A 72089-nucleotide genomic window follows, 5' to 3' on the forward strand; every position below is an offset into this window, starting at 1 on the left:
ATTATGAGCCAAATCAGCTGGTTGGAAAAATTTAATCAGAAAAAATTTGAATGATAAGTGGGAATTGTTCAAGATCACTTTACTAGATAGCCAAAAAGCACAAATACCACAATCGAGGAAGAAGGGTCCAATCTCTTTCCCTCCTTATCAGATGGAGTGGACCATGGATGTTGCTGCCTGGAACACTCTGTCGCAGCCTGGACCCCAAGAGAGTGGGCGGAGGCGGGGGGGGGGGGGGGCGAGAAAACAGAAACTCAGACCCATACATAATAATGCTTCTTCGCCTCTTTGGGTATAGGTGTACACATGGCCAGTGTATACCAGAAGGTCCTGTCTGGCTTGAAGACAGCATCACTGATGGACAACACAACTTTACCTGGTGACAAGTGATGTCTAGGAGCTGATGCTGAGTATCCTGTACCTCCTCCAGCGGGGTGTGAAGCTCCCCCGTCACCCTGTGCAGGAGGTCCTGGAACTGATGGAAGTCATCCGGGGTAAAGGAGATACCAAAGCCACTGCCTCTTCTGGAAAGGAAAACTGGAATCTCTCCTGCTCCCCCGGTACTGTTGGAACCGGACTGAGCCGCTCTTCCACCATCACCAGTTCCAAGTATGCGCTAGAAGGTGCACAAGATGGGGAAATGGGTGACGTTTCCCTTGCGGATCAGGCGGGTTCCCAGGATGGGTACTGGGGCCAATATTGCCAACATCCCAGATCTGGAGGGTGTTGTCGTATACCCACGGTGTGGGAAACCAGTGGCTCTGTGGCAGCTGCAGCGGAGGATACTGCCATGGTGTAGACCGCTTCCTGTAATACTGGTGTTGGTGGTATGGGATGGATGGTCCCTGGCCATCATTCAATTTGTCTGAAGATGAAAACTTGGACACAGCTTCCATAGGCAGTACCGTTGGAGCCAGCCGCAGTGTGTAGCTCATCGGAAGAGAAGGGGAATGGTATGTCAACTGTGACGTGTCCTGAGGGGGAAGAATAATCTCCCTTGAGGTAAAGGGTCCAGAAAGGTGTGGAGATGTTGGTCTCCCAATGCAAACACATCCTGGGGTTCTGGCCCTCTCCCCAATTTCCCCGGAGTTAAGGGTACCCTCTCCATACCCATGCCAAAGTGGCAGACTTCCCTGAAGTGGACAAGTCTTGTGCCTTATGGGGTGCCAGTGTTGGCAGTTCTGTACCCAGTACCAGTGGATTCATGATCTTGTGAGCCTCTTCTTATGCTTATGAGACTCGGAGCTTGTTCCTTCTCCACGACTGGAGCTTGTGGAAGGAGCATCCCCTTCCTTGGTCTTGGAGAAAGACTTACTGCTATGCTTATGGCCATTCTTCCTTGCCTCCTGACTAAGCCCTAGCATGGGATCCATAGAGATATCATCAGAGCTGGGCTCAGACTCCGTAGCCAGAGGAGCATGCTTGGAAGTCTCAGGCCGATGTACTGGGGGATTCCCTGGCCTAGCTCTGAACGAGGCCTCATGGCAACTTCCAGGAGGTGCTTCTGGAGGCCGAGAGCCTGACCTTCTCAGATGCATCCAGGGAAGGACTGGCCTTCTTCCAAGCAGCTGATGCAGCAATGTTGATCTTCGTTGCTCACCGAGAAGGAACGTGGGCAGGAGGCACAGAGTTTAGGAGTTTACAAAAAAAACGAACTCCTAATCTAAAAACAGTGAATCAGTAAAACAAACAAACCCTGACTATATACAACTTTGGTTTTTGAAAGCACGTCACATGCAAGCAGACACTGATAGTTTGACATGTACCCTCCCACTTTTTACCAGCCTTAAGGGCGAGTGATTGGAAGGAGAGGAGAGGAGTTGGGGCTTTGGGGGGAAGCACCAGGGAGAGAGGCATCATAAGGGCAGGGCCTCGGTTTGAGAGCTGGTTGGCCTCTACTTCTAGGAAGCTTCCGGCGCTCTTGTGTGGCAGTGAGAAGGAACTGGAGACACGGTGAGTCTGCCCTCCCTTGCCTCATGGTTTCATCAGAGATGATGAAGAGCAAGGGAGGGCGTGTGCGCAGACCAACAGACACTGGAGCTGGAGAATTTAAAACTAGATGCATGGTGTGCATTTGTAAACCTTGAGTGGAATATAATAGGGACCATCACTCAAAGAAGAACATGGTAACACCCTGTTAAACAGAGGTATCTGATGACTATATTCCAAAAAGCTCACTACTGTAATGATTGTATTTCCAATATTTACATGGCAAGAATGTGTGAATCTATGAATACTTCCTAACTAAATAGTAATTAAAAATCTAACTTAAGTTAGTGAAACTCTGTGGGCAGGTCTACACTGGGAACTTAGATCAGCATAGTTACATCAGCCAGGGGTGTGAAAAAATCCATCCCCCTGAGCAACATAGTTAAGCTGATCTAAGGCCTGGTGTAGACACAGTGCTGGGTCAACAGAAGAGCTACCCCCCCTTGGGATTACCTACACCAATAGGAGAACCCCTCCCAAGCATAGGTAGTATCTACACTAAAGTGCTACAGCTGTGCCAGTGTAGCACTTCAGTGTAGACAAGCTCTTAAGACAATTTAGAATTAAAATTGTATATCAAAGTACAAATCTGTATGTTTTTGACACAGCAAAAATATTTAAACTGTTTCTAGTCAGAAGTTCAACTCGTTGAAGCTGTTCAAATGAAATCTCCCCTCCACATCTCTCTATATCTTCAGTTCTCATCAATGGAGCTACCTGAATGGTACAAAACTTTAATTTTGAAGCTTTGAGTAGATGGCGCATTTCAATTGTTCACCACAAGGTGTCAGTTTCACAGTTTAGTCTGAGAACCCAATTACTATAAATCACATGTATGGATGGGATAACACAATACAAAGACACAGGCAAGATGTTGCAATAGCCAAATTACCTGACCAAATGACAGCTCAAGAGCATACGCTGAGGAATTAGAGAGAAGGCAGCATGGGGAGGGGGGTGGGGAGGCAATGTTAAATGGTTTCGAAATATCACAGGTTTCGTTTACAATCAAAAATAATTCCACAGGTTAAATATTTAAACTAGTAGTTACTACAAAGAAGTTGACACCAAAATATAGTGGAAGTTTATGTGTGGGGTTCTCTCTGTTGTCTGCATCTGAAGGCCTGGAAACTAACTCACACAATGGAGTGATGTGTTAAGGGTATGGAAAGTAACAATTGTTCCTAAAGGTAGGAATGCTATAATTCCTTGGGAAGTTATGGAGGAGAAGTAGTAGAACCAATTACGGCATTGAAATTTCTTAGGGAAAGTGTATCTGACAAATGGAAGACGTAGTTTCGTAAGTACCCAAGCTGGAATCAGAGACTCAATGATAGTCTAAAGCAAGCTGGCCGGTGACAGGACACTGATTCTTTTTGCTTCTAGCTGAAACAGGCCAGATGACACAGGTAGACAAAATGAAGAACAAAGCTGACATTGATGAATTTCATTCAAAAAGGACCCAATGCCTATCACATTAATCCTAACTAAAAATACACTTGTGCTTTAATAGCACTTTTCCATGTAAGCAGTGGCTGTAAGCAGCAGAGACATTATGTCAGTGAGGGGTAACGGGCCACACACTTTTGACTGAAGAATCTCTCTATTAATATATGGTCCACAACTGGAATGAGTTGAATGAGACTCTATTCGAGGGTGTGAAATTAGATGGGAAATTTTTAGCATGCTGATGTAAAATTAAACTAGTAGTCTATCTGGCTTTCCTTTCGCTGCTGACAGTAAATCCTTTTCCAGGTGTTATAAAAATCCAGCATTTGGCTATATATAACGACTATAATGAGCCCCTTTGCCTGGGCATCACCTGAAAATAGAAAGAACAGCTCCATGACAAAGGACATATGTTTTTAATTGTGGGGGAGGGGAATATTCAGCATTTTAAGAGACCTCCAATCTAAGCAAAATCATAAAAATTCATTAAAACACTTTGGAATTCAATTACAGCAGGTCTCTCTGCTTCGAGACCACAGGCCCTATGACCTATGCTGGCAAACTGACGTGGCCCTTCATCATTCTCAGATAGATACACAGAGCTCACTGCACAGGGAGCTTTCAGAATAGCTGTTAAAAACCGACGGTTTTGCATGCTATATGTGGACATTATATGATCCCATGACACCTTTATTCTTTCTTATAGTACAGTATTATTCAAATGTCTAGATCTAGACCTCATTTGTGCCAGGTGCTGTTCAAAGACAGACAGCCCTGTACAGTCAAGTTCAGTGGTTAGCTGGCAACACATTGTTTATGATCACACTCAACTAGGCTGGCAGCTGAATGTCACTCTATAACCAATCTTTGGCTGTGAAACACTGCCCAATCTCCAACTAAAATGCACAATTGTATTGAGAGATGCTAGAACACACAGGACCTTGTGACAAAGCAAATATTGCTTAGACCTAACTTGATCTTATCATAGCTAACTGCATTATTAGCCCCATTTTATTGATGAGGAGAGTCAGAGAGAAGAGAATTTTTAAACACCTGGAAAATGGGTTTTCATAAGAACAGCTTTAGTAATCCATGCTAGTGGATCCACAGGAGATTGGCAGGCAGACAGAAAAGTAAAGTAGAGACATCTCCCACTATATAAATTATATTACTGCTTCTGGCACACAGGTTAACATCCAATTTCTGGTTAACATCCAGCCTCAGTAGAGAGCAACAAAGGGTCAGGCCTAAAATTTACTGCAGCTTCTCTGGCAGAAAGCCACTTTACAGGAAGGGAGGAAATTCTCTTTTCCTGCAGCAATCCATAGCATTAGGCTTTTCAGAGGTTCTTAAGATGGAACCCCCTAATTATAGAAAGGAATGGACTACTAGTAAGGCATTTTCGATGCTCTCTAGAACTTGCCCTACCTTGGTCATAAAAGTCTGCTGGCCTTCACAGTCTGCACAAAAAAAAAATTTGAGGTTTTGGAGAGGGCTGGGGGCACAAGAGTTTTGGATGGGTTAGACAATGGTTCTGCTCACAGTTGATCTTGAATTCAAGTATTTCATTAAATGCAGAAATAGGTACAGGGAAATACCCATCTTGCTTTTTTGTGGAGTCTGAAGTTTCTCCTTGTAGAGCTGCTATAAATAGTCTTATTTCTTGTATTCCAAAAAGAATGTTCACCAATGAAAACTAAGACCATTCTGAAGCCCACTGAAAGGAAGAGACTAGTACAAGTGGCAGTGACTTGTTTACATCATCTTTTTGTGTGTCAGAGATATGCGCATCCCATCAATTGCCTGTGAAGAGGTGACTATATAGTTTACTGGAACCCTATTCCTTTACTCTCACACTTGTACACTGCATTAGATGGTCACAAATGACTTTGCTTTAAGAAGCGTGCCACCACTATTCGGTTCAAATGCTTATAACATACATGCAAAGAAAAAGATACATATTATGTGGTGACAAGTGCTTTTTACCTTCTGATCTTAGATGGGCTGACCAAAAAACCACACCAATGGTGTTCCATGACTAGCACAGATATGCCTGGTTATTATTACAGGAGCTGGAAGTGCAGTTACACTTCAGCTTGCCAAAAGTGCAGTGGGAGACATGGAAGCATAGGATTCTTAACACCGGCTCTCTTAAAACATGCATGTTTTGTATCATTTCACTTGTTATTTTATAGCAACAAGACACCAGAGGTATATAGTACAGGAAAAATTAGCATAATGGAACACACCACATTAGAAACTGGAGCAGTGTCAATTTGTGTACCAACAAGAAATGGAAAAAGTAAAGAATGATAGACTACAGACATGCTATTCTTCATTCCTTGAAGGCCTGGCTTGTTTCCATTACACATGTACACAACTGATGTTTTTGTTTAAGTGGTATCCAGAACCACCAGTTTTTAAGACAGGTTTTGATGAAAACTTCTGAGTGATCCATTAATTACACTTTTTTTTTTCCCCCCTGAAAAGTATAGACCATCGAAGTGGCATGGGAAAATCAATGTCCAGATCTTAGAATTAAGTGGCCTTAGATGCTACCTTAGACTGTAAAATGATCTTTCTTCCCCTTACCCCCAAATTCAAGGTGTGCCCCCACACTGGACTGCAACCTTGGGGAAACAGTTGTTCTGTAATTGTGTCAACTTCCTACTTTTAAGATTAGAGAAACTGATTAACAAATCTAGCACGTAAGTAAACAGATCTTGTGTTCTGGAAAACAGGCACATATTATATATACACTTGTCAAACAGAATCATATGGTGAACCTAAGATATTGCCAGGGTTCTGATAAATTCCTAGTTAAAGCTGTCTCCCATAGCAAGGCTCTTCTTGATTTAGAACCACACCGCTTTTTTTTTTTTTTTTAAAACCGGGGGGCGGGGGTGTTGGCGGTTACTGTTAATGATGAATCATCCAGCGTGATCAATTTTTCAAGGTTGTAGTAGCGACCCTGCCCCCTCCCACACCAAAAAGAAAAAGAAAAACATCAGAGTGAAATTGGGTGGAGTAAAGACAGACAAGAAATTTAACTATCCTGGAGCAGAGCATCATCCTCACTTGGTGCAGTGAATTTAGCTGGGTGAGGCAGGTGTATATTCTATGTCCCTGTGCAAACATTATTCAATTTAGGCCAATTATATGGCTGCCTATGAAGAGGTTGAACTTAGACAATTAGAACTGGGATCATGAAAGAGCAAGTTTGGAAACACATTAGAAATGAATTTAAGGGAATTCCAAATTTTGCACTTCTAAGCTGGAGCAATAAAGCAAGTTTAACTTTCACTGTTGTAGTACAAGGGTTAAATAAGAGGCTTTCAATTGGATTATGAAAATACTTGAGGATTTTAACTGTAAAAATGCTTTTTATACCCAAAACCTGATTTGTGTTAAGTTGTGCCAAATTTAAAGTTGAATATTCCTTTAAACAATTAACTGTTACCGAGGTCCAAGGATCTGCTGATGTAAACGTCAGTTCAAAAACATCTAAAAAAGTATCTAGAAATATCAATATAAAATGTTCTGCACAGTAACTAAATACAAACTGATCAATATCCTCTTTGGTTAAATTTGAAGACTGTTCTGTAAGCAACATATGAATTAAGAAATTTAACCATTTAAGTCACTTAGAATTGCCCTACTATAAAAAGGCTGTAACTCTAATGTGCTTATTACTACAGAATGTAAGTACTATTGGTATATAAGTTTTGTCACAAACTAACATCGTTGCCCTCACTTTTGAGTATATAAAACTCCCAAACCAGCATGTTGTAAGCACTACATTATAGCCCACAGAAAACTATAGATTGTTTATAAAACTCATATCCAGAAAGACAGAATGAAAACAGGCCCCTAACTATACTAGGATGAACAGATACCACCGTTAAATTACACTTTAGGGTATGTGAACCTGCAGATTCTTTTTAAAGAAAGTATTCAAGACTTAATGCCTTCAGATTTGCCTTGTTACATTCTGAGCTTACTGATGGACTACTCAAGAAGCTAACAAACTACAAAAAGTCCAATTAGTTGCATTTATTTTTATTTATTAGGTTTATTATGACTTAAAGTGTTTATTACTCCAGATGGATAAACCACATTTCAGAGTAAAAGTATAAATGCAGGACTTCAGTTGCAGCCAAAAAAATACCAAACAGTTTTTGCATTATTTTATTTTAATATAGCTCTAAATTTAACATTTAATTTTAATTTTAGTAAAATGCAAGCCAAGCTCAGTAGCCTCAGTGCAGGATGTCCTGTATGTAATTTGCTCCACACGTTCATGTTAAGTTTTGTTTACATGGTGACAAGACAGGTCAATTGTATGAGTTAAGTAGAGTCAGAGGAGAAAACAAAATATAAAGCATCCATTTCCCCCAAACAAATCAGGTCTGAATTGAATGTTTACTGTACAAAAGAGAGAAACTTGCTTCTTGCTCAGATAGAGTGCCTGAAAGCAATATTCCACAATTTGAGTTTCCTACACTGGCACAAGAAATAAAGTCTTCAAAACCATAGGTACTGGAATTGAATGTTTATTTTTTTTAAAGAAACAATCTGCTCTCCTTCTGTTTATCAGGTGAATACATGCATTTTAGGTCTTTTTGGGAGGGGTTAACATTTAAAGAACAAGTAACATTTGGGGCTAAATGAAATACCAATGGAAGATGGTAAAAATAAGTCGTCAAATATTTAAGTTACAAGCAAAAAATATTAATGCAACCAGTAAGATATTAAAGCCTGCTTTCTCTTACCAAAAAAAATGGCACAAATCAAAAAAGCTTGATGAATTTAGTTTAAATGGTACTAAATTGAATGCAAAGCTTCAAAGCATTAACTTAAACAGAGGCATTTATTATTCCACTTGAAAAAAAATTAAAACAGATTAGGCTCCATGTGTAGTCATATTTGGATAGAGTTAAGCGTAAGTCACATTTAACCCAGTACTTTCCATAGTGTGGAGCTCCAACATTAGTACTACTACATGTAGTAACTGTCTCACATCAAGAAATCCCAATGTTCGGCATCAAAGATCTAAGGAAACAAAGATATCCTAAATTGGTTTAATTGCACAATTATGAACAAGTTCAACTAATAAGTGGAAGGGGGCTTCAGAATGTTTTCATCACTGAGTGGCACATTTGTCTATTCAAGGCTGATCGTGACACCCACCTGCTGTTTCTATTTCATGGGTAAGAAATACCTCTGCTTATATCCTACAAGTAGGTCATTTTGCAGAATTAAAGTTGCTTTAACATCTTTTCTACTGTCTTACAATCCCATTTTACAAGTCAATCTTGGTTTAAAATGCGAAGTCTCATAGAATTGAAATTAGTTCTATACTTTATAAAAGAATTATAAATATCACACAAAGCCCTATGGCTTTAGGTCAACAGTAGTAACTTAATTGTACATACACTGGCAGCTTTTTTACGTGGTTTGCCGTTAGACCGCAAACAGATTAACAACCTTTTTTTTTTTTTTTAATTTTATTTAAAGACTCTTAGATGGTTCCATGAACTGCAAACTTTTAGCACAGTACTATGGAACTGTTGAAGAACTCCTGAACCTGTTGATTTATATACAAATTAAAAACAAAATCATTCCTCTTAGAATATATAAAGATGGCCTCCAAAATTTTTGAAAAATGCAACATGATGTATCCTGGACTTTGCCCTACCTTTGATGGAGAACTTCTATGCTAGAGGACTTTTTATCATAAAAAATTGAAACAGCTGTAACCCTGCCTCAGCTGCTCAGGCAGGGGAATGTAAACTAGTAGAATGTAAACTTACCTTAAATTGCTTAAGCATACACTCACTTGTGGCCAAGATATATTAGAACAGAGTTCAAAATCATGATCTAAGTTAAGCAGAAAACCAGAATAGAATTTTCAATATGGTGGTTCTAGCATAGCCTGGCCTCATCCATGTGTTAGATCTCTGTTTAGCTGCAAGTGAATGTAAGGCAAGCTTAAAGAATGTCTGTTTTCTATTACAGTGTGGACAGGGCCTCCGGTTCAAATATTCCCTCCTCCCCATCAAGTCAGCAGCTCTTCATCTCCTCACCTCTCCCTATTTTAGCCCGCCTCATAAGCAAAAGCTTTTGAATAAAAGTTCTTCGCCACAAAGAGGAAATCAAGATCAGATATTTCTAAACGTAAAAAAACTGTTTTAACTTAGAAATTGTTCTCCTTTAAGTAATGAGTTTTTGAAGTGTCTGCACTTAACAGTACTGATTTGCAGAGGGAGCATCTTTGATCCACACTTGGCTTTCTGGATTTAAGTTTAAACTGTGTAGCCAGTTTTCAACATTACATATTCATCAGGGCATTCAGTTAAAGACATTGTAAGAAAGCAGGTTTTATCTTTGAAAGCCATCCAATATGTTATCTTGCATTTACTGAAAAGAAAGATCTTTTCTTCAGAATTAAAACTAGAAGTTATTGTCTTAGCACTTGGCAAAACCTGCACATCACTTCATCCTAAAGATGTCACACACAAGCTAGTCACTCCAAGCAGTTTCCATAAGTGACCAGAAATCTTGCTCATCAGCAGACAGAACACAACCCTTTTCCAACTGTTCCCCATTCCCTCACCTCCCACCCCTCCCCAACATGGGCAATTACTTCACACAATGTAAAATGGGATACGGTTGTACACAATATCTACCCTTCACTAATACTGAACAAAAAAGCCTATTCTCCAATTACAGGACATCTTTCTCTAAATTTAGGTCAGCAGTGGTGCAGTCTGCACTGTTTATGTTTACAAGGATAATACCAGTAAGTACATATATGTTCTTAAACTGAAAATGTAAAACCCTATGAAGTTAATTGGGGAAAAAGTTTAATATTGCTACTTCAGAGCACTAAAACACACAAAGTGAATCCAATAAAGATCCTTGTATTGATTCAATATTAAGTATTAATTGCATGACCATCATAGCACCTCTTTACATTATCACACAATCACCAGAATTATCAACTGCTTTTAAAACTAAAAAGGGCACAGTCCAATATTTATAACTTGCACACTGTTACTATATAGAAACTAGGTGCCTTATACAGTGCTGCGAAAATGGAAGCCTGCAGATTTGACAAAGATGCCAAGTCATATTTTAGACAATTTCAGTCAAACTGGCAATACTGTTGAAGCAAATACTCAACACAGCAAGAAATAAAGGACAAAGCATTCTATAACCAAATAAAACATCTGATATTTCCTTTCCCTTTAAGAATACAAGTAAGGTCACTTTTAGCCTTGGAACGGATACATGTTCGCCTATGATGATCTTGCTAACTACTACACAATATCTGATGTCCTCTGCTAAGAATATAGTTTAAGAAAGCCGTAGTTACAAGAGGCATCTACTGTAATACCTAAAACTTCCTTTATGGCAATTATTGAATTCACTTGTCTTAAACAGTGAATATGGGAAGATGGCCTCATGTTTCCTTTTCAATAGTACTCTGAGGATCAAGTGGCTTTCAAGCAGCATGGTGGGTTTGAAATTTTTGCAGTTTAGATCATTCGGTTGCGTTTATGAGTTGGTGAGTCTGTAATGACATCGCCACACTGGGCTGAGGTACGCTTTCTAGTTCCACCATTGTCCAAGTGGAGTGCCATTTCTTCTGATATGAAAGTGTTCAAATCAACATCATGGAGTCCATTTCTCCTACGACTAGCATTGGAACCACTGCTTACGTGAGTGGGAGAGCCTGGGGTACTTGAACGAACGCTTATACTAGCCATTGCACCACTAAGTCCTAGAAAAAAAGAAAGAAAGAAAGTTAAAAAGGCAATAATGCAAGACAGAAGATGAGCTAGTTTCCTGTGCATTTCACTGAAGTTTCTGTAATATGCTAGAAAATTCATAGGTCAGACACATTCCATTACCACTTGTATATATGTATGCCTGTGTAGGCACTGAAAGGCAGCCCCTTCTCAGCACATAGTGTATTCGAGCACGTAGAGCTGCTAAAGTTGCTTCCTATGCAATGCATATGAAATTAGCTGTTTACAATCTCATGATAGGCATCAACCACTGGTGAGGAAAAAAACCTGCTTCACCCAAATCTAGATATATGAGCGTATAGACAACCTATCCTGAAACGTGTGCTTTCAATTTAAGCAGTAATCCATTTAAAAATGAACTATTCTTACTAAGTACTTTAACTATCCAGTTCGAGACTGTCCTAGTAGTAAGTTTCTAGGGCATTTGATTTTGATCTGACTTGCCCTAACTCCCAGAATTACTCATACAAGTTGGAAACAAAAAGCTACATTTTCATTCGTTAGGAATTGTGTTGATATGACAAGACTTTTATACAGCAGCCAAACTGAACAAGATTCCAAAAGTAGTAAAGCAAAGTTTTTACTTTAAAGTTGCTTATTCTTAGAAATGCCAAAAGATACCACTAAAGTTGTTTAACAAGGCCTTAACTTGGCTGAGATGTCTGAATAAAGCTACGCAAACGTTTTAGAGATGGGCAAGGTACCTGTGACAGCATTTTGGATACAAGATTTGTGAACCATTTCTAGGTTGTGATCATTAGAACTTTTCCGTTTTCAGTATCTGAATTAACACTATTTTACCGTTGAAATATTTGTGACTGTTCCAGATAATTACAGCAATATTCAACAACGTTCTCTGTTACATAAGCACACTAGAACATATTACTGCAGTGTAAGAATTTGGCAAAAGCAGAGAGTGTTCTAATACATGATCAGCCCTAATATGCCTGTGTGTTCCCACAGAAAATATGAATCTACCAATTCTTTCCCTACAAACTCATTGTCCTGATAATTTCAAGTTAAGATAAGCAACTGCTCAGATTCATGACACCTTGTTATTTCAAGAGCACTTAGAAGGGAGTATAATTCACTACACTGATTGCTAATCAAATGGAAGCTGTGAACAGAGAACAAAATATAATCAATATCATGTAGAAGAGCTTACTCGGGTATATTGGCAGAGCACAAAACAACGCAGCAGGAAAGGAAAGCAGCCAGCAGAACCAGATTGTCAACACACATCACTTCTAGCAAGAGGAGGAGTAAAGAAGCTCCTCTTGCTAGAAGTGAGAGTCTCATCCACTTGTTACAAAGAGTTCAGTATAGGATCTTGAATATATAACCTAGATCTGTATGGTCAACTTACAATCTATTTGGGGTATTATATCTGCCTACTTTCTTTGGGAATTTGACTTTAAAAAAAGTCTGCTTAGTGTTGTTGCAAGCAGCCCATACAAACTACCCTGAAATCTGACAAATGCATTTAAAATAAACTTAAATTTTCTTGAATAAATTAAGTTTCAAGTGTGTAAGGTTCATTAATTTTTTAAAATTAAATTTAGACAAGCTTTAAAAGTACATTTGTATTTAAGCTTCCTACAGGGGTTGTTTTCACATCCCTATGCTGCAAGACCACCAGCTTAACAAAAGTTCTCATTAAAAAAGGAAAATACAGGACAAACAACAAATAAAGTACTCTAAGTGCACGGAGACTCATGGACAGAGACTCCATGGATATTCATGCTACTGAAAGCTAGAGTTAAGTGCATTTAGAGTTAAAAACTAAATTGCTAGATTACGTGCCAGCATCACAGTACCTGCTTTTCCCCATAACACAAAAGTGAATGATCAGTAAAAGCAACATTAAAATAAGGTGATGCATCAGACAGGAAACGGAAAACAAGTCAGCACTTTGAGGTCCATTTCTAGTTGCCAGAAACCCCTTTGTGAGAGGACAGAGATAGGGAGATGGTATACAAAAGGTGCAGTGTGTGGTGAGAGGAGAAACATACTAACAGGATAACTAACCTCTTGTATGTTAATACTGAACAAGGGCTTAAATGCTGCAAGCTGAGCCCTATGACCACAAGCCAGCAATAAAATCAATGGGGCTTCCTCACAGAGCAGGTTGTAAGAATAGGTTAAGAATTCTGACCTTCTTCGTGGAAGCTTGTGTTTGTTTAGAGCACTAGTAAGTGCTTTTCCCAAACACATATCTAAAGCAAGATAAAAATCCATACAGACACAAAAATTCCCCCAGGAGCAGAGTGTTAAAGAAACCCCTATGACAACCCAGTTCCTGTTTCTCTGCCACCTTCCCCACACCAGAGCCCAGCAGGAGGGCCAGATACCCACAACCCCTTCCTCCCAGAGTACAGCCACGCCTCCCACCCACCACCAATACTCCTGAACATCCTCTCCCCCCAGATCCCCAGCCCAAATACCCCCCCTTCCCCCTCCAGGGCCCAGATACCCACCCCCCTAAAGCTCAGCCACAGGATGGCCCCCGTTGCCCAGATATCCACACCCGCTACCCCCCAGACACCCATCCCCTCCTAGAGCCCAGCCACAGGGCCCACACCTCCTCCCCCACAGAACCCAGACACCCGCCCCTCCCCTCCCAGAGCCCAGCTGTGGGTCCCTCTGTGAGCCCAGACACCCATCCCCTCCCCTCCCAGACATGCCTTCCCCCCACCGCCCAGACACCTGCCTCCTTCATTTACAACCCTCCCCACCCCGAGCCCAGGGATCCAGAGGGAGAAACAGACTGATGCTTGGTCCCAGGATTGTGTGGAGTTTCCTGTGCGCCGCCCTCTCTTTCCATCAGGACATGCTGGGAACTGCAGCCCCCAGGAACCCTCGAGCTCCCTCCCCTCCGCAGTGTCTTCTATGTGAGAGTTGGGCTCTGGTGGGTCGGGCAGCCCCTACTGGCAGCCAACTACACTGCAGCCCATTTCTATGGGAGAAAGGAAATTCTTCATGCACAATGTTAATTTCTGCAAAATTCTGCACTGCGTAGAACTTCCCCAGGAGTATATAGAGCCTGCACTATTAGTTATGTTGGTTAAATAGTCACAATACCGATTGCATGACTGATGCAACTGATAAGTCTAAGTATCAGAGCAAGTTTCTTGTGAAGTTCTTAATTTGCACCATGTTGGTTAAGAATTGTAAGATTTACAAGCTAAAATACAAAATGATGAATAGAAAAATTTTTAGTGTTGTCTCTGGTATAGAATACCCAAAGGATCCTGAAAAAAAGATCAAATGTTTCAAATTCAATTTACAACAAAAAAGTTTGCTATTTGCTCCACTCCTCTAAGGCTTGTCCAATATACACGTTCAGCATTAGTTCACGTAAATGGTCATCAACTTATGACCCTTGTCCAACTTAACTTACTATTATATGCAACAACTATGGCAGCCAACAGACTACAGCACTTTGACCAGTCAAGATTCACTTGTGAATTCAGTCTCGCCTGTTTGACTTGTGCATGTAATAGAGGAGAGTGAACATTTTAAAGCCAAAGGTTAGTGAGCTCAAGGGCCAGAACTGAAGCTTCTTTTAAGTTGGTATTTCTGTAAGGACGAGATTGAGGTTTAGTTTCACACACCATTATCAAGTGCTACCTTTTTGAAAGAGGTCTGTCCAAGTGACAAACAAACAATTGGATAAAAGTGATTTTTTTTTTTTTAAAACAGATACCTAGCCCAGAACTGAAAAGCGCATTTGTTATGCCTGAAAAAATAGTTTGTTTGTTTTTTTTTAAAAAGATCAAGGTTGTGAAGGTTACAGTAGTGCCTGAAGCGTACACTGAACATCCACCTTACTTTTCAAGAGATTTAGATAAATTTGTATCATGGTACATTTAAATGCCCATGCAATAACCAGGACACATTTAGAAAGGTATTAAAATGAGACTACAAACAGGCCTGTAATTAACAAGGACCAGGGAACCGATTTTGAATTAACAACTTCTACGAAGAGAAAGAACACTGGAGAGCAATGATAATGTATCACAAGATGTACTTTATTAACTGTACTTTAACTTGCACTACTTCATATCAAATATGCACACTGTAGCGTATTTTGTAATAATGAGATTTAAGAAAGCTTTAATAGAGCACTCATTACTAATTTTGTCTCAGTTAACAGAGGCTAACATTACACACAGTTTAATCCTTTTACTCAGGGTAAGCACAGCTCATTGTTCTCTTATAAATTGCTGTTCTGGTGACTGTTGTATCACAATTTAAAGCTATGTTACCAAATTCAAATATAGAAGGTTTAACAGATGCATTGTAGGGTAAGTTACTGAAATGGCAAATTGCCATTTCATGGCAGCTGGATGTTTGAAGGAGGATGTCAGTATTAACAGAATAATACTTTAAATTCAACAAGAAACAAAACATTGTAGAGCAGTGGTTTTCAACTGTGGTCCATGGACCCGTGAGGGTCTGCAGACTATGTCTAAGGGGTCTGTGAAAGATTGTTACCATAGAACAATGGTTTTCAACACGTCCATTAAAAAATTGTTTAGGGGCCGGCCCACAAATTAAAACTGTTGTAGGGCAATGACCCACAGTTCAGATAAGACAATCCTTGTGTGATGAAACCATTCCAATAAACTAAAGGTTTATCTTCCTTACTGTATCAGGCTCTAGTTTTCAGCATGCTCCTACTAAAAACACTACCCAAGCAACTAAATGGCTTAAGTGATTAGACTAACAGGAACAGATATTAGATAGCAGTAGTGAGAAGAAGAGAACATTAGTAAGGAATATAAGCTTTGCAGACATTTCACTATTATAAGTTCTAGAGTATGGAATAAGCTAACAACTTTTTTAGTGTCTGTGCAGGTAACTACGATATTTCAGCCACACAAGGTAGGACATTCAAACAACCTTCATATATGCTGTGTGTTACATTAGAGGGGACCTTTCATTGCATGATCAATGCTGGACAATCACCGTTTAGCACAAGAACTGCATTTTAAGTATTGGAGAATTTGAAGCAAGATTATAGAAACAATCGTAGTGCACACAATAGAGAAACTAAGAAAAATGTAAAGCAAGAAGATTTTTTCCTCTTCGTGCTGCATCAAGACTGCATTTTTGAAAACTTCTGCTTGCTTTTGCATTTGAAATATTAGGCTGAGACTTCCTTCTCTTTATTGAAAGGCTTGAGATTGAGTAGCAGGAGCTGTACCACTTTAGACTGAAATTCAGCATGCCCTTCCCCTCAATTTAGGGGTGGAAGAAGGAAGAGGAAGAGTTCCAGGGTTAAGTTACAACGCTTGACATCATTATTCAGATTTTTTTAATTGTTGCCAAAGTCTTCCAGTGAAGACAGGAAAGCAATACTAGCATTTCAAGTGCAAGTACAGTCAAGAGCCTTTTTAGAGTTTAATATTCAAGATGCATATATTAAGCATGAAAATCCATCTCAAAATATTAGCGGAAGCTGCAGTACATTAAAATTTGATGGCTGCTTCAAATAATTTCAGGTACAAACACTGAAACCTTACACATTAGCAAATTATAACATGAGCCTGAAATGGTTAACTAGAGAAGATATGTTTCATGAAGGAACTCAAAGTGCCATGCAGTAGAATAATGGTTTCCCATCTTTCATCAAGTTCACAAAAGAAGATTCATTTTGGAAGAAGAAGTGGTCCACTGGGAAATATTAACTTGTAATTCGATTGCAGATGACAACCAGTAAAGTCTCTGGACCAGTGTGAGAACCACTGTAGTTGAAGGGAAATAATAATCAGCAGCAAAATAGGAAGAGGATTTCGTTTAAGTAGCAATTACTGAAGTCTTCTGGATAATTTATCCAAGTTCCAGAGAAATTTTGGTTTGTTGAGATTAAATGTCCATTTAAAAAAATAATTAAGTGGAGACAGGAGGAATCATTATCTGAAGTGTACAATGGAAAGACAGGATTCATTGTCTATTGCTACATATAGCCACCTATTTACTGCCCCTCCCTACAATGCAATCCATGACACCGACTGCAAAAGTAAGATTTCATTCTCTATATAAGGCTGTATCAATCTATGTTAATGCAGAAGTGTCATACCAATAGTAAATACTCTCTACTCCACACATCTTATTCGGTACTGGGCAAACTGATTGAAACTATAGTAAAGAACAAAACTGTCAGACACAGATGAACATAATTTATTGGGGAAGACTCAACATGGTTTTTGTTAAAGGAAATCATGCCTCATCTATTTGAGTTCTTAGAGGGTGTCAACCATGTGGACAAGGGGGATCCAGTGGATATAGTGTACTTAGATTTTCCAAAAGCCTTTTTGCAAGGTCCCTCACCAAAGGCTCTTAAGCAAAGTAACTTGTCATGGGACACGAGGAAGGTCCTCTCATGGACTGGTAACTGGTTAAAAGATAGGAAACAAAGGGTAGGAACAAATGATCAGTTTTCAGAATGGAGTGAGGTAAATAGTGGTGTTCCCTAGCGGTCTGTACTGGGACCAGTCCTGTTCAACATATTCATAAGTGATCTGGGAAAAGGGGTAAACAGTGAGGTGGCAAAACTACTCAAGACCGTTAAGTCCCAAGCAGACTGCAAAGAACTATAAAAGGATCTGGAAAGTGAGACAAAACTGGGTGACTAGGCAACAAAATGACAGATGAAATTTGATGTTGATAAATGCAAAGCAATGCACATTGGAAAACAGAATCCCAACCATACTTATCAAATGATGGGGTCTAAATTAACTGTTACCACTCAAGAAAGATCTTGGCATTATTGTGGATAGTTCTCTGAAAACATCCACTCGTATACAGCAGCAGCCAAAAGAGCGAACAAAATGTTGGGAATCATTAAGAAAGGGATAGATAAGACGACAAACAATATCACATTGCCTCTCTATAAATCCAAGGCACACCCACCTCTTGAATACTGCATGCAGATGTGGTCACCCCATCTCAAAAAAGATACTGAAATTGGAAAAGGTTCAAAAAAGGGCAACAAAAATTATTAGGACTATGGAATGGCTGCCATATGAGAAGAGATGAATAAGACTGGGACTTTTCAGCTTGGAAAAGAGATGATTAAACGGGGATATGATAGAGGTCTATAAAATCATGACTGGTGTAGAGAAAGTAAATAAGGAAATATTTACTCATCATACAAGAACTAAGGGTCACCAAATGAAATTAATAGGTGGCAGGTTTAAAAACAAAAAAAGGAAATATTTCTTCATACAACGCACAGTCAACCTATGGAACTCCTTGCCAGGGGAATGTTGTGAAGGCCAAGGCTATAACAGGGTTCATCAAAAAAGAACTAGATAAGTTCATGGAGGATAGGTCCATAAATGGCTATTAGCCAGGATGAGCAGGAATGGTGTCCCTAGCCTCTGTTTTCCAGAAGTTGGGAATGGGTGACAGGGGATAGATCACTTGATGATTACCTATTCTGTTCATTCCCTCTGGGGCACCTGGCATGTGGCCACTGTTGGAAGACAGGATACTGGGCTAGATGGACCTTTGGCCTGACCCCGTATGGCTGATCTTATGTTCTTATGACTACAGCACACATTAACTCTGCCCTTCCCTTTCAACCCACTCACCTGCATATACCTTTACCAAGTACTATTTGCTATTGATGTTGTGTAGTAAACTACTCCCCCTCAAAATACAAAAGTAAAAGGGTGATGGAAGGCTGGCATCTCTAGCAGGCAAAGTTACACATCTTTCTTATATACTAGAGAAAGAAGCCAGAGTGACCTTTTCAAATGGTGAAGAGAATGTGGTTGGGGATGACGTGGTGCCTAGTTTAAATCATCAAGTAACCAGGTTAGTTTTGCTATGGTAGTAGTATTAGGGCTAGAGAAATTAAAACATTGTTAGAAGGTTTTTAGAAGAGTGACATCCATGAATTTAATCCACTTGATCAATGTTTCCCTAGATCCTTCACTCCCATCACTTTGAGGCTCACTGCATTTGTTCCAAAAGAACAGAGGTGAAAGAATCCCAATCACTGACAGACCCAGAGTTACTCCCTTTTGGTGAAGTACATTCAGAATGGAGTAGCAGAGACTGCTAAAACTCTGGAATACAGTATACACTGACCATGCGTTTACCAATCAGAGCATTACAACTGAAGTGGCTTGAAAATGAATTATTTCAGCTATAGTGTTACTCCTCAGAAAACTCCAATGTCACATGCAGATCCCTCATAGACAAGGGTGCTACTTTACTATTCTAATAAATCAGAGAAAAGCAAAGCTGCAACAGAGATCCTGTGGCATAGGGTAAGATAGCATGGCAAGCATGCCATTCCTACTCATTTTGTGGGGAAAAACAGTGATAATGCATTAAACTCCTTAAGTACAGTATGTTGAGGGAGTTGTGATTAATTAAATGGTTTTAATACTGGTCTAGGCAGCATACACTGGTAGTCACAGGATGCTGGGTACTCCCCTCCAGCTGCTTCTAGTTTTTCAGGGTCTTCATTAAGGAGCACACGGATGCTTGTATAAGTAGCTAGAAATAAAGAGCCAGTCTTTAAATAAAGAGTAGCTGCCTCTACTAGGAACTGCTGCTAGACAGAGGAATCAGTCACTATTTATTTTAGGGTTCTGTATAGTTCCCACCACCATACTACTGGTTCTAGATTGAGAGGAATGGGGAGGTGTTAGCATCTGGGAAGTAAGTAGGTGGGTGGGTGGGGATAAGGGGGCGCACAAGGAGACCAAGGAGCCATGTGGAAGAGAGCAAAAGTAGTTGAAAGGAGAACAAAGGGAGACTTCAGTGTGTAAAGACGATATGCTACGCTACACTACAATATACACTTTTCTAACACTTTCCCCCATACACAATAGCCTTAGTTCTTACAGGAACATTGATTGCATGATCACAAACAGGAAGGTACCTGGTCCACTAACATTAATGTAGGTGTCCTCTGAGAAAATTTGAGTGTTCCTTGTCTTTCACAGGAGATTAGTAGTTCAGGAAATAAGGGGAAGACCAAGTGAATTTCTACTTCTCACAATCTTGTGACTAAGTTTTTTTACAGAACAGGTGTTCTAAACAGTGGCTTGACAGTTTCAATTGAAAACTGGAATACACATGCAGAAAGCAAAGTTGTGGAAGCACGCATGTGTAATTAGAGAAAGCACACACAAGTTTTGAAAATTTGGCCCTACAGTCTTCTTGAAGCTTTAAACTTGTTGCAAAGGAAATCTTGCAACAGGATCCAATATACTTTAAATTAGTTCCACCATAAAACAGCGCCTCATAAGAACGGCCATACGGGGTCAGACCAAAGATCCATCTAGCCCAGTATCCTGTCTTCCAATAGTGGCCAATGCCACGTGATTCAGATGGAATGTACAGAACAGGTAATCATCAAGTAATCTATCCACTGTCGCCCATTCCCAGCTTTTGGCAAACAGAGGCTAGGGACACCATCCCTGCCCAACCTGGCTAATAGCCATTGATGGACCTATCCTCCATATGTACCACACATATCCCCATAAACGCCACAAGTTTTTGGTTTCTGTATTAATTTACAGCTCTTGTCATGCTTCAGGAAAAGCCAATCTGGACATCAGTTTATGTCAAATAGTTAAAATATATCAACAGTTCAAGTAGCTAAGCCATTCCCATAGAGAGGGAGCTTAAGCAGGTAGCAACCTGCAACATCACATTTGGTTTTGTGGCAGTGTTTGACTCTCTTTGGGTTAATGTAGTTTTTAAAAGTCTACCTTTAGCACACTGTATGAATTCAAGTGTACTGATGCTCAAGGCAAGGATATGGGAACAAATTAAGGGGTTCATTGGTTCATGATAGCATGTTCTCTGACTCCAGAATTTTTTCATCTTATGTTAAATCAGAGAATCTTGCCTATACAAAACACAAGTTGTCTTGAAGGAAAAGTTACAGTAACTAATGCAATTCAATGATAATACATAAACAAGTTTTCGAGATGATGGCCTGTACTTTATTTACCTCATCTTAGCATTGTACAGTACCTAACTTGATTTCCTTTTACATCTGATAAGACACTGGAGTAGTTTTGATAAAACAATTCAAAGATATGGGGCTTGTCTTCACTACCAGGAAGATTGAAACTGCTGCAATCGATGCAGCGGGTGTTGATTTAGTGGTTCTAGTGAAAACCTATTTAAAATCGATGTCAGAGCACTCTCCAGTTAAGTCTTGTACTCCATGTCCCAGAGAAGAGTAAAGTAAATCAACCAGAGAGCATATCCTGTTGATGCAGCACAGTGAAGATAGCGTGGTAAGTCGACCTAAGCTATGTCGACTCCAGCTATGTTATTCACGTAGCTGAGTAGCGTAACTTAGGTTGACTTACCCCGGTAGTGAAGACCAGCCCTAAGTAAGAACTGCTCCACTTTCAGAGATTTGGTAGACTGCTTCTCCTGCTTTGACTCAAAATCTTTGTTTTTTCCTGCAAAGGCCTAACCTCCAAGTCAAGTCCACAAGAATGCCAGCTAAGAAATCTAAGAGCCCTGTCATATCTCACATATTAAGTTAGTAGAGTTGGGGAGAGAAGGGAGATCAGTGGATTTTCACAAGTCTTTACAACACTTACGAAGTTGAACACTGTGCAGGAACCTGAACTGTCTCTCTTCCCTACACATTTTGGGTAGAACTGCTCACTTTCCCAGACTAACCCATGGCTACAGGATGTATATTTTTTGGAAGCAGAGAAAAGAAATCCCAAACAGATTCAAACAGCAACTACTCAGACACTTCAAACACCTTCCTACTCCTTTGTTCACATAGCTTCTCCCTCTCAATGGATTCTAAACAGAGATAACTTCACAGATGTATCACATAGCAAAGATAACTCCATAGGAATCACTGTCTACACTCGAATACTTAGTTATCTTGCACACTCTATGATTTGCTCATATAAACCAAAAATTAGCCAATCAGAAGAACTGTAGGACTGATGCCCATTTCCATGAAACAGACATTAAAAGACAGTTTCTTGAAGTGTCACTTTTTAATAAAGTATTAAGTACAAGCATGTACTTGTTTCTTATGTGCACTTCTGTGCTCTTTGTTGTTCTACAAGTGCTGCTTTTCAGCAAGCTTTAGCAGAACAAGAGACAGTTGATTATACACAAGTCTCAGTGACCAAAACTGCATATAATATTCCAAATCTTGAAAACCATCTGAGTTTTGGAAAGAGTCTAAAGATTGGTAAGGAGAACAATATGGAAAGTGACAGATTCTTGAATTCTGTCGAACGTATTCAGACAGAAGGAACTAGAGGAAAGCAGTCATTTTAAAAAGACTAGGTAAACACAAACCTGGTCACCAGATGAATAATGTAAGATAGACTGTCTGAGGAAGAGACAGAAAATGTGTATCAGACAGAACTAATCCAGTGGGTGATTGACTTGTAGAGTTGTACATCAACTGAAGAAGTGGAAGGACATTTCTAGATATTTAGTACAATTGAAGAGTAGAGGCAGCCAGACAGGAACTTGATGAACTTTTTCATACAGTTTCTAAATTATTTACTCCTGGGGGAATTCTGCACTGCTGCATGCGTGCAGAAATATTCTCTCTGCTTTTCTGCAGAAAATTGTTTCTGTGGGGAAGCAAAGACAAGCTTCACCAGTGCTCATTCACTCCTCCCCGGCAGCGTCTGTGGCAGTGTCTGTTTGGGCAGCCACGGGAGAGTAAGTCACCCTGTGGTCTGGGAAGGGGTGGGGGATGACGACTGGGGATATCCCGGCCAGCCAGGAATGTTGGTCCCGGCTTTGGGGGGGTGGGGTGGGGTGGGGTGGGGGAGAGGAGAAGACAGAGATGGAATTCCCCCTTCCCTGCACCGAGCAGCCTGGGGCTGGGTCAGATCAACCTCAGAAGCTTCCCCTAGCTGGCCTGCCAGAAGCTCTGAACCCTGGGAGGTGGGAGAGAACGACTTGGCAGGGGTTTTGGGTGCAGGTGGTGAGGCTTGATGGGGTGTGGGTTGGGTGCGGGGAGGTTCAGATACATGGGGGCTGGGTGGACAGGGGAAGCAGCTCCCCATACAGTGACTGCCTTCTCCCACTTCCTGGCCCCATCACTCCTCAGCAACAGGGCGAGGGATCACTGTACAGGGAGCAGCTCCCCCTGTCCACCCATACCCCTGGGCATCTGTACCCACCCCCCCATACCAAGCCCCCCGACTGAGCCTCATTCCCCAACATACCCAGAACCAAGCCTTCCCCTGCATTGGGAGCCCCCACACCCGTACCCCCACCCCACTGACCCCCAAGCAGCTGCACACTTACCCCCACCCCACCAACCCTCACACCATTAGATGCCCCCCACTGAGCCCTAACCACCTTTACTTGGATTCCCCTGCAGAGTCCCATTCCCCCTGCACCTGGAACTCCCCAACAAGCCCCAGTGCATTTAGATCCACCCTGCACCCAGACCCCCCACCAAGCTGCCTGCACTCATACTGCACAACATAGAACCCTGGTACTCAAGGGATTTCTGCACCAAAAAAAAAATTAAAAAATTAAAAATTCTACATACTGTTATTTTGCCAAATAAAATTAATATAATCACACCATTTTCAACTATTTGCTGACAAATATTTTGAAATTACCAAAATAGCTGAAAATGGTGTGATATTGTTGTTACTGTTATTTTGACAAATAAAATAAAGAATTTTAAAATAGTGTGCAGAATTTAAAAAAAATTGCACAGAATTCCCTTTTAATTATTAAAAGATACTATTACTTGCTCCTAAAGCAATGTAACTATTTTTTGCCTAGTAGTTATTAAGTCTGCCCATATAAATCCTAAAGAATGGCACCTAGCAGGCATGCGAAATAATTCAGCCACCTACATGATGTAGCCACCACCAGAATCAGACTGCCACCCTCATCTCCAGTTGCCCTGTAACTTATGAATATGAACAGTAACCCAATTATTGGTGTGTTTACTATATGAATGTTGGTTTTGTTTAATTGGGGCTGTAAGGGGGAAAAAAACCTAAGGCCAAAAGAAGGGTTCCAGCTCAGCCGCTTCTCCACAAACACTTGAAGGTTAAGAGACAATGTCATTACAGGAAGAGGCCCACACACAGAGATCAAAAAGGGACTCTCTCAAAAGGAAAGGGAGTTGTTATGCAGAACCAGAGAGACCAAACCAAACATTCTGTATCTTATTATCTTGGCTGTGGCTTTGCTATTGGAATTCTTTCAGTTTATAACCAAGTCTGTAGTGTCATAGCACTGCACTCTTTTTAAGTATCTCCTCAACTGAAGATGCCAGCAGCCCATTATTTCCATGCACACCCACTTCCTCCACCTGGTCCTGCTTCCACCTCTCTAACTCAAGTTTTAATTTATTCAGTCTCACAGGACTTATTTTGTAATTTACTTCTGGGCTGGCCCATCCCATCATTTTATAGTTTAAGAACTCTGCTCATTTGTGTTCTCATCAAGATTTTAGAAGACCCAAAGAATGGAAAAGGTTTAGGATGCTTTGAGTAGAGAAGTCATAACACTGGAGGTGCTGGGATTGTTTCACTCTGAAAGGATGAAGACATGAGATATGAGTGTATAAATTATCCATTGTGAATAATTTTTAATTAAGGTAAAAGGTGAAAGCACTTAACAGCCAGCAATAAAAAGCAAGTAACCATCCATTTAGGTATGAGAGTATTAGAATATGGACCTTTGTTAAATTAAAGCTACCTAGGAGAAAAGTTGTAAACTGATTCCTAGTAAGGGCTGGGAAAAAAAGAAACCAGCTCCTAGGGTTTGGGGGCCACACCAAGAACATTATGGCCCACATAAAAGTTTAAACGCCTAAATTGTGTACCTGAATCAATTTCTCTAAAGCCAACATCACACTTTTAGACAGTAAGAACCATTCCTCTGACATACACCCCTGAATCACATTATCTTAATGAGAACTCCTAGAAATAAAAAATGGCAGCTGTGCAGTACTAGTAATGGCTTCTCTCAAAGTGCTACAGCTTTTCCTGTTAGGAATATTCTCCTATGAGCATGGCTTGAAAGATGCCTTCACTAGTAGGGCAGGGAGCAATGAAAAGCTGACCAAAGTTTGACTGATCCACTCAAGAACACAGGCAAATCACTTGGCCCATTCCTGACCAGTCAGGATGCTAATCATACCAGTGAAACTGGGAAACTGACTAAGCAAAGCAGCAGTGCATTACTAAAAAGGAACAGGTAAGAGGGAGTGTTGGCCAATTAAGAACTCCCTCTTCCTAGGAAAAAGGCAAAGGGACAGTAAAGGTAAGACAACAGGCTCCCCAGAAGCAGAGAGAGGAGAAAACAAAACTGAAACGTGGATTTCACCTGTCACTGAAAGGCAGAGACATCAAAAACTAAACATGAAAGGTGCCATCCACTCTTCTACCAATGGGTAAGATCAACGCTTTTATAAAAAGCCTGTTTCCTTTCCAGAACTCAGGTAAGTATGGCTTTTCAACAGCATGTTCCAGAAACTGGTTCTGAAGATACAGACTGCACCCCATCATCAGACCTGGCACTGATCAGTAAATGACCTGTACATTTTTTGCATCCTTTCTTCAACAACATGAAATCATTTTGCTGAAAGAGGGTGGCTACAAGTGCATCCTAAACTCACTTTACAAGACCACTGCTGCACAAGATGCCAATTTCAAAAAATGATTTGCTCCTTAATGCAGAAAAACTTTTGCCTGCACTTAGAATTTAACAATTGTACCACATCTCAGCAATTAACTAAGATGTTAATACCACATAACCCCTTCAGAGCAAGTGAATAAGTGCCTTTACTCTAGTTTTACCTCTCTGGTTACACTGTAGCAAAGGGAGCCCCAAAATAAACCCCAAAGCTTAAAAGGAAGATATGCTCCTCATTTAGGATTCCCACCCATCTTTAAAAAAGAAATATTGAAAAAGATTAATGTTACCATGCAGAGCTATGGCTTCACGGAAGGGCTGCAAATCAGTCTCTACAGATGAGCTAGTTTCTGTTGAAGTAGCTCGGTTAGGGGATACTACAGTTAGTCTTGGGGGAGCTCTAGAGTTTCGTGGAGGAGGAACTTTTCCACATAAGAAGCTGATCAAATCTTCTCTACGAATAGTTCTTCTGCGTTTTTTAACCCAAGCTAACACATCCTTATTGCGACGCTGATAGCCAATTTGAATTCCTACATCAAAGCTTCTTTGATGAGCATCCACGCTTTCTGAAAAAAAAGAAGACAAAGAACGTTCTTAAGTGTTGCATCTGAAGCAGAATAATTAGTCTGTTGCTTTTTCATTCATAAGGGTTACCATGTGTCTGATTAGACAAGAATGAGACTGCAAGAGACCACAGCCCATCCCCAGTTCCCTCATGTTGGAGTTCAGAGTAACACTTTTCCAACATCTTCAAGAGACACAATCAAGACAAACATTGGTATACACAAGCTTAAAAGTTGCCTTCATAGAAGACAGTTTATATTCTATACATATTAAACTGCTAAGCAGGGGTGGTCTCTTTTCAATGTTTGCATAGGACCCAACACTGCAGTTCCCAATCCCAACTTGGTGTTTATGGTGCTATCAGAAGTATTTGCTATAAATAAGTGAGGATGATTATACTCAGGTTTTGATGTAAAGGGTCAGAGAGTTGTGTTTAAATTGAAGTAGTTTAAAACTAAAGCATTAACTATGGTATTTCAGCTACATCACTACTTAACAGTGGAAACTTTGAAGAGATCATCAAATCTAAAGTCAATTTAAACAAACTGAAGAGCAATTTCTGGTATTACACTTGAGCAAGTCCCCCTAACGAGTTTTGGCTTTTTATGCTCCCTTTTAAAGTTATTCTCTTCCACTGTGTGCAAGAATATCCACACAAACTAGGGAAACAAGCCAAACACCAAGTGTTATCACACAAAACCTCTTGTCCTTCTGCTCTAGGTAAACAATTTTCAGAGGTGTGATTTCTTTAGAAAACATCCCTTGAATTCAAGGCAGCCATGCATAACTAGTACTTTAGCAATGTTCCAAGCTTCATTTTTTGTAAATTGTCTCATGTGGGACATCTTGTATTATTCCCTAATTATATTCATGAATTTATAATCCATGAAGGTATATTTTGTAAAAGCCTTTCATGCCTTCTACTTGCAAAGCCCAGTACAAGTTTAGTGCACAAAATCTTAGGCTGGATCTCACTCAGATATTAGATCTCCTATGAAGTTGAATTTCATTCTGGATACTGACGTGAGTTGTCATGCTGTGCTTTCCACTGTGTTATTTTCTAGTAGATCCTTTCAGATCATTTGATCCACTTTAGAGGAGTTTCTAACAACTCTAGCTAATTAGACCAAGAACTACATCAGTATGTTACTGAGATCATAGTCACATATTACATAGGACATATAATGTTCTGTACTCCTTAACTGTGTTCATTCTACTATTTCTGCCACAGCAGTTTCTTCTCAGTGCTTTGCCAACAGTTATTTCAGCATATGAACAAGTAAATAAGACACCATGTTTGCTCTTGCTCCATAATGAAGACATGGAGCTAAACGTTGGAAAGTCCACTCCAATTTCCTTTACTTAATCTTTCAGAAAAAATACATTTAAGAACTTGGCAATGTTCCTTAATTGAGTGTTTCTGAAGCTTTGGTGTTTTTCCCCCCGATTGGGGAAACACTAGTAAACAAAGAGTCCTATGCCTAAGCCATGTCAATAGCGCCTTCATACTTGTTTATTCAAATAAGGTTTCTCACTGAAACAGCATTATACACTATTTACCTGCAAGCCAGCTTCCAAACTGCCAGATTATATTTGAGAATCAAGGTCAGTAGAACAATCATTTAAGATTTGTTTACAAGGCACCGTTACCTGATTCGTGTATAAAGTGTTTATTCTGACCACAACCAGTAGGAATGCTTTAGCCATCAACAGAGTTTAAAAATTAGCAGCACTTCAAACTGCTTCTAGTTAAAACTTTGGGACGAATATGTTTTGGATGTGTTTAGTGTATAAAGTGTAGATATAACAGAAATATACAATTTCACATCCTTTATGATAAAAATATTTGAAGTGGTAAGCCTATGAAAGATTCCTCCTCCATATTAATATTCTGATGTCCAAGTCTAATAGTTACTATTCAGACAGGATGCTCAATTCACACTGTTAAAAGGAACACCAAAAAGATTATAGTTAGAGAAACAAATAACTCTCAGTTTATCATGTGCATTTGACAGTATTTTGCCTGGTCAAAACCACAATATTTATGTTGATTTTATCACACAACTAAAGAAACATTTTTGAAGACTAGGAAAATATGAGATTACAAAAGATGGTGGAAGGACTCTGATGCAGATCTACTTATAGAAGCTACTAAGAACTCTAAACTAGTTTTCAAATTGACAATGTTCCTTCAATTGCTTGCCAGGATCACCTTCAAACACAGAAAAGTAAGGGGACAGAACAGAGTCCACATAAAGCCATCACGGTTAAGTGCCATCTACACTAAGAAAAGTAGTCTGTTGTGGAGATCCACTAACAATGGGTGACCACGATCTCCAGTCATATGGTGCTGAAGGCATTTGGCTGCTAGTGTAGATGGGACAAGCCTTGCCTTCATTAGGAAAAAAGCTGTTTTAATATAGTATAGACTAGGTAATTGTAGTTTTAACACATAGCTGATCTAGGTCAATCCTACACTCCCCTTAAGGTTCAGCTCCATCAACTAAGACTACAAATAACTAAACTTGTGTTAAAACTGATTTGTCTAACCTAACACCTAATATCCTAATGAACATATCCCTTTTTCCTAGTGAAGTCATGGCCAACAGGATTTCTAGACATCACATTCCAACAGGTCTCTAGCACACTTTCTGGAATGGTACTGAAAAGTTGTGTCCCCTCTGAACAAGCAACCAAACCATTTTCAGGGCAAGCCAAGTAGGCTCTGGAGGACAGTTAGTGAACAACAGCCCATTTTCTTTGTTTAGATGGACATTTTGTCAGTAGATCTAAAAAACTTAAAATACTCTTGGTGCCCAGTGCTGCAACTGATTGGACAATATGTACAAATGGTGATTAAATGCTAAGAGCTGAATCAAGTTTAAAAGTGAAAACTATACGCAGATAAATTGGTGTGAAGGAGAACTGAATAGATTTGAAAAACATTGTTTTATTGTTTATTCAGATCTTATTAGGGCCAGATCTCAGGAAAAAAAATTTTTTAAAAAGATGCCAGTAGTTTGAGTTTAAGTAAAAAATGGGTTTAAGTACATTTAACAGATGTTCCTGATGTAGGCAGTTTGAAATGCTTGATTCATCATACAATATTCCTTAGATGACTTTTTTTGCAACTTCGTATGAAGCACACTGCCTCCCACACCTTTGATAGTAACCACAATAAACCAAGTCTTAAAGAGCAACAAGAACGTTTAGAACTTTTTAGTATTACATCAGTGTTTACCATTCTACCCTGCTAGCTCTCCTTGTGCATAGCTTTATTCAGATGGATTCTGTCCCCTTGAAATGTAGGCAATTTAATGTAGTCCATTAAAGAGACAGTTTTAAATACCTGAAACACGTTGCCTCTGTGTCTTTTTACAAGCCTACTTTGACTCCCCCCCGCCCCCCTCCCCCCAAGGTAGTCCTGGTCTACACTTTCTAAATTCTGAAAAATTCACACCCCTGAGCACAGCAGTTAAGCCAACCTCATTCCCCACATAGAATTCTTCCATCGTCCTAGCTGCATCTTTCATTGATCTCGCTACTGCTGCTCCAAGCAGCTGATTACTGACGTTGATTGAAACACCCCTTCCATCAAAGTAACCATCTATGCTAGGGCAGTACAGAACCCATAATGTAAACATGGCTGCAGCCAATAAGACTTCATAGAGGAAACAGTGAAACTGACTTTGACAAAGGCTGTGAAATACACAAGAGACTAAAAATACTCAGTAATTTCCACTGCTACTTGGAAGAAAAACAGGTAACGTTTTCAAAAAGGTTTGTAATTTAATGACTATCAATTTATCATGTAATCATTTAATTTAAATGATCTTATTCATGTGAGAGCCAGATCATTTTAATTTCATGATAATATATTTTCAAGTTATTCTGTTACATAATCATGGCAGAACAATGCCATAAATTTATTTTTTCTTGCAAAACTTTAAATCAAATTCTTAACTGAATCCAAGAAGTCCTTCCTAAAGTGGGGAGGTGCTCTGAAGAGCCACAATAATCGATAATAAGATTCCAGTTTATCAAAATTCACATATAGGCAGTAGATATTCGAGCCAGATTATAGCTCTGATTTACACAACAGCTCCTATTTATCAAGTGGTGATAGATGATAAAGTGGAAGCTCTGCTGTAGTTTGACTGTCATCAGGGAAATATGGCTGATTAACACTTAGTAGCTGCCAAGACAAAGCCTAGGACTAGTGTTTCTGGCTATTCCTTAAGGCCCACATTCCATTTGGAGAACTACATAAACAGCAGAGATTACAACATCAATTTCACTAACTCTTCATGGATGGTCTACTGTAGATACAGAGAGATGTACTGTATATGCATTTTTCCAAAGGAGAAGCAAGTCTCCAATGTAATGGTTACACGTCTACTGTTTCCTCCCCATTTATCACTGCATGGTGAGAAGCCTGATCTGTTCTCAGAAATACTACACTGCTAAGCTCACTACAGTCATTTAAAACAAATCCATGGATTGACAAAATCAGCCAAGTGCTAACAATCAAAGATAAAGCATGCATATACGTGGTTCCATGTAGAATTCTGGACATGAAGAAAAACAGATATGCAGCTAAACAAAATCATGCAAGAACAAACAAACTCAAGCAAAGGGGTAGTTTATTTTAAGGTTCTCCTTTTGACTCATCACCATTAGCGAACAGACGGTAATGAGAGCCACACTGCAATAGTTAGCATTGTTCAGAAGGCTGATTTGGGAAAGTCACTGAATGTTTCTGTTCCTAGCAGGATCATTCTGCAACAGTGACCTATAAGTACCTTTTCCAATCAGAGGTTAGAGATTGATAGTTAAACTCAGTGTATCTTTGTAGAAAATTTAAGTGTCATGATACTCTGTCAGTTACAGTTGAGGAACAGAATTTTTGAAAAAGTTCCTAATCAAACTGCTAAACATGACTTTTCATTTTTGTGCATCATAGGTGTCCAGCAGATTGTTTGTACATTACAATATTAGTGAAAGTTAACTTTCCTGATTCCCTTTGGACACCTTAAGTAGTCACTAAAAGAGGTAAGCATTAATTTAACAGATACAGGTAAGAGATCTAACAAAGAATGAGCATCACTGTCCTATAACCAAATTTCAACATTGGCAGACATTAAACCTTACTTAAAAAAAAACCCCACACACACAACCTCTGAGCATGAAGAGCTTCATCTGGAGCATGAAGTCTGCCTTTCAACCAACTTATTTTAAACCTGCAAGTTATACAAAGGTATCACTGTCAAATACTATGCTATGGCCTGTTGTACTCCTCTCCTGAGCTTATCAGAATGACATGCACATGTTAAGAGGTCCTTGTGCAAGAGCCCAGGAGGGGAACAACTTAAGTGAGTCACTCACATGAGCCAAGAAGAAAGTTAGTTGCTGCCAAACTACAGTGGCCAAGGAAAGGTTACAAGATTCAGGCAGCAGCTTGGATTTCATAAGTAAAGCCAGCACTTGGGAGCAGGGTGGGGATAGCACCCGGGCCGGCCCTTACCTTTGTAGAGGTTGGTGACTGCGGTGGCGGCATTCTGGAAGGGGACCCAGAGGGAGAGCCCTGGCTGCTGGCACACCCGGTCTGCAGAAGTGGAAGGACACACACGCTGTTTATTTTGGAGGCACTAACTCCGAACGGCCATGTTAGGTTTCGCCATTTTGTTCAGCCTCCCTGAGACAGCCCGGGACCGGGGTGTGGCTGGGCCGACCGCGCCCGCTTCCCGGAACCGGGATAGGCGATGGTGCCTCAGGACCGCCGGCGCAGCGCCCTGTCCTGCCCCCTCCCCTCAGAACCCAGTGCACAATGGGACCGGCCCCGCGCTCGCCATTTTGTCGGTGCCTCTTCCCTGGGCTAGACGGCAGGAGCCGCCTTCGGGAGGCTAGGTCCCCAGCTCTCCCCCTCTCGGCTGCTCTGCGGGTCACCAGAGACCCCCTCTCACCCTCCCCCCCTCCGGGGTGGGTCCAGGCGGAGGGACCCAGTCCCTCGCTCCCCGCGGCGGTCGCTGAGCGCTGCCGGGAGTCTGCTCCTCCCCTCACGCCAAAGGGCCCCCTCGCCGCCATCCCGGGGCCGATCCCTTCCACCCCCCCCCCAACCCCCGCCATTTTGGGCGATCTCTGGGGAGGGGCCGGGGCTCTAGACACAGCTGGAGACAGGAGCCGCGGAGGGGGGCCGAGGGCGGCGGGTATCCCCGGGGGCGTCCCCTGCTCCAGGGGGGCTGGAAGGGTGATTTCCAGGGCAGCGGCGGAGGCGGCGACTCCACCTTACGCCATTTTGTTTTCCCATCCGTCTCTATGGGTAGGTGCGGAGCCCCCGCGCCTCACACTGCCCGAGGAACCCCCTCCCCCCACCGCCCCTATGCGGAGCCGCTTCCCCACCACACCCCCTCCGGCTTCCCCTGAGACCTACCCCGAGCGCCCACCCCCTCCCCGCAGGATTCCTAGCTCACTCCTCAGCCAGCTTCTCGGCGGAGCCTCCCCTCCCCGGTAGAGCTGCGTCGCGCCGCCTCCCCTCCCCTATGCTCTATGGCTGCCCCGGCCCGGCCTACGCCACGCCGGGCGCCCCGCAGGCCTGCCCCGCTCACCCTTGTAGAGCTGCGCCACGGCGGTGGCCGAGTTCTGGAAGAGGTGCCACAGCTTCTGCTGCTTGTGCTCGGGCTGCGCGGCGGCCGCCGCCTCCTCCTGCAGCTCCGGGGCCAGCGCCTCCTCCTGCTCGGCCTCGGCCAGGCACTGCCGTTCCCACTTGCTGAACCAGTGCTCGGGCCCGTGCTCCTGGATCTCGGCCTCGCCCTCCTCCTTCTTGTCCTCCATCCTCCGGCCGGCTCAGCTCCTCCGCCGCCGCCGCCTCGCCCAGACCCCCGTCACTCGGCAGCGCTCGCCTGCCCTCCCCGCCGGCGGAGGCCGGCCGGCCGGCCGGGCTGCTGCTGGGGCCGGGCCGCTCCTACCTAACCCCCATACTCTCGGCCTTCGCTCTCCCAAGCACCAACCTCTCCGCCGGCTCCAACCACACTGAGCCGCAGACGCCGCCCCAATCCCAGTAAAACCCCAGGAAAGGCAGCTGCCGAACCTGCTGTCAAAAAAGGCCCGCCCCTCGCTCTTTCACTGGCAGGCTTGGCTCCACCTTTGCCGGTTTGAGCGGCAAAGCCCACATCCATTGGATAACTGCGTGCCCATCATCAAGCCAGTGTCACAAAGGGGCGGGAAGAGGGCCAAGATTGGTTACGACACCAAAAGCTTCTACGCAAGCGCAAGCGGGCTGTGTGCTGTGCGCAGGCGCATTCGTTCTCTTCCACCGCCCTGAGGAACGCAGTGAACTAGCCTTCCCCCTGCTCTTCCCTTCCCCTGTCGTGATGTACTGGGGCTTTGGTGGTGACTCCTCCCATTGTCTGGTGGTGAGGGAGGGACACATGCTGCTGAGGTCTGTGCTCTGGAGCCCCATCCCCTGACACTTCCAAGCATGATTTTAATGAGGAGTTCTGGGGCTTTCCTGTGATTTTATATTTCATCATTGTGTGACTCGGTAAACAGTGCAAAGGGAGAGACAGCCACTGCCTCTGCTCCCACCTGCATAGGGCCCCCAGCAACCACCATCGTGCCAATGAGTGTATGTGCAGGACTGGGCACGCACACAAAGACTGGGCTTTGGTGATGGGGTTGGCACACAAGTGTGCACGCACAAATACTGGTGCTCAAGTGAGGTTCTCTCAGATACTGGGGATCAAGGAATGAGGCCTGCATGCATGAGTGAAAGACCCCCAGTGAGTACTTGGGTGATGGGCTCTTCACGCATGCATGTGCCCACAGTCCAGCTGATCATATTTGTGCACAAATACAACAGATACCATTAAAGTACAAATGCATGATTTTGTAACAATAGAGACACCCACATATATTAATGTGTAAATGTGTTTTTTGTGCATGTAGATTGCAGATGTTGAGACCTGTGCAAATTTTGCGCATCTAGTCAACACTTACCAAAACAAAGTAAGTCTTTCTTTCTTAATGTCTTTCCGCAGTTAACCAAAAAGCTCACAAATGGTCCTATGGAGAAATATTCCCTGCACACAATTGTAATAAGACAGTTCCTTAAAACAGATAGATCCTAAACTTTTCAAGGGAGCAGTTATGTCTTCATCTTCATAGTGTTTGTACATCACCTAGAACACTGGGGTCCCAATCCCTGATTGGACCACTGGTCACTACCACAGTATACATATTATATAATAACCATCTGATAGATGACCGTGTCAGCATAAATTAGTCTTGGTATTGAAAAATAATATTAAAATAAGTAAAGCGTAATTTATTTTATATGTACAGAAACATTTCTAAAATCAAATGTGATTTTTCTCACAATATATAATTACATATATCTATATGTATACATTGTTTTTATTATTTGAATTCTGATAGTGGCTAGAGAACACAAATGAGACTGGGGCCTTATAGTGGTAGCTATATACATGTAATAAGAGAGAGGCTTTGCCCTGAAGAGCTTAAAAATAGACAAGACAAAAGTGGGAAGAGAAACAGAGAAGGTTATTTGGTCTAGATCATTCAGTAGGTCAGTGGGCAATTTGGGAATAGAACTCAGTTGTCCTGGCTCCTAGTCCAGTGCCCTGTCCACTAGACCATGCTGCCACCCAAGGTAAAAAGATAAGTATTTTTTGTCATGTTAATTAAAAGCAGGTTCTGCCTGCTTCTCCATGCAGTCACATCGAATTATCTTCAGGCCTGATTTTCAGAGGTGCTGAGCTTTCAGCTCCTGTTAATTTAAACTGGAATTGTAGGGGCCCGTCACCTCAAAAAATCAGTTTTTTAGTGCACCGTTATTTATTAATATTATTTAATTATTTTTATTATGTTAGTGCTCATAAGGTGCTAGGCATTATCCAGACAAATAGCAAGACACTGGTCCCATTTCAGAAAAGTACTTGAGCATCTTCATAACTTTAAGCACACTTAGAATATATTTTCAACAATTTCTGTCTGTCCTCATTGGTTAAATACGTTGCTCACACCTTAGTCACGTCTTGCCTTGACTACTATATCCTTCTCCTCACAATCCCCTTACAATCCATCCAAAATACTGCTGTGAAAATCATCTTCCGCTCTCACTACTCTGACCATATTACTTCCCCTAATTAAGGCCCTTACTCTCTTGAGCCACCATGCTAGTTGGGCCATCATATGGCGTAATAATAATAGTTAATAATATTCTATATGAATGTGTAGTTGCTTTTGCTCTGTGTGGTACACCTCAGTTTCCCCCTGTGTACAATGTGGCTAATAATACTTACCTCACTTTTAAAGAGATTTGAGATCTACTGATGAAAAGAGCTATAGAAGAGCTAGGTATTATTTATTTATTTGTTTATTTATTATATTTAGATACAGAAAGCGTTGGGTGAAATTCTGTGGTCTCGGTTATGCAGAAGGTCAGGCTAGATTAATGTTATCACCCCTTCTGGTCTTAAAATCTGTGACTCTGTGAATCTCCTCTTTGTACTTTAGAAATCATTATGAGTGGGCAGTCAGCTGGGAAACACCAGTATAGTATCAGTTCACCACATACTGCAAGTATAAAATATGGAGTTGCATATATATTTATTCAATATATTTGTGTATATGTATATAGTTGTAACTTGTAACAGGACAGTCTGTCTTTTGAAGGGCAGGTCTGGATCCAGGCCACCCTGCTCTGAATTCTGGCCTGGAGAAGTAGGGAATTCTGCACATTGTAGTTCCCAGAGAGATGTCTGGTAATTGTAGGTTGGACTGTAATGCATGATAGGAAATGGACAGGTTATAAAAGGCAGTGAGATCTCAGTGTTCAAGTTGTTGAATTTTAGTGAACATATACTTGGAAAAAATCTCAGACCAGTGAGATTGATGAGTTTGAGAGCCAGTCTGTGGTTACCTAAAGAAATACCAATGCTGTGGTAAAACCTGGTGTGGCTAGGTAAAGAGCCATGGTGACAGTAAACTGTGGGGATCTCTCTAGGCAAAGGATGTAGGAGGGGTTTTGAGCTCGTTGGAAGAGGCCAGGCTGGTAGTTGGATCTCCTGGTGTGGAGGTGATTGAGATATGACCAGTGACAGGCATGAAAGGAAGTGATCCTGGGAAATAGGGTAGCAGTGTAATCTTGGGGTTGGGACACATAGCTATCCCGTGATTTTTGGTTGAGCTTAAGGAGGGCTGAGGGAGTCCTGGTCTTATTTATGCTCCCTTAGTTTGCTCCAGAAAAGAAGAACGCTTATTTTGGCCAGAGGGCACCAATTCTCTAACAAACTCAAATAAACTGTCCAGCCAGAGGGGAAACTGAGGCAATGGCTGCATCCTGATGCCAGAACAGGTGAGTTGCTTTTGTGTATGTTACATTCCCACACTTTACAGTTGCAGTAATGTATATAATTATCACTGTGGTGCTGGCCATGACTCCATAATTAAGGTTGCATTGAAAACAAACTAGGGAGTTATTGGGCTGGATTCTTAGTTATTCTATTACAGCTCTCTATATCAACTTCATGCTTCTCATATTCTGAGCCAATGCAGGGCCCTGTCTAGCTTTTGATGTAAATTAGAACATCTTTGGGGCTTCTCTAACCTGTATTCTGGTTCCAGTGGGCCCTGGGAAGCAAAGAACAACAACCATTTTGCAGTGTGCTCTGGCCACATCCCAGTCCATCCCCTATGCTGGGTATAGGGCTAGTGTAGAGCCTGTCTACCAGCTGGAAAGCCCCCAGCAGAGGGAATATTCTCAAGGGATAATATCTGCCTATTTTAAAGTCTCTTTATGCTACCAGAGAGCCATAAAATGGCATTAGTGTAACTAAGAATAGGCCCATTGTCTTGAATTTATATGAAAATCAAATATTTCCTCCCCAAACACACTGCTTATTAGATGGGTCCAGGCTGGGTTTTGATGGGTCTATACACAAGCAAATAGTTTTACACCAGTACTCCCTTACTATAATGGTCAGGGCACACATGCCAAGCAGGGTTTCACATCAGCTCTTGTCTTAACATAATACAAAATCTATATATGTGCAGCTGGTTTCACATCCGCTCTCTTGTTACCAAAATGTCAGTGCTGTACATGCACAGCTGGTTTTGGATAAATTCTTCAATACCATTATACTGGCACTGTATATTTGCTGCTAGTTAAGACTCCCATAGTAAACATCTGGGTAGTAAAATGTTCACAAATGTTGGAAATCATTTCCTTTATTGTGCATGATGCTTCAGTCGATACACACAAATAAGCGTGAATAAGAAATGAAAATGTGTTATCACTTTGATCCTGGTTCTTCATTTAATCCTCCCGCAAAAATGGGAATTCAAATACGAAAAAAACTGCTGCAGATTCACCACCTCACCCAAGAGAGGGGATTGTCAGGGAGCTGGTTGCAGCACCCTGATCCTGAGCTGCTTAGCCCTAGTAAAAGTTAGAGTTGTGGGTTATCTGCTCCAACTGACATTGGGTCCCGCAGAGAGCTTGCAGCAGTGAAGTGCCAGGCATAGTGGTGCTCTGGGTGAGCACAGTAGACTTGATGGCCTGGAAAATCCAGGCCTGTGTTTGCATGGGATTAAAGTTAATGAACTCCATTCTTTAAAAAAGAAAAACAGAAAAGCCTGAGTTAAGGTTCTTAAATTCTAAAAAGTCACTTCCTCTCTCATTCATAATTCAGTAAATATACTCGCACCTCATTAGAAACAGCAGCTTGAACTCTGACCCTGTGTAAGAAGTTTGTATACCAATAAATGTGTTCTTTGTGTGTGGTTCAGTCCAATGGCCACTGAAGTTGGTGGAAAGATTCCTGTTGACTTCCATCTGATTTGGATCAGGTCCGTGGACAAGTTGTTGAATTTTAGTGAACATATACTTGGAAACAAATATAAAGGGTGACCTTGAGAAAAATGCATACTCAATTTAAAAAATTGCTACAGGAGTTTGTTTATAAATTATATAGTGGTTGGTAAACAAGCAGTTGTACTTTACAGACTTCAGTAGTAGAATGTGGATATTTAAATGTGTAATCATTGATGTTTTACACACGCCAAAGAATGGGGAAAGAAAACATCTCAGTCAGACACTTTAGCAATAGTTTGATCAATACTGTATATGCTACATTATAAATTGTCCACAAATTATAAATGCTACAGTTTCTTAAATTCTTACAAAATTATATAAACATTGAAATGAGTCAAACAGTAATGTGTGATGGGACTGTCCAAAAGTACTCCAGTTAATACAGTTCTCCAGTCAACTCCTCTTCTTAGGGTCTGATCCAAAGCTGTCTGAAATCATTAGAAACACTCCCTTTGACATCAGTGGTATTTAGAGCAGGCCATTGTAGACATTCTGTATCAACATCTGAGATCAGAAATGTGTGCTTGTGGCTTGGGCTTCATCTACACTTCACACCTCAAGGGATGACATGTACGGAATGTGTAGGTACACACCACAGTGAAAAGCAGGCAGTGTCTACATTGTGTTAGTGTTACACTAACAAGTGTAACACTAACAAGTGTTAGTGAAAGGCTCTAGCAGGTAGGAGGCAAATTGGAAAGGCTGCCAGAGCCTTTCTCTGCAATATGTTGCTCCTGGAGCTTTTCCTCCCCACAAGGAAATTGTCCTAGGCAGAAAGCTACTGGAGTGTTTCCCCACTGCGTTCCTGCTGCCCGAGTCTTTCTCCTCTGCTGGAACTTTCCCTGCAGCAGAGAAAGAATCCAGCAGCATTGAGGTAGCAGGACACTACACTGCTAAAAGCAGTAGTGCAGAAGAGCAAACACTGTTTGGGTGAGTACAGATCCCTGCAGGGTACATACTGCAGGGTTCGGGAGTGTCTTTACTCTACTCGCCTACGCAGTACCTGGATCCTGATAAATGTGTGTTTAGAGTTCGCTGTCCTCCATGACTTCTCCTGCAGCACCAGGAACTTACACCTCTACTGGGAATTTTCAGTGGGCATTCTTCATACTCCAGCGCAGTGCTGGGAACGGATAAATCACTGGCCTGGTACCGGAGGGCAAAAGACTCCAGCAATCACTCCAAGAGGGGTCCTCCAACATGCCTTCTCTTCAAGGAGCTGGACCAGGTGCTCTCCAGTGCACCCAGTACTGAGGCTGAGGTGACGCACGACCCCTTTTCAACCCTGCTGGCCTCATCGTCCGACAGGATGCTGATGAAGGCCAGGGTGTGGAGTTAGTGGGAAACACAGAGGAAGAGGCCAGGAAGAAAGAGGAGTATTGTTTTCCTGCATCTCTACCCAGAGGAGCAGGTTGAGCAAGCCCCTCCTGACAAGCAAGGAGGACCTTGAGACTCAGTAGGAATTGGAACCTGAGGCTGGTAAGGTAAAAGCCCACCCTCCCCGCCAACATCACCTCCTTCTTTCTCCAAAGCTGCGTCCAGGCTGGAAGGCCATCCCTTCTGCCCCTCCCCTCCAACAAAGGACCCCCGACCCAGGCACAACTGTAAATTCAACAGTCTATTGAAACCACTGTAAAGCTTTTCTTTTGATGGAAGCTGTAGAACAGATTATCAGCGAACTATCACATTGCTTCTGGGTTTATGTGTTTGTTGGCCAACAGGCTGACAGTGATGGAGGGAGTGGAAAGGGCTGGTTTGTGGACAGAACATTTGTGCAACTTTAATTGTTCTCCAACGTTGCAGCTGTTTTCTGCTCCTTCAAGGTCACAGACTTTCACTACAGTAACACCCCCCTCTCCACACACACACACCCCTTGCAAACGGGAGCCACTCAGAAGGGGGAGGGGGAGGGGGTTTAGTATCAGGACCAGTTACTCATGGAAAGGAGAAGGGGAACCTTTGCTTCTCCAAAGAATGTGATAGCGGTCCTGTGTTACAGTAAAAAAGTTTTCAAGCATTCCCATGCTCCAGTGGCTGGCATCTTTCCACTTGCAGCCATGCCACCCAAGCCAGGAGAAAGGGCAGTAGGTGAGGGATCTGCTGCGGCAGTGGCACAAACACAATGCAGTGTCCCTTTGCAGTGGGGAGGTGTGTGGCTTGCAGTCTTGATCGGAAAGTCCATGGCACACAGTACAGCTGCAGTATCATCCTTTCTTTCCCTGTTCCTTTCTCTGGTCTTCGCTGGATGAAGGAGCTGGATTTCCTGATGCTGCAGGGACTGGTTTGGGAACGGGTGGGCATTTGAAGTGGTTTGCTTATGTCCCTCCATGCAGTCTCCATCTGCTAGCTTAGAATGTAGTTTATTTCCATTTGGATTGCTTCCCAGTCCCATAAGCATATGTCAGCAAACTTCTGGTACAGCAGGAACTCCAACTGGTTCTGAAGACTCAAGGGTAGCACAGATTTTCTTGGCCCACCTTCATAGCTCACCAAACCCCTGCATTCAGTGATTTATAGGGGGTGGCAAGTAGCACAAGCATCTCTCTGGCTGCTGGATCCCATCATAGGGCTGGAAAACTACGTCCCTTTTCCAGTCTAGTACTTTCAAAACTGCTATGTTCACCAAATGATGGCCAGACTGAAAAGAAAAAAATGAGAACGGTTAATGTTGCCCCTGAAACAAATGCACGCGCTGGCCCCATCACAGACTTTGTGACATTACATTTAAAAAAAAATAGTTCATGCTACCTACCATTCTCAGCAGGTGCTCCTTTCGAGGCAGCTGCAAAAGTTCTCGGAGAACCAATCGCATTCCCGAAACAATCGCATGCCTGAAATGCTGAAAAGTATCAATATTGTGGCATTCCACAGCAAAAGTTATGTTATGTTGGGGGATTTCTTGCCCACGTTCCAAGAGAAGAAAAAATATAATGCTGTTTTTGTGATTGAATTCGCAGGACCTTCGGCTGAGCAGAGTGAACCCATTCTGCCCAGGAATAGTAGGGGCAGACAGAAAAGGACACTGGAAGACCTGGTCACTGGGATCAACAGAAGGAGCCAGGAGCAGTTTCCCTTTATGAGGGAAAGGGAAAAACAGGTTACTGAATAGGAGGAACAGGCTATGCAGCACAAGGAACATTTTTTTCAAAGGGTATGTCTACACTACGGAATAAGGTCGAATTTATAGAAGTCGGTTTTTTAGAAATCGGTTTTATATATTCGAGTGTGTGTGTCCCCACAGAAGTGCATTAAGTGCATTAACTCGGCGGAGTGCTTCCACAGTACCGAGGCTAGAGTCGACTTCCGGAGCGTTGCACTGTGGGTAGCTATCCCACAGTTCCCGCAGTCTCCGCTGCCCATTGGAATTCTGGGTTGAGATCCCAACGCCTGATGGGGCTGAAACATTGTCGCGGGTGGTTCTGGGTACATATCGTCAGTCCCCCCTTCCCTCCCTCCCTTCGTGAAAGCAAGGGCAGACAATCGTTTCGCGCCTTTTTTCCTGAGTTACCTGTGCGGACGCCATACCACCGCAAGCATGGAGCCCGCTCAGGTAACCGTCACCGTATGTCTCCTGGGTGCTGGCAGACGCGGCACGGCATTGCTACACAGTAGCAGCAACCCATTGCCTTGTGGCAGCAGACGGTACAATACGACTGGTAGCCGTCCTCGTCATGTCCGAGGTACTCCTGGTCGCCTGTGTGAGGTCGATCAGGAGCGCCTGGGCAGACATGGGCGCAGGGACTAAATTTTTAGTGACTTGACCAGGTCATTCTCTTAAGTCCAGCAGTCAGTCCTATTGAACCGTCTTATGGTGAGCAGGCAGGCAATATGTCCTTCTGCACCTTCTGCTGCCAGCCAAAGATGTAAAAGATAGATGGAGTGGATCAAAACAAGAAATAGACCAGATTTGTTTTGTACTCATTTGCCTCCTCCCCTGTCTAGGGGACTCATTCCTCTAGGTCACACTGCAGTCACTCACAGAGAAGGTGCAGCGAGGTAAATCTAGCCATGTATCAATCAGAGGCCAGGCTAACCTCCTTGTTCCAATAAGAACAATAACTTAGGTGCACCATTTCTTATTGGAACCCTCCGTGAAGTCCTGCCTGAACTACTCCTTGATGTAAAGCCACCCCCTTTGTGGATTTTAGCCCCCTGAAGCCAACCCTGTAAACCGTGTCGTCAGTCGCCCCTCCCTCCGTCAGAGCAACGGCAGACAATCATTCCGCGCCTTTTTTCTGTGCGGACGCCATACCAAGGCAAGCATGGAGTCCGCTCAGCTCACTTTGGCAATTAGGAGCACATTAAACACCACACGCATTATCCAGCAGTATATGCAGCACCAGAACCTGGCAAAGCGCTACCGGGCAAGGAGGCGACGTCAGCGCGGTCACGTGAGTGATCAGGACATGGACACAGATTTCTCTGAAAGCATGGGCCCTGCCAATGCATGCATAATGGTGCTAATGGGGCAGGTTCATGCTGTGGAACGCCGATTCTGGGCTTGGGAAACAAGTACAGACTGGTGGGACCGCATAGTGTTGCAGGTCTGGGACGATTCCCAGTGGCTGCGAAACTTTCGCATGCGTAAGGGCACTTTCATGGAACTTTGTGACTTGCTTTCCCCTGCCCTGAAGCGCATGAATACCAAGATGAGAGCAGCCCTCACAGTTGAGAAGCGAGTGGCGATAGCCCTGTGGAAGCTTGCAACACCAGACAGCTACCGGTCAGTTGGGAATCAATTTGGAGTGGGCAAATCTACTGTGGGGGCTGCTGTGATGCAAGTAGCCCACTCAATCAAAGATCTGCTGATATCAAGGGTAGTGACCCTGGGAAATGTGCAGGTCATAGTGGATGGCTTTGCTGCAATGGGATTCCCTAACTGTGGTAGGGCCATAGACGGAACCCATATCCCTATCTTGGCACCGGAGCACCAAGCCGCCGAGTACATAAACCGCAAGGGGTACTTTTCAATAGTGCTGCAAGCTCTGGTGGATCACAAGGGACGTTTCACCAACATCAACGTGGGATGGCCGGGAAAGGTACATGACGCTCGCATCTTCAGGAACTCTGGTCTGTTTCAAAAGCTTCAAGAAGGGACTTTATTCCCAGACCAGAAAATAACTGTTGGTGATGTTGAAATGCCTATATGTATCCTTGGGGACCCAGCCTACCCCTTAATGCCATGGCTCATGAAGCCGTACACAGGCAGCCTGGACAGCAGTCAGGAGCTGTTCAACTACAGGCTGAGCAAGTGCAGAATGGTGGTAGAATGTGCATTTGGACGTTTAAAGGCGCGCTGGCGCAGTTTACTGACTCGCTTAGACCTCAGCGAAACCAATATTCCCACTGTTATTACTGCTTGCTGTGTGCTCCACAATATCTGTGAGAGTAAGGGGGAGACGTTTATGGCGGGGTGGGAGGTTGAGGCAAATCGCCTGGCTGCTGGTTACGCGCAGCCAGACACCAGGGTGGTTAGAAGAGCACAGGAGGGTGCGGTACGCATCAGAGAGGCTTTGAAAACCAGTTTCATGACTGGCCAGGCTACGGTGTGAAAGTTCTGTTTGTTTCTCCTTGATGAAACCCCCCGCCCCTTGGTTCACTCTACTTCCCTGTAAGCTAACCACCCTCCCCTCCTCCCTTTGATCACCGCTTGCAGAGGCAATAAAGTCATTGTTGCTTCACATTCATGCATTCTTTATTCATTCATCACACAAATAGGGGGATGACTACCAAGATAGCCCAGGAGGGGTGGTGGAGGAGGGAAGGAAAATGCCACACAGCACTTTAAAAGTTTACAACTTTAAAATTTATTGAATGACAGCCTTCTTTTTTTTGGGCAATCCTCTGTGGCGGAGTGGCTGGTTGGCCGGTGGCCCCCCCACCGCGTTCTTGGGCGTCTGGGTGTGGAGGCTATGGAACTTGGGGAGGAGGGCGGTTGGTTACACAGGGGCTGTAGTGGCAGTCTGTGCTCCAGCTGCCTTTGCTGCAGCTCAACCATACACTGGAGCATACTGGTTTGGTCCTCCAGCAGCCTCAGCATTGAATCGTGCCTCCTCTCATCACGCTGCCACCACATTCGAGCTTCAGCCCTCTCTTCAGCCCGCCACTTACTCTCTTCAGCCCGCCACCTCTCCTCCTGGTCATTTTGTGCTTTCCTGCAGTCTGACATTATTTGCCTCCACGCATTCGTCTGTGCTCTGTCAGTGTGGGAGGACAGCATGAGCTCGGAGAACATTTCATCTCGAGTGCGTTTTTTTTTCTTTCTAATCTTCACTAGCCTCTGGGAAGGAGAAGATCCTGTGATCATTGAAACACATGCAGCTGGTGGAGAAAAGAAAAGGGACAGCAGTATTTAAAAAGACACATTTTATAAAACACTGGCTACACTCTTTCAGGGTAAACCTTGCTGTTAACATTACATACATAGCACATGTGCTTTCGTTACAAGGTCGCATTTTGCCTCCCCCCACCGCGTGGCTACCCCCTCAACCCTCCCGCCTCCCTGTGGCTAACAGCGGGGAACATTTCTGTTCAGCCGCAGGCAAACAGCCCAGCAGGAATGGGCTCCTCTGAGTGTCCCCTGAAGAAAAGCACCCTATTTCAACCAGGTGACCATGGATTATATCTCACTCTCCTGAGGATAACACACGAACGGATGTTGCTTGAACGCCAGCAAACATACACTGCAATGCTTTGTTGTACAATGATTCCCGAGTACGTGCTACCGGCCTGGTGTGGTAAAGTGTCCTACCATGGTGGATGGAATAAGTCTGCCCTCCCCAGAAACCTTTTGCAAAGGCTTTGGGAGTATATCCAGGAGAGCCGCGAATACCAGGGCAAAGTAATCCTTTCACATGCTTGCTTTTAAACCATGTATAGTATTTTAAAAGGTACACTCACCGGAGGTCCCTTCTCCACCTGCTGGGTCCAGGAGGCAGCCTTGGGTGGGTTCAGGGGGTACTGGCTCCAGGTCCAGGGTAAGAAACAGTTCCTGGCTGTCGGGAAAACCGGTTTCTCCGCTTGCTTGCTGTGAGCTATCTACAACCTCGTCATCATCATCATCTTCTTCGTCCCCAAAACCTGCTTCCGTATTGCCTCCATCTCCATTGAAGGAGTCAAACAACACGGCTGGGGTAGTGGTGGCTGAACCCCCTAAAATGGCATGCAGCTCGTCATAGAAGCGGCATGTTTGGGGCTCTGACCCGGAGTGGCCGTTCGCCTCTCTGGTTTTCTGGTAGGCTCGCCTCAGCTCCTTCAGTTTCACGCGGCACTGCTTCGGGTCCCTGTTATGGCCTCTGTCCTTCATGCCCTGGGAGATTTTGACAAAGGTTTTGGCATTTCGAAAACTGGAACGGAGTTCTGATAGCACGGATTCCTCTCCCCATACAGCGATCAGATCCCGTACCTCCCGTTCGGTCCATGCTGGAGCTCTTTTGCGATTCTGAGACTCCATCATGGTCACCTCTGCTGATGAGCTCTGCATGGTCACCTGCAGCTTGCCACGCTGGCCAAACAGGAAATGAGATTCAAAAGTTCGTGGTTCTTTTCCTGTCTACCTGGCCAGTGCATCTGAGTTGAGAGTGCTGTCCAGAGCGGTCAAAATGGAGCACTCTGGGATAGCTCCCGGAGGCCAATACCGTCGAATTGTGTCCACAGTACCCCAAATTCGAGCCGGCAAGGCAGATTTAAGCGCTAATCCACTTGTCAGGGGTGGAGTAAGGAAATCGATTTTAAGAGCCCTTTAAGTCGAAATAAAGGGCTTCATCGTGTGGACTGGTGCAGGTTTACATCGATTTAACGCTGCTAAATTCGACCTAAAGTCCTAGTGTAGACCAGGGCAAAGACAAGAGGCATTCATTATCTGGTTCCTGGGGCAGGACTCACAGAGCTTGCCCAAAGGGACTGGGAGTATGCCCTTTTGCAATCCCTGGTACAAGTGATAGAGGAATGAAATTGGGTTCTGCCTGCACAATAGCTGCTCCTGTATCTGAAACTGGCACCTTCTTCTCCAGCTCCTTCTCCTCCTACTGCATCTACAGTCCACCATGATGCTGAAACAGAGGACCCACCCCATCCCCCATGACAGTCCCAGTCTCTGCATCACCTTGGCATCATTAATCTTTCCCATGTGTCCAATGTTAGTGTTCATAAATCTGACTTTGTGGTCCACTACACCTTGAAGAATGAGTGAGGAGTAACCTTTTTGATTGATGCACTCACTCATGCCTTTTGGAGGGCAAAGTAGAGGGATGTAGGTGCCATCGATGCCCCCCACGCAGTTTGGAAACCTCATTCTCTGGAACCCAGCGATAATTTTTGGTGCTTTGGTGATGGAGACCACCCAAGCATAGATGAGTGTTGAATGTTGCACCAGTCCCGACAGTGGACTTCCCTGAAGTGGTTTGCAACTGACCAGTAGCTGTCTGGTTTTGCCAGCTCCCAGAGGGCAATAGCCACCCGCTTCTGTGCCGGTTTGGGTCTTTGGAAATTAGTACTCTGCTATGGTAGGATTGAGGCCAGTTACTCACAGAGCTGTATGAAGGTCTACTTTCTCATGCTGAAGTTCTGCAGCCACTGGTCATCCTGCCAGCTTTCCAAGATGATGTGATCCCACCACACTATGCTGGTTCTCCTGGTCCAGAAGTGATGGTCCACACCCATGGACATACAGTCACAGGACCAGCAGTGTCTGGTGTCTCTGTGTTTTGGAGTAACAGTGGATCAGTCACTGTCTTGGTCATCCGTTTTCAGCTTTTGAGAAGGGTCCAGGTCCATTCACCCAAGATTCTTGCGGTTTGTGTCCAACACACACACACACACACACACACTTGTTCCGCAGGAGCAGAACTGCATCATCAGTCACTTGTTCTACGTCTTCGACCAAGTTGGGCAGGAGAGAAGGGTGAGCGGGTGGTGCCATCGTTAAATGTGCAAAGCTGTCTACAGTACCTCCCACACACAGCAAGGTGACTCCTAAATCCTCTCCTCCGATGCACAGAACCCTGGGGTATGGATCCTGAAACTGTAGAGCTAACCTCATGCACCAAAAGAAGGCAGAGTGGGTGGGGATGTACCCAGGTACCTACAGAGTGTGCACCTGTGTCCAGCACAGTATATGTGGACACTCAGCAGAGGCATGGGTATATGTGCAAGCATACACACGGCCCTGTACCCCTGTCCAGGTACCAGTATAGATGTAGCCTCTGAGAACTTCAAGAGTCAGACAGTGCCGGCACCTCTGAAATACCAATGTAAATTTTGTTACATTACTACACTGAGTGGAGAATTACGCATGTGGATGAAAGTAATTAAATATGTAGTTTAGCATCTTTTAAATAAGTATTCTGTGAGTTAATAATTGTGCCTTACCAAATGTATTAACCCAGTCTTTGGCTGTGGCTGAGAAGCAGACAATACAGCTCAGAAGCGGAGCTGTAAGACACTTTTGTGCTCCTTGTTTCTGGACCAGCTATACTCCAGATCAGTCCCCTGGCATAATTTAAAGTAGCCTTCAGACTGTTCTAATGGTTTAAGATGACTGCCAAAGGCCTCAAGAATACATAATAGAAGACGGAGATTGCTGGGATTCCAGGAAAACATGGCCATGTCCCCTTTCCATTAGCCACACCCAACACCCACCACTCCAAATGCAATAGGTTGCGTAGGAGTCATTAAACTGACTGTGCCTACAGTGGAATCATCTCCCCATAAGTAGCCACTGGTGATTTCCTTGCCAGCATGGTGCAAAGCAACTTTGGTACAGGTGAGGACTGGGGCTATTGAATTTATGTGTGGACTAACAAAGGTAAGGTTGCTATCTTTTTAATTGCATGTACGTATTGAAACATTATGTGTGAAACATTAAGTCATTTTATTAAAAATGGATAAAGAACTTTAACTTAGGAAGTAAACTTTTTTATCCACCTGAGACAAAGGGGAGTGTGGAGCCCAAAGCTGCCAGAAAAGAGGCTAAGGGCCTCTAGGCCCAGGAGGGCAATAGGGTAGCAGTAATAGAGTCCTGCACAGGGGCAGTGAGTCATATGGGCCCTTGGTGCCCATGCTCCAGCAAATTCAGGTCACGGGGGCCCGGTTCCACCAATGTTCAGGGCTGGGTCTCTCCCTCGGCCCCACCTGCTGTCCCGCGTGACTCCTCTGGAGCATCCCCCGGCCCCGCACGCCTCCCCGGAGCGTCCCTGCTTGTGCCCTGGGCAGCAGGTGGCTGCCCTGCTGCTCCGCGCTGTGCTCCCTCGATGGCCGCTGCTGCTGCTGGCTATAAAAGGGAGCTGTGCCAGCAGCAGGCTCAGGGAGGAGAGGAGGCGGCACACACATGATGGCAGCCCTCGCCCCACACCCGGCACAAACCACAGGGAGGCCAGGGGGCTTCCTGGACCTGAGAGGGGCCTGGCCTCTAGTAGCATGTGCAGTGCCGGTGCCAGGTAAGTGTGCTGCTGGGGGGGAGATGGCTGGGGGGACTGTGGAGTCCTCCTCTCTGGCCCCAGCCCCGTGACAGCCTGCCTGCACAGCAACTCCTCATCCCCAGCCCTGCCCCACCCCAGAGCCCACCCCTCCCGCACCTGAACCCTCTGCCCTAGCCCTGAGCCCCCTCTCACCCCCCAAACCCCTCACCCCAGCCAGATCCCTCATCCCCCCACACCCCAATCCTCTGCCTTAGCCCTGAGCCCCCGCCCACACCCCAAACCCCTCATCCCCAGCCCCAGCCCAGAGCCCTCACCCCCCCACACACACCTACATTGTTCAATATAGGGGAACTGTTAAATGCTTACTGTTTCCAGTCCATTTTTACATTATTTTAAAAATATATATATCAGCTTACAAGGCAGGTGGGGGCGGGACTTGGACCTGTTTTGGGCACCACCAAAAATTATACAAACCTGCAGCCCTGATCCTGCTTGTAGGACCAGCAGCATTACATGTATTGTATTGGTTTAGTATACGTGTATAGGTAGCATGAGGGCAACATTAACTGAATTTGGGGGTCGCCTGGGTAGAGACCAACCCACTTAACCAAATACCCCTCTCCTTGGTGCCCCAGAAGAAGCCCAGGTTAGAACCTTCTCCCCAAATCCACAGCCCCCAGTGTGAGCAGGGAAACCCCTCCTCAAATGCTCCCTGTTTTAACAGTCTGGAAAACTGTCTCATTTAATTCACACAGTGACGAAGCTCCTTCAAAACGCAACATTTTTTGTTTGTTTTTGTTTTTTTAATAAACCGTTTTGATCTGCCAATTATGGCAAGACATGCAGCAAAACACAGATGTCCCACATCTTGGTCACACATTTTGATGGCTAGTGTCACACACTGGCAGACTACAAGGTCGAGAAGTATGATGTGCAGGTTGACTGGTGCACAGTCAATGAGGGAGCTGAGTAATTTTGGTGATTTTTGCCTTTTAATTTCCCTCGTGAGATTACTGTGATAATGAAAGCAATGGTATCCCTAACTGAAGTCTTTAGGGATACACAGAGGAGATGTTAATTGTAGATCATTCTAAAGAGTTATTTTATTCCCATATGCAGATTGTTATTGGGAGCTGGGCTTAATGATAAATAAGGAAAACAAGATTAAGGAGATGGGATTTCCTGGGATATAGTGACAGCAAAGATTTCTTAGAAGAACTGACAAATATTGGAGGTATCTGAAGATTTAACCATGGCAATAGTTTCTCAATGCCACGGCCAGATTTGTAAATGCCCACACAAGAGAATTCAGGCTTACCTTCTGTTAGACAAGAGATTTCAGTAGGACTGGAGGGAGCAAATGCTAATTTCACCAAAGGGAAAGGAGGATCTCATGTTGATACAGCACAATATTTTTCCTCCACGTCTTCTGGTATTTTATCAGAGAGATGGCTCAATCAAAGACGAAGCTGGGAGGGAGAACTGGTCAGATTGGAACTATCTTTCATATTCCTTGGATAAAAATGTAAATCAAAATAAAATGGATAGCCTAAATGAAAAAGCAAGGAGATTAACATGGCTAACCAAGGTAATAACAATAGGCTAAATTCACCTCTTGGATCCATCTCTTTTTATGCAAACTGGTCCACTTCAGCTGATATTTTGCATTAGGTCCATTCCTACCATGGATCACATAGGAGCAGAAGATACGGCCCCATGTCAGTAGAACTATGTGATTGGGCCTGAAATAGCGATGTATTTTGTTTGTAAAGAGTTCACAATGTTAGATGTGTGAGAGATGTTTATAGCTACCTGGGCAGCGTTCCACTGCATAGTAGAAAGGTGGGCAGCAGAAAGAGAAGGGGAGGAGGAAGTCCTACCCCCTTCTCTGAACTTCCCTAATGACGTAATAGGTGGCACACCTTCCAAAGGTGTGGCTTCAGCAAAGGTGACCCAGGCATTGAACTATCTGAGTGTTGCAAAGAAGCTTATTTGCATAGTTGCTTGAATTTTAAAATAAACTTAAAAAGAAAAGGAGTACTTGTGGAACCTTAGAGACTAACCAATTTATTTGAGCATAAGCTTTCGTGAGCTACAGCTCAGAGCTGTAACTCACGGAAGCTTATGCTCAAATAAATTGGTTAGTCTCTAAGGTGCCACAAGTACTCCTTTTCTTTTTGAGAATACAGACTAACACGGCTGTTACTCTGAAACCTGTCAAAATAAACTTACTGCACTGGTGCTTGTACCCCTTTGGTGTGTTAGGTGAATGTTTTAGCACCAGAGTTTCTAAGCTCAAATGATCAAGTGCTTGCAGATACCAAATTTTAAACTCTTATGCAAGGTCCTATAATTGCAGTGGAATCGATATATCTGTACTTAAAATAGAGGTCAATAGGGTACTCACCTGAAAGGCTATATTCTACATGGAATGGAATGCTGCTTGACTGTGAAGGAACAGGATTCCCCAAACCCTTTGCCAGAGCCCTGACAGAGAAGCAATTTAACAAGCCAGACAAGGATCCGACCACACCCTTTGCAGCTAGAACTGTAAATTTAGACAGTTCCTTTGTGTGAATATGCCAAGACAATTTAAACATAATCTCTGCACTCAGCCCCAAAGAGCCATTATTCATGACCCTTACTCATGTTGAGTAGTTCTTTACTGCACACTCAGCGCCATTGTAATCCAGGGGATTACTTGAAAAGTAAGGTACTACTCGTTGGGAGAGTGGCACAGTCTGGACCAGTATTTTACAGCAGCCTAATATTTCTGAGATTGACACCTTAGGCACATTGTAACTTCCCTAATTTAGATTCTTTACAGCATCTCCCTAAACTGCTCGCTCTCCCTGAGAGATTCAAAGCCACAGGGGGGTTAGTAGTAAATATTTATATTATAATAGCAGCCAAAGGCCCCATTTCGAAACAAGGCCCCGTTGTGTCTGGATAGTGCCCATGACAAGAGACCATTCCCATCATGAAGGACTTAGTTGAAACACAAAAGGAAGAGGATGGGATTGCGGATACAACATACAAGCAAATGATGAAGGTGATGAGTTCACACAGCTTTGTTAACTATGTAAGAGCTAGGTATTATTGTTAAGTACAAGGAAAATTCCAGTTCAACAAGGACAAGTGAAGAGTCCTGCACTTAGAATGGAAGAATCCCATGCACCGCTACAAACTGGGGACCAAGTGGCTAGGCAGCAGTTCTGCAGAAAAGGACCTAGGGGTTACAGTGGACGAGAAGCTGGATATGAGTGAACTGTGTGCCCTTGTTGCCAAGAAGGCTAACGGCATTTTGGGCTGTATAAATAGGAGAATTGCCAGCAGATTGAGGGATGTGATCATTCCCCTCTATTCGGCATTGGTGAGGCCTCATCTGGAGTACTGTGTCCAGTTTGGGGCCCCACACTACAAGAAGGATGTGGAAAAATTGGAAAGAGTCCAGCGGAGGGCAACAAAAATGATTAGGGGGCTGGAGCACATGACTTATGAGGAGAGGCTGAAGGAACTGGAATTATTTAGTCTGCAGAAGAGAAGAATGAGGGGGGATTTGATAGATGCTTTCAACTACCTGAAAGGGGGTTCCAAAGAGGATGGTTCTAGACTATTCTCAGTGGTAGAAGAGGACAGGACAAGGAGTAATGGTCTCAAGTTGCAGTGGGGAAGGTTTAGGTTGGATATTAGGAAAAACTTTTTCACTAGGAGGGTGGTGAAGCACTGGAATGGATTACCTAGGGAGGTGGTGGAATCTCCTTCCTTAGAGGTTTTTAAGGTCAGGCTTGACAAAATCCTGGCTGGGATGATTTAGTTGGGGATTGGTCCTGCTTTGAGCAGGGGGTTGGACTAGATGACCTCCTGAGGTCCCTTCCAACCCTGATATTCTATGATTCTATGATTCTTACTGAATCCGTTGGGTTTGAAGGGGGTCTCTGAGCCTGTTCAGTGGGGCTCCAGTGGGAGCAGGGATCTATCCTCCTGGAGCAGGTTGTAGGATTAGGCCCTATAAATTATACTCACCCAGTCTGTGAACAGAAGCAATATCATGTGAGTTATGTGCTAGCCACAATTAACAAACACAGCTCAAAGTCTGAGTGTAGAGTATTAGATACTTGCAGTGAGCTGTTTGTGACCAGCTAATGCAATGAAAAAAAGCTTGGAGTGGATTCAAATAAGTGAATTGGAAGAAACTGATCTGCTCATGCTCATTCTGTGACCAAAAGAGGTTAAATTTATAGAGTAGATTATTTGCTCCAATCTATTTAGAACAGGGGTGGGCAAACTTTTTGGACTGAGGGCCACATCTAGGTATGGAAATTGTATGGTGGGCTATGAATGCTCACAAAATTAGGGGTTGGGGTATGGGAGGGCTCTGGCTGGGGGTGTGGGCTCTGGGTTGGGGCCAGAAATGAGGAGTTCCTAGTGCGGGGTGGGCTTCGGGCTGGGGCAGGGGGTTGGGGTTTGGGGGGGTGAGGGCTCTGGCTGGGGGTGCAGGCTCTGGGGTGCAGCTGGGGATAAGGGGTTTTGGGTGAAGAAGGGTGCTCCGGCCTGGGACTGAGAGGTTCGGAGGGCAGGAGGGGGGGATCAAGTCTGGGGCAGGGTGTTGGGGCGTGGGAGGAGCTCAGGGGTGCAGGCTCTGGGTGTCGCTTATCTCAAGAAGCTCCCAGAAGCAGCAGTATGTCCCCCTCCGGTTCCTACGCAGAGACGCAGCCAGGCAGCTCTGCGCGCTGCCCCGTCCCCGTGCTCCTGGAAGCAGTGGCATGTCCCCACTCCAACTCCTATGTGGAGGCATGGTGCCAGCCAGGTAGCTCTGCGCGCTGCCCTGTCTGCAGGTGCCACCCCTGCAGCTCCCATTGGCTGCGGTTCCTAGCCATTGGGAGCTGCGGGGGCAATGCTTGGGGCGGGGGCAGTGTGTAGAGTCCCCTGGCTGCCCCTACTCACAGGATCTGGAGGGGGGACATGCTGCTGATTCCAGGAGCCGCACAGAGCCATGGCATATGCGGAGCGGGGCAAGCCCCCGACCCTGCTCCCCGGCTGGAGTGCTGGAGCGGGGCAAGCCCCAGACCCCGCTCCGCAGCGGGAGCTTGAGGGCCGGATTAAAATGTCTGACAGGCCGGGCGTGGCCTGCGGATCGTAGTTTGCTCACCCCGATTTAGAAGACCGGAAGTGAATGCTTTTAAAAATCTTTATTAGTGTCTGAATGAAAGCAGATCTTCATGAAGTTGGTGGAGCGGTGATTAGATATTTGGCACTGAGTAAATTGGTGCTGCTGCTAGACACATCTTGCTTACTGTGACTCACATGAGAGAGCGGCAGGCCCCAGATGTCTATCGTAGGTAGTTGCATAATCCCACAGGCAGTTATGAATCACTACAGCATTTAGTTCCCCTTTCCTTAGAACAACATGGGATATATATAAAAAAAGGCAGGGGTTGGGGGGAGTTAGATGCTGCGTCAGGTTTTTCAGAATGTCTTGATGTCCTAGGCTGCACTTATTTTTCCAGAGTCAACCTTCTGCCCAATTCAGACACGTATAGAAACAGAAAACACATTTTATAGTAGAAACATGGCCCACCATAATAGTTTTCTTTTTTCAATGTGTTAACTCAGCTGGCTCTGGCTGCTGATGCCTCCTGGCAGATGTCTGTTAAATTAAGAGATGGGGAAATTGGTTTGCCACACACACTTTAGGACCCAGTCATACAGTTCAAAAACACTTTAAAGTCAGCGGAGTTTTGCTTGCGTTGGGATTGAAGAATAGGGCCCCGGTAGCCTTTTAGAACTGATCCAGATTCTGCTTTTGCTCACAAATGGGAACGAATTTGCTTGTACAGTCCTAGTCCCCAGTACCATGTGCCACAAATTGAACCTACACTTCTGCGTATCTCAACATAGTTGACAGTCTCCTCAAGAGAAGCCAAGAATTACCAGGGTAAAACACTGCAGTGGCAGCGCAGCTGTACTGCTGTCGTGCTTCAGTGAAGATGGTACTATGCTGATGGGAGAGCTGCTCCTATCAGTATAATCTACCTCCAGGAGAGGCAGTAGCTGTGTGGATGGGAGAAGCCCTCCCATCAACATAGCACTGTCTACAACAGGGGTTAGGTCGGTGTAACTGCGTTCCTCAGGGGAGTGTGGATTTTTCACACCCCTGAGCAATGTAGTTATACCGTTGTGAGTTTATAATGTAGACCTGGTCCCAGAGAAGGGGTATTGCAGGTTTGGGCTGAGGTGTATTTGCAAAGCTTTGTGGGGAAGGATCATGTCTATTCATATGACTCTTAGCTCTAGCCAGGGTTATAAATCCCCTACTATCATGAACAATGTGGACAAAATAATGTGGTCCTTCGTCAAGTGGAATTACTTGTGAAGTCAATGGATAATTCTGCTTGAGGAAGGACCACAGAATTTTCCCCTTCTTTGTCTCATATCATTTTAAAAGAATGAGTGGTGAGAAGTACCATACACATCTTTAGAATGTCGGTTGAAATTATTAAATAGTGGTATGAGCAGGGGACTGGGTGCCAGGAATTGGTAGCGTTCTAATTTCAGCTCTGACAATATCGCCTCTGTGCCCTTGGCCTTGACCAAGTAATTTGACTTTTTCCCTGAGCTCCCACATCTGCCAAATGGAGCTAATCAAACCAACCATTGCCCTGAGGTTTTGTAAGGATTGGTAACCATGCTGAAGATGAAGTACACTAAGTGGTACAGACAGTATTTGTAATTCTACCGTTCAGATATTGGAAAGGTTCAGTTGCTGTTTGAACTCTAGCAAGTCATTTGGGGCCTGGTCTTTAGAGGTGCAGCGCCCCCACAACTTTAATTGAAGTTAATGGGAGACAAGGGTGCTCAGCATCTCCACAAATCAGGCCCTTCACTTCTCAGGGCCTCAGTTACATGTCTGCAAAATGGGGATAATACACCTCTACTTCAGTGGGGTCACTGAGAAGCTTCATTAATTAGTAGCTGCATCATTGTGGGGCTCAGAGGATAGGTACTATGAAGTTCCCTTCTTAGGGTATGCCCATGCTAGTGCTGGAATGTGTAAATTCCAGCGCAAGGAGAGATACATATGCTGGCTCTGACTGAGCTAGTGCACTAAAACTAGAAGTATTGCTGCAAGCTAGCTCCTCCACCTATGATTCTGGCTAAGGCAATAGGTGCATATGGAGGGAGGCTAGCCCCTACTGCTGCTCATGCCATGGCAGCCACACTTCTTTCTTTAGCATGCGAGATTAAACAGAGCTAGCGTGGGTGTGTCTCAAGATGGAATTTACACCTCCCAGTTCCAGTGTAGACATACCCCTATGACAGGGTCTCCAGTGTCTCCTTGAAGGCAGCTACAGTTCCGGTGAGGCCACCTCCATCGTCCCAACAAAGCCACGTTACTGGGCCAGATCTTCAGCTGTTGTAAATCAGTGTAGCTACAATGAAGTCAATAGAGCTATGCCATGTACATCAGCTGAGGATCTGGCCCAGTCACTTCAGTATGTTTTGCTTGCAGAGTGCCTACAGAGAAGGGCCTTATGAGTAGTTCTTCTGCGGGAGTGACTTCTTGTTTGTCCATCAGAATAAAGGTGGTGTCAAGCTGATTGCACAGACACTTAATGAAAACTTCCTTCAAGCATTCAGCTAGGGTTGCCAGGTGTCCAGTTTTCGACCAGAACATCTGGTCAAAAAGGGACCCTGGTGGCACTGGTCAGCACCACTGACTGGGCTGTTAAAAGTCCGGTTGGTGGGCATGGCAGACTCCCTACCTGGCTCTGCGTGGCTCCCAGAAGCAGCGACATGTTCCTGCAGCTCCGAGGCGCAGGGACAGCCAGGGCAGCTCTGCACACTGCCCCCACCCCATGTGCTAGCTCCGCAGCTCCCATTGGCCGGGAACCGCAGCCAATGGGAGCTGCAGGGGCAGTGCCTGCACGTGGAGGCAGCGCGCACTGCGCAGAGCTGCCTGGCTGTGCCTAACACTAGGAGCCAAGTGACATGTCACCGCTTCTGGGAAGCCCCCCCAAAGTAAGTGCCACCTGGAGCCCACACCCTCTCATGTATCCCAACCCCTTGCCCCAGCCTGGAGCTCCCTCCCGGAGCCCGCACCCTCTTCTGCACTCCAGCCCTGAGCCCTCTCCCACACCCAAACTCTCTCCTGGAGCCTGGACCCTCTTCCCACACCCCTGCCCCAGCCATGAGCCTCATCTTGCACCCAAGCTGCCTCCCAGAGCCCGCCCCCCACCCCTGCACCTCTGCCCCAGCCCAGAGCTCCCTCCCGCACCCTGACCCCCTCAGCTCCACTCCCCAACCTGGAGCCCCCTCCTGCAACCCAAACCCCTCATCCCTGGCCCCACCCCAGAGCCTGCACCCGAATTCGCTGCCCCAGCCTGAAGCCTCCTCCCACACCCTGAACCCCTCATTTCTGGCCCCATCCCGGAACCTGCACCCCCAGCCTGAGACCTCACCCACTCCTGCACCCAAAGCCCCTTCCCCAGCCCCGTAAAAATGAGCAAGTGAGTGAGGGTGGAGGAGAGTGAGTGACAGAGGGAGGGGGAATGGGGCATCAGAAGAGGTGGGGCAAGGGCAGGGCCTCGAAAGGGCAGGGCAAGAGTGTTCGGTTTTGTGTGATTAGAAAGTTGGCAAGTCTAGTTTCAACCGAAAACTTTCAACAGATTTTTCTCATGCAATGTTAATGAAATGTTTAAAATAAACCACAGTGAAAAATAAAATAAAAATCTACAATGCATTCCAGAATGAAAAAAAAATACTGGGCCTGGTTCTGAAAACATTGGTATAAACCAGAAGTAATGGCATCAAACTGGTGTGAAACGAGTTCAAAGGAAAATCAGGCTTACAGATATTTCACAGGGACTGATCCCATTCTTCAGTAACTTTCTGCAGCACAAATGATAAGTTGTTAGTGTTTGCAGTTGCTTTGGGGTTAATATGGTACAAGAAGACTTTAAGTGGTACTCTAGCTAAGACTCAAGCTTCAAGTACTATACCAAGAACTGGGTGAATTCATTCCTTTTGAGAAGCAAGAACAGTGAAGAGCTAGTGTTGAAGAAAATGGAAATGTTCTTGGATTGGGTAGTTTCTTTCCAGTTGCCATGGTGAGAAGGATCCTAGAGTTTTCTTGTATAAGCTCCCTATAAATACAGTGGTTACATTCTGTTCTAATTTGGATTTATGAATAAGATAGAGCATTAATTTGAGAGGATAAAAAAGTCATTCTCCCCCTAGTCAAATGCACTGTAACTCTTCCTGTATTTTACCCTTGGTGACAGGACAGAACTAGAAACTCAAATACAAGCGCCCCAGAACTCTGAGCCAGGTACCATGTTTTCCTTGCCTTCTGCATCAGATTTAAGCTCCTACCCCTGGCCTTCAAGGTCTTATGCATCTTGGCTCCTCTGTCCATCCTGTTTTACTCACCTCTTCTCCAAGTCCTTCATTCTATCCAAGCTGCATGATTAACTAGTGGTGGAATCTCCTTCCTTTGAAGTTTTTAAGGTCAGGCTTGACAAAGCCCTGGCTGGGATGATTTAGTTGGGGATTGGTCCTGCTTTGAGCAGGGGGTTGGACTAGATGACCTCCTGAGGTCCCTTCCAACCCTGAGATTCTAAGATTAACTGCCCTATTGAGTTATTCTCTTATTCCTCCCGGCCTAATTCCACATAGCCTCTTCATCAGGAACTCCTCTCACACTGTCAGGAATCCACCCTTTACACTTTAAGCCCCCTTCCTCCCCTCCCCCCAAAGTCTTTAGACCCTAGTGCTGCCCACAGAGAGGTTAACTAATCAGGTGATGGGAAAATCTTAAACAAATAAAACATGCAAAAATATCTTATTCAGTCATACTGCTTTTTGATATGTCCCATCTCAGCTAAGTGCACTATCTGACTAGATTATCTTCTTACCTATTCTGCAAAGCACCTAACTCACTGTGGGTGCTATTGAGTAGTGACAGAGAGTGGGTAGCTATCCCACTGTGCAACTCACCACCCTCTGCACTGGGAGCTCTGGGAATGGATCGCAATGCATCATGGGGACATGCTTGCTGTCCTGTGATGCAGTTCTTCCTGTCCCATCATTCCATGGACCTCCTACTTCATTTTGTGCCATTTTTCAACTGCCCTTGTAAACTGTGTACCCGCCACCTCTGCTTGACCCTGAGCTGCTGACGAGTCTGGTGATGAGTTTATGAACACAACGTGGCTGGTCCTGTAGTATTTCATGAGCTGCGAAGCAGAGAGTGAATTGGTGATGTCTGCCATGAAAACAAATAATTCAAGATTGCTGCTGGCATTCACGGAACAGCTGCACACAGTGGACCGTCAGTATTAGGCTAGGGAAACAAGCATTGAGTGGCGGGATCACATCGTAATGCATCTTCGGGATGACAAGCAGGGGCTGCAGAATTCTTGGATGCGCAAATCCACCTTCATGGAACTATGTGTGGAGCTCACCTCAGCACTGTGCTGCAAGGACACCAGAATGAAAGCTGCCCTCACTGTGGAAAAGCGAGCGGTGATCGCTGCGTGGGAGCTGGCAACTCCAGACTGCTACTGGTCAGTTGTGAATCAGTTTGCGGTTGGAAAGTCCACTGTGGGGGTTGCAGTGATGCAAGTGTGCAGGGCCATTAATCACCTCCTGCTACAAAGGACAGTGACTTTCAATAATGTGCAAGAGATAATTGATGGCTTTGAGGCAATGGGATCCCCTAACTGCAATGGGGCGATATATGGTACATATCCCAATTTTGGCCCCGGCCATCTTGCGAGAGAGTACACCAACTAAAAGGGCTATTTCTCCATGGTCTTGTAGGTGCTGGTGGATTACCGGAGCCGTTTCACTAACATCAATTCAGGGTGGTCAGGGAAGGTGCATGATGCATGCATCTTTAGGAATATTGGACTCTATAGAAGGTTGCAGGCTGGGACTTTCTTTCCAGACCAGAAGATTCCAATAGGGGATTTGCAAATTCCCATAGTGATCACTGGAGACCCTGCCTACCTCTAGCTCCAATGACTCATGAAGCCTTACACTGGGAAACTGGACAGCAGGAAGGAGTGCTTCAACAACAGGCTCAGCAGGTGCCAAATGACCATTGAATACTTTGGCCAAGTAAAAGGTCGCTGGTGCTGTTTTTTTGGCCGGCTGGACCTCAAAGAGGAAAATATTCTGATGGTTATTGCAGCCTGCTGTACTCTACATAATATTTGCTAAGTGACAGGGGAAAGTTTCTCCAGGGATGGACCGCTGAGGCTGATTGGCTGGCTTCGGATTTTGAGCAGCCAGACACAAGGGCAATTAGAGGGGCGCAGTGGGGGGCTATTCTAATCAGGGAGGCTTTGAAGGAGCATTTTGACAATGATTCCCATTAACGTGACTTTATGTGATGCATTTGGTCAGGCAGGGATTACTTGCTGCCTTGAATTACCCCTGTAGAGCTTGCTTCCTGAACGTTAATTGTAATGAGCAAATAGTCCTACCTAGCGCCACTGTGTTTCAGTGTTAGCACTAACTGATGCGTTTATGTCACAAATAAAGACTCATTTTATTTCTAAGATTCAAGTTTAATAATAGGACAAAACACAAATTTTTGGTCACACAAGGGACATGACAATGAGTCGTCGTCTCAAGGGTTAGGGTTCTCGCAGTGATGTGTAACTCCAGCTTTCTTTGGGAAACTCCAGTCTTAGGTGTGGAGTGCCTGGTGCACTGTGAGGCAGGGCCGTCCCTAGCTATTTTGGTGCCCTATGCAGCTGGCCCCAGGCCTCCGCGGGTGGGAGCAGGGGGGGCTGGCCCCAGGCCTCTGTGGGGGATGGGGGCTGGCCACTTCCTGCGGGAAGTGGAGTGATCCGGCCCCAGCCTGCTCCGCTCCCTCGGCTCCCAGCCGCGAGTGCTGGGGGATGTTTCCCCCCTCTTACCAAGCTCCACTCCCCCGGCTCCCAGGCTTGGGAAGAGGGGGGAAACATCCCCCAGCACTCGCGGCTGGGAGCCGAGGGAGCGGAGCAGGCTGGGCTGGATCACTCCACTTCCCGCAGGAAGTGGCCAGCCCCCATCCCCAATGGAGGCCTGCGCCCAGCTCCCCCCTGCCCGTGAAGGCCTGTGGCCCCAGGCCACTCTGCTCCCCTGGCTCCCAGGCTTGAGGGGAGGGGGGAACCGCCCCCCAGCACTTGTCGGCGGCGCGGCTGGGAGCCAGGGGAGCAGAGCAGGCTGGGGCTGCGTCATTCCACTTACCATGCCATGAGTACAGGGTCGGGCCTGGCTGCAATCTTCAGGGGAGTGGGGACAGGGCTGGGGCAGGAGCCCCGGGGAAGAGCCGGAGCAGCACGCAGGGCACCAGGAAATTTGGTGCCCCACACAGTTGTATGCTTTGCGTATGGGTAAGGACGGCCCTGCTGAAAGGGGCTGGGAACATGTGAGGACTGTGATGGGGGAGTTTGGGGAGAGCATGGACCAGAGTTCTGCCGGGGGAGTCCTGCATGGATGTACTTAGATTGTGGGATTAGGAGGGACTTCATCTCTGTCTGGCCCTCCCAGAGCTTTATGATCCACTCCTGCCCCGGAGTCCTTTCCAAGCTATCAGGCCTTAGTCTTTCATCAGTTGTCTCCCTCCAGGCTCTTGTTTCACAATGTGCTGCATCTGTTTACTGCAGCACCTCAGGAAACATATCCTCCTTACTCCTCCTGGTTCGCCACCTTATCTGATGGAGGTGCTCCGCTGGTGTGGAGGAGTGCGTAGATGGACAGCCTCTGTTGTTAAAGTCTGTCCCTTATCCCTCCTCTACCATATAACAAAGTACATGAGAGCTCAATCTCCTCACTGTTCAGTATCAAAGCAAAATGAGCACTTACCGGAGCTCCCCTCTCCTGCATGCCAGAGCCAGCGTGCTGGGACTGGCTAGACCCCTCCGGAGTGGAAAAGGGGTCCTCACTTGCTGCACCACCAGATGATCCTGCCCTTTGCTTCACATCGTCCTCCAACTCCACTTCCTCATCCACCACTTCGTCATTGGGGTTGAGTTTGCTGGCTCTAAAGTATCCAGTCCCCCCAAAGTATCCACAGGGCTCTTGGTGGTGAAGGTGAGGTCGCTGCTGAGGATGGTGTGCAGCTCCTTATAAAGTGGCATGTCTTCAGCGCCGCACCAGAGCAACGGTTGGCCTCCCTTGCCTTCTGGTGTGCCTGCCTCAGCTCCTTGATCTTGGTACGGCACTGCTGCGTGTCCCTCTCGAGCCCCTTCTCCTGCATGCCACTAGCAATCAGCCCACAGATACCATGGTTCCTATGGCTGGAGCGAAGCTGCAACTGCACAGCCTCCTCTCCCCATAGACTCAGCAGATCCAACAGTTCTGGTGTGCTCCACACAGGAGAGTGTCTGCTGCAGAAAGCCAGCATAGTGCTGGGAAGACATGAACTGTGCACGCTAAGCAAACAGGAAGAAGAATTTCAAAAATTCCCAGGCCTTTAAATGAGGGAGGGCTGCATACCCTCAAGGCAGCATAGTTCAAAGTGCTGATCAGAGTGGTCAGGATGGGCACTGTGGGATCCTCCTGAAGGCCAATTAGGGCAACATAGCCAAGCACAGTGTCTACACTGACGTTGCGTCACTCTGACTGTTGCAAAAAGCTGGAAGGGGAAAGAATGGTATGGATAAACAAGGAGAGGATGTATAAAGAAAGTAACAAAAAACAGCAGAGATTGGTATAGTCATTTCTTCCTTGTTCCTCTTCTGTACCAATTGCATTTATGGCATTTTATCAGGTCAAATATAGCTCCTCTACCGGTAACAGCAGTGATATATCTTACTGGAAGTTTGCTGTAGATGCCTATTGGCACTCATAGCTTCACTGGGCCACGAAGAATATCCGTTTCCATAGATGTCTACTGTGTCCAGACTGAAGCTGATGTAATCTCAGGGAAGTGTGCTTCATACCTCAGGCTCATCCTCCTGCCTTGGTAAAACTTGCAGGACAGGTCTATGTAGGAGGAAACATCCACAAGAATCCAATCAGAGATTTCCACCCACACCTGCCCCAATATCTTTTCAGGGGCACAGAAGGGACTATGAGCATTCCTTGACCCCTCCTCTAGTCTCCGCCTCCCTCCTCAGTACAAACCCCAGACACCAAAAAGAAACCTCTACAGGGACTATAGTGAGGTTGGAAGTGGCCAGGCCGGTCCCTTTGCATGCACAGGTCTAGGGCAATGAAATGGGCTGTAGGATTGTAGCAGTTTTTCTTTGTTGATGCTGTAGTGGGCAAAAAAGAAACTAAAAGATAAAGTAACATTTAAGCTACAAAAGCAAGAAAACTCAAGAGCTGCTGTTGACATTCCATTCTCAGTGTCTCTTGTTGTGCATCTGTATAGTAGCGATCTCTTAGATCTGCAAGCTCTAAAGAAACATGTGAGTTACAACCCTAAGCACAAAAGGCAGTTTCAGGGATCTGTTTGTTCCTCAATATGCATATTTAACACCCATTGATGTCAATGTCAGTCTCCTGTATATGAAGACGCCCCTGAGGATGGCCTTTGATCCTTAACTTTACATATCTTTGTTCTAGTGATGAATGCTTGATGTAAATTCATTGACTTAGTGGGCATGATTCTCATTTACAGTATGACCCCTTCACACTACCCTGACATTTAAACTCACTTTAGGGCCCCTTTAAGCTTCCAAAGCATATAAAAGGGCCTTGATGTGATTTAGAATCAAGCCCTAAAACTTCATTTGATTTGCACCTTGACTATGCCTTTGTCTGTATTAGAGAAATGAATCAGTTCAACTTGTTTGATTCAAACCACACATGTAGAAGCACTAATGGTGGTTTAACTCTTGCTTATATCTATTTTATCTTGCATCAGTTAGTTAAAGTCAGTGGAGCTATGCTGATTTGCACTAGTCGAGGATTTGGCCCCTTACAAATAAAGGCGGCAGGAGGGAAAGGATGTAGCACAGGATTATTTTTAAGTGTATTAAACTCCACTTCGGTTTTTTTTTTCTTTTTTAATTCTCCATCTATCTTCTCTTTTGGGGTATGTCTACACTGCAGGTAAAGGTGTGACTGAAGCATGGGTAGGCATAACTGTGCTAGCTTTAATGGAGCTAGTGTGAGTAACCATAGAAGTGAAGATATGGCAGCATGGGCAGTACAGGCTCTCTGGGGAGGTACTCAGGTTGCTAGCTGATGGCCATGCTGCCACATCTTCAGTATTATGCACTTGTGCTAGGTAGGTTAAAGTTAATGTGGGTATGGCTACCTGTGCTAGCTACAATCACACTTCCACTTAGTGTGTAGACAAATCCTTTGTCAGTAGCCCTGTCCTTAGATGTGATTCTTCCCTTCCTGTAGCAAACTGTTGTGCAGTGTTGCTGTGTGCTATTTAAGAAATATTCTGTTCTACCTGAGAGGTGGCTGAAGTGAACACTTTATATATGGTTGGTCAGAGCCTTTTGAGATACCTCAGGATTTAAAGGGCCAGAGGTGCTGGAACAATTTGTATAATGGTGGTGCTGAGAGCCATTGAACCAAACTGTAAACCCTGTATAGGATGGAAACCACTTCAAGCCAGGGGTGCTGCTGCACCCCCAGCACTCTTACTTCCAACACCTATGTCTAGGTAAAGGTCTATAAAACTGGGTGCTATTACTAGTGTAATCTTTTTATACTGCATACATTGTATAAATCATGTATTCAGAGAAAAACTTGATGCACTGATACTTTCCAGGTGGAATGGAAAGAGTGTAGTAGTCAAAATGGGTTTTTAAAAATCAAAGTAGAGGAAGTTCTGTCTAGTAAGCAGAGCTCGACAGTGAGTCAGAACTCCTGGGTCCTATATCCCCAACTCATTGTGTGGGCAAGTCACCTAACCTCTCTGTATCTCAGTTTAGACATCTGTAAAAAGGGTAGTATAAATACTTCCCTAGCAGGGATGTTGTGAGATGTAATAAATTAATGTTTGTAAAGTGACTTGATTGTAAAGTGACTTGATTACTTGGATTAAAGGTGCTATGTAATTGCAAGGTATTACTGCATTATATAGGCTTCAAGAAAGCATGTAACAGCTCAGGTGCTTCCTTCCTGCTGCTTGGACTCCACTCCTATATGCATTTAGAACTGTAGATCTTCCATGGTATGTAGCCCAACAGTGAGTGATTTTAATATTGTAAGGAAAACACTATAGTACTGAAATATATGTGTGGGTATTCTGCCTATTCAGGTCAGTTTACACTTCATAGTATGAAAGTATATGGATGAAATTTGATGGCCTGTGTTATGCAGGAGATCATAAAGGTCCCTCTGGCTTTAGAGTATGAATGAAGCAGAGATGGAACTAAACCAGAACTCTAGACCCAAACACCCCCCAACTCTGCAGCATTTCAAATGCTGATCTCAGTGGCCTCTGTCTCCATAACAGGATGAACCAAAACCCCCAGATCTGAGTACCAAACTCCAAGCATATTTGGATCTGGATCCAGATACAAGCTTGTGGTTCTCTACTCTGTGGAGAGAATATAGCCCTTGATGCATGGATGAAATTAATCTACCACAGTTTTTAGTGATTCAGCTGAAAGGTCAACTTTGTATGTCTCTTGTTATCTACTGCGTAGTGTTCGGCACTTAGTTTACATGAATGAACCAGCACAGCATTGAAGCAATTGTTTCCCCAATGTCAATCAATGGCCTGCATACCGTATCACTCATGTTTTCCCACTGTGACCTCTTCTTTGATTATTGTTATCCCTAAGAGCACTTGAGAGAGCTCTGGCCATGGTCCCTGCCCTTCTGTCCATGTACATAAAACAGTTGGATTTTGATGTTTTCAGTAGAGGTAACAAATTGGAGACAAAGGGTCAGCATTTGTACGGAGAGGAATTAACTGCAGCTGTCACTGCAGCTGATAGCTAGGTCTCTTTCACTTTGAGAATGTGCTCCTGCCCAAATGTTTCCCATGTTCGGAAACCTTGATAAAGTGCATCGATGGACTCAATAAATGGGGCACAGAAATGGATAGGTTGGTAGAGAATGGGTTAGGAAATGTTCTGTCAGAGCCAGGAAGACTAGTTGTTGCTTTGACTGCAGCATAACAAAACAGCCTCTCCTCTTAATATGCTTTATTAATCCTTTGTGATCCGTCTATTAATTCTTGCTCTTATGCCTGGAAGGAAGAGCTTGTCTCTCCCTCTGTATATTCAGCAGAGTCCAGGAATGCAATTAGCAATTCCATAGTTTCTGTAAAAAGAAAAGGGGTACTTGTGGCACCTTAGAAACTAACAAATTTATTTGAGCATAAGCTTTCATGAGCTACGCTCACTTCATCGGACGCATTCATGCATTCGAATGTAGCTCACGAAAGCTTATGCTCAAATAAATTTGTTAGTCTCTAAGGTGCCACAAGTCCTCCTTTTCCTTTTGCGAATACAGACTAACATGGCTGCTACTCTGAAACTTGTCATAGTTTCTGTGTTAGTGATGTTTGGCATGTGATGCAGATTCACTGCATATCTTTGTCCATTTAGTGACTTGAAAATCCACAATGGAGTCTTTCCTTTTGAAAGGAAAACACAGCTCGGTGCATGCAAAAAAACAAAAAACAAAAACAAACAAACAAAAACCCCTACAAACCCAAACCATTTAGCTGTTATGAAGCATTCTGGATTAAGTGAGGTATTGAATATCATATAAGTAGAAGGGAATTAATGTATACAATCAAAACACAATATACCTACATGTATAAATGCATGCATGCCATAGTAGCAGGTCTGAATAAATAAATAAATAGGAAGATTTGGGACTTGTGTGTGAGTGCGGAGAAGGCAGACTTCTAAAATCCTTGGAATCTGATGAAATTGACATTTGGGTCTTGTGTCCATTTTTATAAATATTGGTACTGATTCTTCCCTCCCATACACAAGTGGATGAGTACAAACAGGGAGTACTGACTCCAATTTCCCAGGTTTAATCACTAGATAAAACTTCCTCTGAACAGATTTCAAAAATCACTTTTTAAAAAAAGGTTTTTTTCCACATCTGAAGTATCGAACCAGCCAATTTGAATGGGCATATATTGTACATTGTGTCAATGCACATTATACTAAATATGAAAGTTAATGGCTCAGTTGAAATGAATAGAATAAACCCTCATTTACACCCAGAGAGGTCAGAGGAAAAATCAGTCCCAATTTTTGGCTAACTCACTTAAATCCATTTAAGCCCTAATGTTGGGGAGAGACAAAAGTTTAGAATTTATTGTGGGAATTTTGTCTAAATTTCACTTTTTCTCATGAGCAAAGCATAAACTCATCTGGATGGAAAGTGTATTAGATCAGGGGGAAACAATAAAAGCTAGAATCAATACTATTACTTATGCTGATTACCATCTTATTCCCAAAGTACTCTGATTTAAATGGGGCTACATATGAAGTAAGGTTGCATCGTAATCAGAATCTGGTTCCATATAAATAAAAACAAATATAAAAGACCTGATTCTGATCTCTGTGGTACTAGTTTTACAGTGTAGCTCAATTCACTTTGATGAAATTATTCCTAATGTCCACTGGTATAAGATGAGAATTGCGTCTAATGTCTCATGATGGAGAAGGCAAAGAACATCTTGCTCTGTTTTGAATCGCAGCTCTGTCCTCTAGCAGGCAGTTAGGCAGAAATCTCATGCTTAAAACAGGATTGTAGCCACATAAACCACGCTTGCCAATTTGTTGTGTTCAATGGGTTATCCAGGATTCATTCTATTGGCATCATTTCAGAATTTTTTTTTTTTTAAAGAAGAACTCTTCAAATTTGACAGCCAAGCCTTGAGCTAATGTTCTCATTTTATATGAGTAGTAAGATCCTGCTCAGTGTTGTTTGGTTGGTTTTTTATTTTCTCCCATTCTCTCTGATTAATTTTGATTTGGTAATCTGGTGGTAAAGTTAAGTCATTGCCCAAGCCACTTTGTATTTGTAACCTGTCTGTTTCTGTAAGGCAGTGGTTTTCAAACTTTTTTTCTGGTGACCCAGTTGAAGAACATTGATGCCTGTGACCCAATGGAGCTGGGGATGAAGGGTTTGAGAGGGGTTCGGGCCTGGGGCAGAGGGTTAGGGTGCAGGGATGAGGGCTGCGGGGTGGGGTCAGGAATGAGGAGTTCAGGGTGTGGGAGGGGGCTCTGGTCTGGGGGTGCAGGCTCTGGGGTGGGACCAGGGATGAGGGGTTTGGGGTGCAGGGGGGCTCTGGGTTTGGGGAGACTCAGGGCTGGGGCAGAGGGTTGGGGTGCGGGATGGGGTCAGGGCTCTGGGCTGGGGGGTGCAGGCTCTGGGGTGGGGCTGGGGATAAGGGGTTTGAGGTGCAGGAAGGGGCTCTGGGTTGGGGGGGCTCAGGGCTGGGGATTGGGGTGCGGGCTTATCTTGGGCGGCTCCTGGTCAGCAGCACAGAAGGAGTGCTAAGGCAGGGGCAGTGCGGCCAATGGGAGTGTGGAGCCCCGGGGCCCCCCTGCTTAGGAGCCAGACCTGCTGCTGGCCGCTTCCGGGGCGCAGCGTGGTGTCAGAATAAGTAGGGACTAGCCTGTCTTAGCCAGGCAACACCACCGACGGGACACTTAACAGCCTGGTCGGCAGTGCTGACCAGAGCCGCCGCGACCCAGTACTCAGTCGCGACCTGCACTTTGAAAACCACTGCTGTAAGGGACATTGTTACAGAATCACAGAAACGTAGGGCTGGAAGGGACCTCGAGATGTCATGAAGTCCAGCCCCTGCCACTGAGGAAGGACCAAGTTAGACCATCCCTAATAGGTGTTTGTCCAACCTGTTCTTAAAAATCTGAAATGATGGGGATTCCACAACCTCCTTTGGAAGTGTATACTTAGAAGGGGTTTTCGTAATATCTAACCTAAATCTCCCTTGCTGCAGATTAAGCCCATTACTTCTTGTTTTACCTTCAGTGGACATGCGGAACAATTGATCACCTTCCTCTTTGTAACAGCCTTTAACATTTTTGAAGACTGTTATCAGGCCCCTCTCAGTCCCCTTTCTCAAGACTAAATGTGACCAGTTTTTCTTCATAGGTCAGATTTTCTAAATTGTTGATCATTTTGGTTTCTCTCCTCTGGACTCTCCAATTTGTCAACATCTTTCCTAAAGTGCGTTGGCCAGAATTGGACACAGTACTCCAGCTGAAGTCTCACCAATGCCGAGTAGAGTGTGACAATTACCCCTGTGTCTTACATACAACACCCCTGTCAATACACACCAGGATGACATTAGCCTTTTTCACGATGGCATCAGTGTTGATTTGTATTCAATTTGTGATCTACTATAACCCCCACATCTTTTTAAGCAGTACTACCGCCTAACCAGTTATTCCCCATTGTGTAGCTGTGCATTTGATTTTTCCTTCCTAAGTAAAGTACTTTGCATTTATCTTCACTGAATTTCACCTTGTCGAATTCAAACCAATTCTCCAATTTGTCAAGGTCCTTTTGAATTCTAATCCTGTTCTCCAAAGAGCTTGCAACCCCTCCCCACTTGATGTCATCTGCAGATTTTGTAAGGGTATACGATACTTCATTGTCTAAGTCATTAATGAAAATATTGACTAGTACCAGACCTAGGACTGACCCCCGCAGGACCCTACTAGATTCATCCTCCCACTTCGGCAGTGAATCATTGATAACTACTCTTTGAGTATGATTTCAACCAGTTGTGCACCCACCTTATAGTAATTTCATCTAGACCAGTGGTGGGCAACCTGCAGCCCACAGGCCGCACACAGCCTGTCAGGATAATCCGCTGGCGGGCCGCGAGACAGTTTGTTTACATTGATCGTCCTCAGGCACAGCTGCCCGCAGCTCCCGGTTCGCCGTTCCCGGTCAATGGGATGGTTAGTGTAAACAAACTGACTCGTGGCCCACCCGCGGATTACCCTGACGGGCCTAGGTTGCTCCCACTGATCTAGACCATATTTCCCTAGTTAGCTTATGAGAATGTCATGTAGGACTGTGGGGAAAGCTTTATGAAAAAATCAAAATATGGTTGAGTTCCTCTATCATATTCAGGGGATAATTCATGAAGCAGCTTTTAAAAAGAATGAGACAGATTTTTAGCTGGTGTGAATTGGCATAGTTCTATATCAGCTGAGAATGTGGCTTGATATTTTGAGTTGTGCTAAGCAGACAGTTGACATAATGAAGGTAACAGTCTTGGATGACTTGCTTCTGTGACTGAATGGGCATCTTCAATGGCTTAAAATGTTCCCTTCTTGCTCAAGGTCTGATCCTGCAAAGTTTTAAATGCTGTAACTCCCACTGAAATTGTTTGCACCTTATACAATTAAGCCTTCAAGGAGAACTTGGTGCACACACAAAAGTGTCCAAACTAGAGATTATTCTGTATCTAAACTGCAGCTCTGAATGTTCTGGATCTGAATGCTGTGGCTGACTGCTAGCTCTAAACAACAAAACTCAAACTAGTCAAAAACCTAGATCCGATTTGAACACATACTGAACTTCACCAAAGTTAAAATCCAGACTAGGCTGGTGCCCCAGCATACTTCTACTCCAAACATTTTAGATTTGTTCTAAAAGGTCAATCACTAGCCACTGATCTGAGACATCTCTCAGTGAGGCTTGCAAATGGATACACTGAGCATCCCATTGTGTGTCCTGAATACTTCAGCATGATGTGCTCTAAGGGAGAGATTTACCTTCAGAATAAAATAGGCTAAAATAGTCTCTCACTGGACATATTGGGGTTGGAACGAGGAGGGTGACACTTGAATTCAGTACAAAAGGAAACAATAAAAGGGAGTTGTAGCAAGGCGAGACTCACCAGTGCAACACCTCCTGCTGGTTGTCTCGGGAATTAACTCTTCCAGCCCAGAGCACCCTCTGCAGGCTGGTGTCTCACCTGCCACTGTCCCCCATGTCCCTCCCAGACCCTGGTGCCCCTTTACCTTGGGGTGCTGCCCCCTGGCGGTGCCCCCACACTCAGGGTCTCCCCTCCTAGGGGAACCCCCAACCCTCTATCCTCACCTTGCCTCAGTGGCTGCTGCCAGTCATCCTCTAGCCCCCACTCACTGGGGCAGACTGCAGTCTGTCATGCCACTCATCATTAGCAAGGGAGGGTTTGCACATGCTGCCTTTAGCTAACCCCAGGCTGCCCCTTTGGAACCCCAGTACCTGTTTTGGCCTTTGACCAGGCCTGCAGCCTGGGGATTTGCCAGGCTGGAGCTCCCCAGCTCTGCTCCAGGTACCATTTTCTCCCAGGCAGCCTGGTCCTTCTCTCTCTACTGCTAGAGAGAGACTCCCTTAGGGCCTGGCTCACATCCCTTTTATAGGGCCAGCTGTGGCCTAACTGGGGCGTGGCCCCACCAGTGGCTGCTTCCCCAATCAGCCTACCCTATTGGTTCCCCGGGGCAGCTCTTTCCCAGGGCTGTTTTAATCCCTTCCGGGCCGGAGCAGGATGACCGCCCCACTACAGGAGTATTTTACATTTTGAGTCAATGCCTCCATTCTCTTTGAATAGGGTTCTGATTTTAGGAATGATGTACAAAATGTCTGTCTGTAATGAGTCCAAGAAAGAGTGACAACAAATAAACTATGAATATTCAACTCTTGAATACGTCACAGGTTTTAATAATCAGAGACCTCTGGGAAAAGCCTCTTTTCAAATATTTAATGGCTTAGATGCATTCCACAATGTGGGCATGACACAAAAGTAAAGCTGGATTTTAGAGAGAAGCAATCACTCTACCATGGGGTCGACGGGGGAGGAAATAACCCAGACAGGATGGGTGATTGAAAAATGGTTGTCAAAGATTAGTTGACCTACATAATTAGATCTATCTTAGAGCCCTGAAGACAACTACAGAAGCATTCTGGTGGACATACGGTCAAATTCTCCTCTGATGTTACACCAGCAGAAAATCTGGCTCACGGGATCTGCTTGTGCCCCATCAAAGTAATTGAGACTTCTGCCATTGACTTCAATGAGAGCAGGACTGGTCCCATATTCAGTTTCACAGATGGAATGGTCCCTCCCAGCTGTGTCCCTGAGGAGTCCCTGGCACACGAGGTAGTACTCAGCACTTTCTAAAAATCATGCCCTTTTAAGAAGTCTCATGTTGATCACCCAAAATCACTAGCCACGGTTGAAAATTTCAGCCAAGAGGTCAAATTGTTCTCTAAGATGTGTTGCTGTATATCCAGAGTATATTTGACCAATGGAAACCTTAATGCAGAACTCTTCTTTATTAATGTTAATCATAAAATACACAAGGTATACAGTGTGACTTACTGACACTACCTGAGCAAATGTAA

General features: G+C 44.4%; 1 protein-coding gene and 1 long non-coding RNA gene across 2 annotated transcripts; one reads left to right on the forward strand and one right to left on the reverse strand.

Annotated features, from left to right (window-relative positions):
* Positions 1-8893: 8893 nt before the first annotated feature.
* HAPSTR1 (HUWE1 associated protein modifying stress responses) lies at positions 8894-33365 on the reverse strand. The gene is made up of 4 exons (XM_074965469.1): positions 33068-33365; positions 31987-32067; positions 26189-26464; positions 8894-11224 (listed from the first exon to the last, which is right to left on the reverse strand). The coding sequence occupies exons 1-4, from the start codon at positions 33291-33293 to the stop codon at positions 10980-10982; spliced, it is 828 nt and encodes a 275-aa protein (XP_074821570.1). The 5' UTR covers positions 33294-33365; the 3' UTR covers positions 8894-10979.
* A 419-nt stretch (positions 33366-33784) lies between these two features.
* On the forward strand, positions 33785-41565 carry LOC141994423 (uncharacterized). Its single transcript, XR_012641127.1, has 3 exons — positions 33785-33900; positions 34407-34466; positions 41313-41565. It is a non-coding gene; the product is annotated as an uncharacterized LOC141994423 (long non-coding RNA).
* The last annotated feature ends 30524 nt before the right edge of the window (positions 41566-72089 follow it).

Source organism: Natator depressus, chromosome 10 (genome assembly GCF_965152275.1).
Source record: "Natator depressus isolate rNatDep1 chromosome 10, rNatDep2.hap1, whole genome shotgun sequence".
Classification (NCBI taxonomy): Eukaryota; Metazoa; Chordata; order Testudines; family Cheloniidae; genus Natator; species Natator depressus.

Bases quoted from the DNA above. Each gene is read 5' to 3' on its own strand.
- HAPSTR1 (XM_074965469.1), bottom strand. From the start codon at position 33,293: ATGGAGGACAAGAAGGAGGAGGGCGAGGCCGAGATCCAGGAGCACGGG. The intron at 32,068-33,067 runs GTGAGCGGGGCA...CCACTTCTGCAG, and splicing joins CGTGGCGCAGCTCTACAAGG to ACCGGGTGTGCCAGCAGCCA. The intron at 11,225-26,188 runs GTAACATTAATC...CTTTTTTTCTAG, and splicing joins TGAAGCCATAGCTCTGCATG to GACTTAGTGGTGCAATGGCT.